We start from the raw sequence: 72,089 nt of genomic DNA, 5'->3' as shown, positions 1-72,089 counted from the left end.
GTCCACAGTTTCAAGGGCCTAAACTGTACACCAGGGATGGGTCACTCCAGTCCTTGGGGGCCTGATTGGTGTCACACTTTTGCCACGACACACCTGCCTCCAATAATCAACTAATCATGATCTTCAATTTAGAATGCATTTGTTTAAATCAGCTGTGTTTGCTAGGGATGGGGCGGGGAAGAGTGACACTACTCCGGCCCTGAAGACTGGAGTTGCCAATCCATGGTGTAGGCCTATGCGCATTCACGGTGCTTCCCAGATTGGAACGGGAGCGCAAACAAAACAATTCCATCTATTGGAGCTTTCGCTCCTCTGCCTTAATCTGGAGGAAGTGTCTGTCTCCCCCTCTAGTCTGCCACCGCCCCGCAGTTGATCCGATGCGCACTGTGTCCTTGGTGGGCAAGCTGGAGTGGTGTTCTTGTGCTCTGTTCACTGCTTTCGTTTCAGTGTGTGTGTGGGGTGGGGGGTTTGTAATGATTTTGTGCACATTCTTATGTTTATTCCTGGCTTGAAGTAGTTTGTTAGGAATGGGCATGCGTCCTATTGGTTTGCTGTGCTTTTCTTTTATTCCACATCAATATCTCCCATGCAGGTGCCTGTGGTGGGATACGGGGGAAACATTGATTCAATCAATCAAATGGATTTATAAAGCCTTGTTTACATCAGTAGATGTCAGTGTTATACAGAAACCCAGTCTAAAACCCCAAACAGCAAGAATGCAGATGTAGAAGCATTTTCTAAACTGCCTCATCTGGTGATCTGTAACAAATTATTTTTGGGCCATTTAATGAGGTTGTTCCCCTCATTCAACAGAAGGCAGTGTTATCTACTTGATGGACCTTATGGTTTAGCTTACCAAATGACCTATGAAACTTAAATATTCTAACTTTCTTCCCTCAGTCCTATCGCTTAAAAGATTGCACACAGTACAGTAGCTCTGTTTTCTATTCACATACTCTATGCAGGAAATCTGTGAATCTGACACATTTACTAACAGGCCAAACTTGTGGATTTCAGCAGTGTCATTTTATTTCCATTGCGATTTCCACCGTCCACTAGGGGCACGAGTGTCTATTACCATCTAATAGCCTCGGAACAAACTAATGTTGAGGATCGGCTTAAACCGTGAGCTACAGCTCCAAGGATCACAGGCTCAATCCCAATGCTAGGCACTTGTCATTTTAGTTTTTCTGTTAACCCTATCCCAAACCTTAACCCTTTGTCACGATCGTTTATGAACGAGAAGGACCAAGGCGCAGCGTGATATGCATTCATATTTATTAACGACTAAACACACGACAAAACAACAAACGAAACGTGAAGTCCAAGGTAGCATACAAACAACATACCTTACACGGAACATACACACCCTGACTCAACAAATACAAGTCCTCAGAGTCAGGGCGTGACAGTACCCCCCAAAGGTGTGGACTCCGACCGCGCCACATAAACATAACAGGGTAGGGGCCGGGTGGGCATTCCGCCTCGGAGGCGGATCCGGCTCCGGGTGTGACCACCACTTACTCTCCACCTCCCCGTTGCGCCCCTGGTCTGGTCTGGACCTCGGCGCGCTGCTTCCCCTCTCCTTCCTCCCACGAAGTACCAAGCCCTGTCTGGACCCTGGTGTGGGAGACCCCGAACCTGGAGAGGGGCTGATGTCTGGGTCTGGACTGGAACCGCTGACTGGAGCTGGACCCGACGACGGTGGATCGAACTGCTCTGGCTCCGGGGTGGAGCCGCTGACCGGAGCTGGACCAGGCACCGGTGGAGCGGACTGCTCTGGCTCCGGAGTGGAGCCGCTGACCGGAGCTGGACTGGACCCCGGTGGAGAGGATTGCTCTGGCTCCGGAGTGGAGCAGCTGACCGGTGCTGGACCAGGCACCGGAGGAACAGGCACGGGCCGTGCCGGACTGGACACACGCACCACTGGCTTGGTGCGGGGAGCAGGAACGGGCCGGACCTGGCTGATGACGCGCACCCCTGGCTTGGTGCGGGGAGCAGGAATGGGCCGGGCTGACGATGCGCACCACTGGCTTGGTGCGGGGAGCAGGAACGGGCCGTACCGGACTGGCGACGCGCACCACTGGCCTGGTGCGGGGAGCAGGAACGGGCCGGACTGGGCTGACGACGCGCACAACTGGCTTGGTGCGGGGAGCAGGAATGGGCCGTACCGGACTGGCGACGCGCACCACTGGCCTGGTGCGGGGAGCAGGAACAGGCCGGGCCGGGCTGGCGACGCGCACCACTGGCTTGGTGCGAGGGACAGGAACAGGTCGGACCGGGCTGGCGACGCGCACCACTGGCTTGGTGCGCGGGGCAGGAACAGGCCGGGCCGGGCTGGTGTCGCGCACCACTGGCTTGATGCGAGGAGCAGGAACGGGCCGAACCGTACTGGGAACACCCACCACTGGCTTAGTGCGGGAATCAGGAACGGGCCGGACCGGACTGGCGACACGCACCACTTGATTGGTGCGAGGAGCGGGACTGGGTTCCTTCATTAACCCCCGCTCCTTCTGCTGCCTAACCAGCTCCTCTCGCCGTGCCTCTACACTTTCCTTCTGCTCCCTCTGAACCAATGACCCCCCTAATCTGGTGGCCTCCTCTGCTAAACAGCTGTACCGCTCTATCGCGGCCTCCTGCTGCCTCGTCGTCCACGGCGTGAGCCCCCCCCCTAAAATCTTTTTGGGATTGTCTCTCCCCCGTGATCATGGCCCTCTTGCCAGACTCTCGCTCATCTCCTCCCAAGTCCATCCTCTCTCCTCGTCACGCTGCTTGATCCAGGATTGGTGGGATCTTCTGTCACGATCGTTTACGAACGAGAAGGACCAAGGCGCAGCGTGATATGCATTCATATTTATTAACGACTAAACACACGACAAAAAAACAAACGAAACGTGAAGTCCAAGGTAGCATACAAACAACATACCTTACACGGAACATACACACCCTGACTCAACAAATACAAGTCCTCAGAGTCAGGGCGTGACACCCTTACGACTTGGAATTAATACCTAAACTTGACCTAAATTAACCTTATCCCACTCGGCATTAATAAGCTTAACCATTAATTTCTGTTTTCACGTTTGCGCAGTTGGCGGTTTAACGTTTAACAATGCTGTAATTTAAACGGCAACACGGGGCTCTAAAGTGCAACCATGTTGATCGTATATGCTTCTACAGATGTAGGATCTTAATTTGAGGCAGTTTGCTACAGTAGGAAAATAATCCTGCTGCCAGAGGAAATATGAATTGTGGATTATAATTAATGGAAATTTTTGTACAGGTTGATATTTTTTGTAAGGGAAAATTAAGTCATTTTAAAGTGGAAATTAAAAATGTCAAGCTTTTTTAAACCTCATACACTAGTTATACATTTCCTACATTGCAGGAAAGTTCTCCTGCAACACGGTGATCAAATGAAGATCCTACATCTGTAGATATTTTGCAGCGTAACCAGACATTTTCATTTTGGGAGCACTGGTGCAATCAGGAAAAATCACTTAGATAATTGTGCCAACGGGATCCACTGTGGTTACCGTGTGCCCTGGAGGGGAAAGAATCGAGCGCAGATTTGTTCAATTCAAAGCCTATATAAAGAATACTAACAGATATTGAAAGAATGCATGAGTGATTTGTATTTCTTGCAACTTTCTGAAGACATACAGTGAGGGGAAAAAAGTATTTGATCCCCTGCTGATTTTGTACGTTTGCCCACTGACAAAGACATGATCAGTCTATAATTTTAATGGTAGGTTTATTTGAACAGTGAGAGAGAATAACAACAACAAATCCAGAAAAACGCATGTCAAAAATGTTATAAATTGATTTGCATTTTAATGAGGGAAATAAGTATTTGACCCCTCTGCAAAACATGACTTAGTACTTGGTGGCAAAACCCTTGTTGTCAATCACAGGGGTCAGACATTTCTTGTAGTTGGCCACCAGGTTTGCACACATCTCAGGAGGGATTTTGTCCCACTCCTCTTTGCAGATCTTCTCCAAGTCATTAAGGTTTCGAGCCTGACGTTTGGCAACTCGAACCTTCAGCTCCCTCCACAGATTTTCTATGGGATTAAGGTCTGGAGACTGGCTAGGCCACTCCAGGACCTTAATGTGCTTCTTCTTGAGCCACTCCTTTGTTGCCTTGGCCGTGTGTTTTGGATCATTGTCATGCTGGAATACCCATCTACAAACCATTTTCAATGCCCTGGCTGAGGGAAGGAGGTTCTCACCCAAGATTTGACGGTACATGACCCCGTCCATCGTCCCATTGACGCAGTGAAGTTGTCCTGTCCCCTTAGCAGGAAAACACCCCCAAAGCATAATGTTTTCACCTCCATGTTTGACAGTGGGGATGGTGTTCTTGGGGTCATAGGCAGCATTCCTCCTCCTCCAAACACGGCAACTTGAGTTGATGCCAAAGAGCTCGATTTTGGTCTCATCTGACCACAACACTTTCACCCAGTTTTCCTCTGAATCACTCAGATGTTCATTGGCAAACTTCAGACAGGCCTGTATATGTGCTTTCTTGAGCAGGGCGACCTTGCGGGCGCTGCAGGATTTCAGTCCTTCACGGCGTAGTGTGTTACCAATTGTTTTCATGATGACTATGGTCCCAGCTCCCTTGAGATCATTGACAAGATCCTCCCGTGTAGTTCTGAGCTGATTCCTCACCGTTCTCATGATCATTGCAACTCCACGAGGTGAGATCTTGCATGGAGCCCCAGGCCGAGGGAGATTGACAGTTCTTTTGTGTTTCTTCCATTTGTAAATAATCGCACCAACTGTTGTCACCTTCTCACCAAGCTGCTTGGTGATGGTATTGTAGCCCATTCCAGCCTTGTGTAGGTCTACAATATTGTCCCTGACATCCTTGGAGAGCTCTTTGGTCTTGGCCATGGTGGAGAGTTTGGAATCTGATTGATTGATTGATTGCTTCTGTGGACAGGTGTCTTTTATACACGTAACAAACTGAGATTAGGAGCACTCCCTTTAAGAGCACTCCCTCCCTCCCTCACTAACTTTAAGCATCAGTTGTCAGAGCACCTTACCGATCACTGCACCTGTACACAGCCCATCTGAAATTAGCCCACCCAACTACCTCATCCCTATATTGTTATTTATTTTGCTCTTTTGCACCCCAGTATCTCTATTTGCACATAATCTCTTGCACATCTATCATTCCAGTGTTAATACTAATTGTAATTATTTTGCACTATAGCCTATTTATTGCCTTACCTCCATAACTTGCTACATTTGCACACACTGTATATATATATTCTGTTTTATTTTTTGACTTTATGTTTTTTTTACCCCATATGTAACTCTTTGTTCTTGTTTTTATCGCACTGCTTTGCTTTATCTTGGCCAGGTCGCAGTTGTAAATGAGAACTTGTTCTCAACTGGCTTACCTGGTTAAATAAAGGTTAAATAAAAAATAAAAAAAATAAAAGACACCTGGGAGTCAGAAATCTTTCTGATTGAGAGGGGGTCAAATACTTATTCCCCCTTTTTTGTTGTTATTCTGTCTCACACTGTTCAAATAAACCTACCATTATAATTATAGACTGATAATTTCTTTGTCAGTGGGCAAATGTACAAAATCAGCAGGGGATCAAATACTTTTTTCCCTCACTGTAACAGCAGGGGAATGCCTGTCTACCACTGTGCAATTAGTTAGTAATGCTAAAACAGTCATTTCTAAAGGCTTTCCCATGAAACAGTCCAAATTCAACATTAACTGCACAGTAGTCTTACCTGGCAGAATGTATCATGATTTATATCAATCAGGTCTTTTGTTTTGCAAACTATTGTGCATGCAGTACAGAAACATCGCCATCCAAACACCAGTCTCGAGAGGTGCGCAATTGAAATTCAAGGGCAGCCCTCCAAAATATATATATACAAAAGTATGTGGACACCCCTTCAAATTAGTGGATTGGGCTATTTCAGCCACACCCGTTGCTGACAGGTGTATAAAATCGAGCACAAAGCCATGCAATCTCCATAGACAAACACTGGCAGTAGAATGGCCTTACTAAAGAGCTCAGTGACTTTCAATGTGGCACCGTCATAGGATGTCATCTTTCCAACAAGTCAGTTCGTCAAATGTCTGTCCTGCTAGAGCTGCCCCGGTCAACTGTAAGTGCTGTTATTGTGAAGTGGAAACGTCAAGGAGCAACAACGGCTCAACCACAAAGTGATAGGCCATACAAGCTCACAAATCGGGACCGCCGAGTGCTGTAGCTCGTAAAAATCTGGGTTTGGCGGATGCCCCAATGCATAGTACCAACTGTAAAGTTTGGTTTAGGAGGAACAATGGTCTGGGCTGTTTTTCATGGTTCGGGCTAGGCCCCTTAGTTCCAGTGAAGGGAAATCTTAACGCTACATCATACAATGACGTTCTAGATGATTCTGTGCTTGGGGAAGGCCCTTTCCGGTTTCAGCATGACAATGCCCCCATGCACAAAGCGAGGTCCAAACAGAAATTGTTTGCCGAGATCGGTGTGGAAGAACTTGACTGGCCTGCACAGAGCCCTGACCTCAACCCCATCGAACACCTTTGGGATGAATTGGAATACAGACTGCGAGCCAGGCCTAATCGCCCAACATCAGTGCCCAACCTCACTAATGTAGTTGTGGCTGAATGAAAGCAAGTGATGTTCCAACATCTAGTGGAAAGCCTTCCCAGAAGAGTGGAGGCTGTTATAGAATCAAATGGGGGACCAACTCCATATTAATGCCCATGATTTTGGAATGAGATGTTCGACGCACAGGTGTCCACATACTTTTGGTCATGTGGACCTCAAGTGGGCTCCTGATGTGGTTTAACCATTGTTGTGGAGTTCACGTCCAATGCTGTTTTTCTATTCAAAGTGATGTTGCATGTGAAAAACAGATTGGAAAACAGATTAATTTTTTTAACCTGCCAGTGGCTGGTGGACCAAAAAGTTAGTTTTTAGGCCCTGTTCATAAACCATGTCGCGGGTCATTCTAAAACCACTCACAGGCATTTGTTTGCACCTTGTTCAGTCATGTTACCTCATTAGCTAGCTAACAACCTGGTTACTTTACCAGTATATCTAAACATTTGGGGGCACAGAAAGGAAGGGATAGCTTCTTTAGATGGTCAATGATCATAGCAATGAATGACTGGACTCCTGCATTTTGTTACTCATACTTGACGCTCTTAATATTTCAATTGGTAGTGCTTTAACACAATGTAGAAACCTTATATTCAACAAATGACTAATTTCAATGACAGGTTTTTGTAATGTCTTTACAGGGTTAAATAAAGGTTTTTAGAGCTCATGTTCTTCAAAGGTAGCGAGAATATACACTGAGTATACAAAACATTAAGACTTTAAAGGTGAATCCAGGTGAAAGCTACAATCCCTTATTGATTTAACTTGTTAAATCCACTTCAATCAGTGTAGATGAAGGGGAGGAGACAGGTTAAAGAAGGATTTTTAAGCATTGAGGCATGGATTGTGTATGTATGCATTCAGAGGGTGAATGGGCAAGACAAAATATTTAAGTGCCTTTGAACGGGGTATGGTAGTAGGTGCCAGGTGCACTGGTTTGTGTCAAGAAACCGCAACGCTGCTGTGTTTTTCACGCCCAACAGTTTCCCATGTGTATCAAGAATGGTCCACCACCTAAAGGACATCCAGCCAGGGCCTTCCGAGTGGCACAGCGGTCTAAGGCACTGCATCGCAGTGCTTGAGGCGTCACTACAGACCCTGGTTCGATTCCAGGCTGTGTCGCAGCCGGCCGCGACCGGGAGACCCATGAGGTGGCGCACAATTGGCCCAGCGTCGTCCAGGTTAGGGGAGGGTTTGGCTGGCTGGGATGTCCTTGTCCCATCGCGCTCTAGCGACTCCTTGTGGCGGGCCGGGCGCATGCATGCTGTCTACGGTGGCCAGCTGTACGGTGTTTCCTCCGACACATTGGTGCGGCTGGCTTCCGGGTTAAGCGAGCAGTGTGTCAAGAAGCAGTGAGGCTTGGCAGGATCGTGTTTTGGAGGACGCATGGCTCTCGACCTTCGCCTCTCCGAGTCCGTACGGGAGTTGCAGGGATGGGGCAAGACTGTAATTGGATATCATGAAAAAGGGGTAAAAAGTACTAAAATATTTTGTATATAAATTATATAACATTTTGTATATAAATTATATACAAAGGACATCCAGCCAACCTGACACAACTTTGGGAAGCATTGGAGTCAACATGGGCCACCATCCCTGTGGAACGCTTTCGACACCTTGTAGAGTCCATGCCCCGACGAATTGAGGCTGTTCTGAGGGCAAAAGGGAGGGGGGGGGGGGATGCAACTCAATATTAGGAAGGTGTTCCTAATGTTTGGTATACTCTGTGTATATAGGCCCAATTTGCTCTGCTCCTAACTTTTTTAAATTTGGAGCACCAGTGCTACCACTGGAAAAATGTTAATTTAGATCCCTGGGCAACACACTCAATCTACAGACGGCCCCACAAGCCATAATTAAAACTGCCAGCCATGCTATGTCTCTGTTGCTGCAGTTATGGTGAGGTATGGCTTTAAAAAAATAGAGATACAAAACCCATTGAATCAGTGAATTTGTTTATGAAATCTTTATGAAAGATTGTGTATGTAAGCTTCCTAAACCTCTATGCATATGTATTGTTTAATCTAATGTGAATATATTATGGGGCTTTGAAGTTCATCCACCACAACATTTATGTTACTGATGGTTTAATGTCATAAACCACTTGGACTGTTTGGCTCTCCGGATTACTTGATATTTTCATACATTGCTCTAGTTTTGCCCATGCACAGGTGTCTTTGCCTGAGTGGAGACATCTCCCACTGTGCAGGTCCTCCCACCTATCTGCTCTCCTCTCTGCGGCTCTCACAGAAACCAACGGTGTAGGCTAAATGTCAACTGACGAATGTGTAACATTTGCGCAAGCTGACTCCACAGACGTTGCCTTCTATTAACCCAAATATATTAGGATCAATCAGGCTGCAGAAAGGACCCTGAAATAGACCATGGTTTTATGCCCTTGGCATTTACTGTAGTTCTGGACATGTTTACTTGGTCACCTGCTCTAAAGTTTTAGACGACTGCATTTAGCTCGTCTAGAAATGAGGGATGATAAAGCTATCATGGCTTTTTCCAGTGTTCAGGAAGGGTGCCAGAATCGATGCATTTGCAGATAATGAATGGGGCCCCTCCAGTGGGGGGTCATTATAGGTAGGCCTACCTGCAGAGACTGCTCATGTGTTACATGTCACAAATCCAGGATGAAGTATGGGCTTCATTTAGCACAACAATCTGACAGCAGTGGGCTCCAGAGATTTGTTGTGCCTCCGATATTGCACACTATGAAAGTCTAAACTGTCAGGAGATTCTGGGCAGCAGGCAGCTTCCCAGCTAACAATTCTAGGGAGAGAGAATGTTTTTGTAATGTTACCCGTAATGTTACCCGTAATGTTCCCCTGATGTTTGAGTGTCCAGTTTTCCGTTAGTTAGAGGAATATTCTATGAACTGAATACTGAACAAAAATATAAACACAACATGTAAAGTGTTGGTGCCATATTTCATGAGCTGAAATAAAAGATCCCAGAAATTCTCCATACGCACAAAAAGCTTATTTCTCTCAAATGTTGTGAATACATTTGTTTACATCTCTGTTAGTGAGCATTTCTCCTTTGCCAAGATAATCCATCCACCTGACAGGTGTGGCATATCAAGAAGCTGATTAAACAGCATGATCATTACACAGGTGCACCTTGTGCTGGGGACAATAAAAGGCCACTCTAAAATGTGCAGTTATGTCACACAACACAATGCCACAGATGACAAAACATTTTAGGGAGAGTGAAATTGGCATGCTGACTGCAGGAATGTCCACCAGAGCTGTTGACAGAGAATTGAATGTTCATTTCTCTACCATAAGCTGCCTCCAATGTCGTTTTAGAGAATTTGGCAGTACGTCCAACCGGCCTCACAGCCGCAGACCACGTGTAACCACGCCAGCCCAGGACCTTCACATCCGGCTTCTTCACCTGTGAGATTGTCTGAGACCAGCCACTCGGGTAGCTGATGAAACTGAGGAGTGAGTTTTGTGGGGTAAAACTCATTCAGATTGGCTGGGCCTGGCTCCCCAGTGAGTGGGCCTTGATCCCTAGTTGGTAGGCCTAAGGCCCACCCATGGCTGCCCTGCCCAGTCATGTGAAATCCGGGAGATTAGGGCCTTCTGTTGTGTTTATATTTTTGTTCAGTGTATATACATATATCATAGGCATATGAAGAAGCTGATTTTTATTATTTTCCACTAACCCTACCACCACTCCCCTAACTGGAGTAAACTAATGGACAACAATACTTAGGCTTCTACTTCCAGTTTATACATACTACATACAATACCGTTCAAAAGTTTGGGGTCACTTAGAAATGTCCTTGTTTTCGAAAGAAAATCAATTTTTTGGTCCATTAAAATAACATCAAATTACTCAGAAATACAGTGTAGACATTGTTAATGTTGTAAATGGCTATTGTAGCTCGAAACTGCAGATTTTTAATGGAATATCTACAGTACATAGGCGTACAGAGGCCCATTATCAACAACCATCATTCCTGTGTTCCAATGGCACGTTGTGTTTGCTAATCCAAGCTTATCATTTTAAAAGGCTAATTGATCATTAGAAAACCCTTTTGCAATTATGTTAACACAGCTGAAAACTGTTGTGCTGATTAAAGAAGCAATAAAACTGGCCTTCTTGAGACTAGTTGAGTATCTGGACCATCAGCAATTGTGGGTTCGATTACAGGCTCAAAATGGCCAGAAACAAATAACTTTCTTCTGAAACTCGTCAGTCTATTCTTGTTCTGAGAAATGAAGGCAATTCCATGCGAGAAATTGCCAAGAAACTGAAGATCTCGTACAACGCTGTGTACTACTCCCTTCACAGAACAGCGCAAACTGGCTCTAACCAGAATAGATAGAGGAGTGGGAGGCCCCACTGGATTAGCAAACACAACGTGCCATTGGAACACAGGACTGATGGTTGCTGATAATGGGCCTCTGTACGCCTATGTAGATTATCCATAAAAAATCAGTCGTTTCCAGCTACAATAGCCATTTACAACATTAACAATGTCTTCACTGTATTTCTGATCAATTTTATGTTATTTTAATGGACAAAAAAAGCGTTTCTTTCGAAAACAAGGACATTTATATATGTGACCCCAAACTTTTGAACGGTAGTGTAAATGTTACGGACACAGTATTTTTTGCATTAGTTATCTTTTGTTTGTTTTTAGTCCCACCCTTCAGCTACCCTCAACTCCTCCCATCTATCTCTGAAGACCATTCAGATTTGATTTCTAGCTGCCATATATTTTTCCAGATAATTGAATGTTCATTTCTCTACCATAAGCCACCTCCAATGTTGTTTTAGAGAATTTGGCATTACGTCCCACCGACCTCACAACGGCAGACCATGTGTAACCACGCCAGCCAAGGACTTCCACATCCAGCTTCTTCACCTGCGGGATCGTCTGAGACCAGCCACCTGGACAGCTGATTAAACTGTGGGTTTGCATAACCGAATAATTTCTTCACAAACTGTCAGAAACCGTCTCAGGGAAGCTCATCTGCGTGCTCGTTGTTCTCACCAGGATCTTAACCTGACTGCAGTTTGGCTTCGTAACCGACTTCATTTGGCAAATGCTCACCTTCAATGGTCACTGGCACGCTGGAGAAGTGTGCTCTTCACGGATGGATCTGTAAACAATTCCTGGAAGCTGAAAATGTCCCTTCCATGGCCTGCATACTCACCAGACATGTCACCAATTGAGCAGGCTTGGGATGCTCTGGATCGATGTGTACGACAGTGTGTTCCAGTTCCCGCCAATATCCAGCAACTTCACACAGCCATTGAAGAGGAGTGGGACAACATTCCACAGACCACAATCAACAGCCTGATCAACTCTATGCGAAGGAGATGTTGCGCTGTATGAAGCAAATGGTGCTCACACCAGATACTGACTGGTTTTCTGATCAACGCCCCTACCTTTTTTTATTTAAGGTATCTGTGACCAGCAGATGCATTTCTGTATTCTCAGTCATGTGAAATGCATAGATTAGGGCCTAATGAATTTATTTCAATTGAATGATTTCCTTATGAAATGCAACTCAGTAACATCTTTTGAAATTGTTGCATGTTGCGTTTTATAGTTTTGTTCAGTGTGTTTTAGCAAAAACCTCCTGAGAGCCTATTCAGCATGTTTTGGCATGTCAAACAGAATTTATCCAGAACATGGTAACCATGTTCTCAGAATATCAGATAATAATGTTCTAGGCAGGTACGTTGGTACCCAGTTTTCTGAGGGTTAGGAGAATATTCCATCAATGTCACATCAAACATACACAGAACGTGGTTGCCATGGTGAACCACGAATCAATTCACAGCTCTTTGTGTGTTGGCAAGGTTAGGGACACACACACACACAAACAGTGCTTTTAACATAGTGTTTTCAACTTACATATTTGACACACATGATTACACTAACCATGTTTCCATCCACAGTTTTTATGCATGAAGTCACATTGTGTATAAAAAAAATCTCAACAGCTGTGATGGAAACAGGAAGTTTCGGTGTAATTTTATAAATGCAGACAGCTAATTTGTTAGTTCGATATGGTGGGATCTTTTTGTGTCTGTAAAATTAATTATGCGGTAAATGGCTAATTATAACAACCGTCATATCAAAGTCAATTTGGAGTCACGCAATGATATGGAGTGTGGTCCTCCCACTACGACTCAGGAAACCATGCAGATTATTAGGCTATAAATTATGAACTGAGGGAGAACTGGACGGTGATAAACTTGATGCTGCTTTCCAATAAATATCGAGGGTGTTATTCTGATGACATGATGATCGATGCTTGACTGTCATGTGACACAAATATTCTAGTTTTATCCATAATAATGTAGCCTAGACAACCCACACAGCCTGAGAGCACTGTATCTGCGAGCTGTTGGCTAGAGCGCAGGTGCGAAGACCAGAGTAGGCCCATTTTGCTATTTAATTCAATAGTTTTTGTGATGGAAACACATTGAAGTTCAGATTTGTATTCGGTACATGAAAACTTAAGCAAAAAAGTACATTTGGTGTGCACTATGTCATCACGCACTGCTTTTTATCCGCAACAAGTCCATTTGGTGGAAACATATTTTCTTTATGTGGATTCTAGAATATTCACATGGAAATCTGTCACCAATTGGATGGAAACCTAGCTATTTTATATGTTCATTTATACAGTAATTATTCTTCAACATGTCCTCACCTGGGATTTGAACTCACAACCTCTTGGTTCACAGCATTCCGATCTTCCTGCTGCACCACCATGGCTGTGTCAATGACTGATTTCACCTGTATTCCTACACTTTGCACTTCAAAGTAAATCAGCTCTTTTAAAAGTACACTCAAGAAAAACTAATTTTATTTATCATAGTGATTCAGGAGAAACATTAAAAGAGGGTAATATGCCCCACCAACGTTAGACAACTATACAGAAAATCCTAAAATGTACTGCTAAATGGCACAGACATGGTGGTGTAGTGGGAAGATTGGAATGGAGTGTCCCAGAGGTTGTGAGTTCAAATCCCAGGTGAGGAAAATAATTACTGTATAAATGCACAATGCAATCATGCGTGTCAAATATGTACGTTTAAAGCACTGTTTGTGTGAGTGTCCCTAACCTTGCCAACAGACAAAGAGCTGTACCTGGATCAGTGGTTCCCCAATCAGGGGCTCGGCAACAGTAATGAGGGCAGTTGTGTAATGAAACAAGTTTTTTCGGGGGGAGAATGTTTCTTTGGTACCATCAGGCGATGTCCTGACGACTGATACACAGGAACGTTCTTGCAACTTTCCCATGAAACGTGTTTAGAACATTAATATCTTATATTCTGAGAACACAGAAAGAATATTCTGTGTTTGTTTGGTGGGACGTTGATGATATATTCTCCTAACCCTCAGAAAACTGGACACAGGAGGGTCGTTCCAAGAAAAGAGTGCCTTTTACATCCCTTTGATATTCTAAAGCCCTAGTTATTTTGTTGCTGCGACAGTCATTTCTGAAGATTGTTATATACACTGCTCAAAAAAATAAAGGGAACACTTAAACAACACAATGAAACTCCAAGTCAATCACACTTCTGTGAAATCAAACTGTCCACTTAGGAAGCAACACTGATTGACAATACATTTCACATGCTGTTGTGCAAATGGAATAGACAACAGGTGGAAATTATAGGCAATTAGCAAGACACCCCCCAATAAAGGAGTGGTTCTGCAGGTGGTGACCACAGACCACTTCTCAGTTCCTATGCTTCCTGGCTGATGTTTTGGTCACTTTTGAATGCTGGCGGTGCTTTCACTCTAGTGGTAGCATGAGACGGAGTCTACAACCCACACAAGTGGCTCAGGTAGTGCAGCTCATCCAGGATGGCACATCAATGCGAGCTGTGGCAAGGTTTGCTGTGTCAGCATAGTGTCCAGAGTATGGAGGTGCTACCAGGAGACAGGCCAGTACATCAGGAGATGTGGAGGTGGCCGTAGGAGGGCAACAACCCAGCAGCAGGACTGCTACCTCCGCCTTTGTGCAAGGAGGAGCAGGAGGAGCACTGCCAGAGCCCTGCAAAATGACCTCCAGCAGGCCACAAATGTGCATGTGTCTGCTCAAACGGTCAGAAACAGACTCCATGAAGGTGGTATGAGGGCCCGACGTCCACAGGTGGGGGTTGTGCTTACAGCCCAACACCGTGCAGGATGTTTGGCATTTGCCAGAGAACACCAAGATTGGCAAATTCGCCACTGGCGCCCTGTGCACTTCACAGATGAAAGCAGGTTCACACTGAGCACATGTGACAGACGTGACAGAGTCTGGAGACGCGGGGAGAACGTTCTGCTGCCTGCAACATCCTCCAGCATGACCGGTTTGGCGGTGGGTCAGTCATGGTGTGGGGTGGCATTTCTTTGGGGGGCCGCACAGCCCTCCATGTGCTCGCCAGAGGTAGCCTGACTGCCATTAGGTACCGAGATGAGATCCTCCGACCCCTTGTGAGACCATATGCTGGTGCGGTTGGCCCTGGGTTCCTCCTAATGCAAGACAATGCTAGACCTCATGTGGCTGGAGTGTGTCAGCAGTTCCTGCAAGAGGAAGGCATTGATGCTATGGACTGGCCCGCCCGTTCCCCAGACCTGAATCCAATTGAGCACATCTGGGACATCATGTCTTGCTCCAATGCCACGTTGCACCACAGACTGTCCAGGAGTTGGCAGATGCTTTATTCCAGGTCTGGGAGGAGATCCCTCAGGAGACCATCCGCCACCTCATCAGGAGCATGCCCAGGCATGGAGGGAGGTCATACAGGCACGTGGAGGCCACACACACTACTGAGCCTAATTTTGACTTGTTTTAAGGACATTACATTAAAGTTGGATCAGCCTGTAGTGTGGTTTTCCACTTTAATTTTGAGTGTGACTCCAAATCCAGGCCTCCATGGGTTGATACATTTGATTTCCATTGATAATTTTTGTGTGATTTGGTTGTCAGCACACTCAACTATGTAAAGAAGAAAGTATTTAATAAGATTATTTCATTCATTCAGATCTAGGATGTGTTATTTTTGTGACACTCTGGCTCCATGGACTTTGATTATTGAGCCAGGGTTGTTCATTTTCTTTTGGGTGTATTTCTATGTTGGTTTCTAGGTGTTCATTTCTATGTTGTGGTGGTTATTATTCATGTGACTCCCAATCGGAGGTAACGAGTGACAGCTGTCGGCTCGTTATCTCTGATTGGGAGCCATATTTAACCTGTTGTGGTTTCACTGTGTGTTTGTGGGTTTTTGTTCCATGTTTCTGTCAGTGTTACAGAGGACTTCACTATCGTCATTTGTTGTTTTTTCGTGGTTGCTTTATTAAATAAAGTCATCATGTTCACTCCACGCGCTGCGTATTGGTCCGCTTCTTCAGACGATCGTGACAATTTTAGTGTTCCCTTTATTTGTTTGAGCAGTGTATTTATTGTGATTAGTGATTCATTTTACGTCTGTCCCTCATTTTAAGGTCAACCCTGTTACTTGAACTGAACTCTTGTTTTAATATGTTGAAACTATAAAAATTTTACTTTACTTACTTTATTTTACTCTCTTATTTTATTTTAACTTAAAATATTTTTTTCAAAAGAAATATTAAACATCTAATAGTAAAATCATAGTGTAAAAGCAGGTGAGCTGGTTCTACAAATTTTTTGCCATTTTCTGGTGTTTTTTATTGTGAAAAACTGAGCGGGTCGAGCATAGCACATCAACCCTGTTACACCATAGACAGGATAGAAATGTTTTAACAATATACATAGTTTTGTGAAGCTTGCATTCAATTGCCACTCCTTGTCGCACACAACAAGCTTCTATCCCCCCTGTTACAAGGGGATTCATGGCTGATTTAAGATGAAATCGTCAACCCTGTTACGGTCAACCCTGATACGGTCAACCCTGATACGGTCAACCCTGATACTTTATTTAGCACTTAATAGCCATTTACTACAGCATTTTTTATTTTATTTTTTACCTTTTGAGATGGGAAAACTAGTTTTTTATGAAGTTGATCATGTGCTCTTTGACAGAATGTTAAAATTAGGTGAAATCCCATTATTTTTTTACACTTCTCAAAAGGCACCGAATTGGTGAAGCGAGCCTGGAATGCAATGTTCCCATGAAACGTGCCTAGAATATTAATATCTTATATTCTGAGAACTTGGCAACCATGTTCTGTATATGTTTGGTGGGATGTTGATGGATTATTCTCCTAAGGGAATGGTCTTTTGGAAACAGTCTTTCCACATCACTGGAACATTCCTACAAAAACGTTAGGTAATGGTCTAAAGAGTCTCTTAAGGGAACGTTCTCTAAAGGTGTGGGAACATTTGTTGTTTGCTGGGTTGAAGCTACAATATCCTAATGTCTATTAATTGCCATTGATTCACAATTTGTTGCGAAATGGAGGGTAACCAAGTGTCTGGATAATTACTCACCCAATCAAGATGTTGTGTGTTGTTACTTCAACAGATGGATGAGAGGAAGTTACCACCTTCTGAGATAATGTTGGCATTGGCTCTATTCCACTTGTGAAATACAGCCTTTTAGCTCTGTTCACTATAGCCGTTTAGTTTTGTCTTCACTCCAGGCAGGATCATATCTTGGCTCCGTTTGGTCTCTTGTTTCACAAGGGGTTGTTAATGAAAATGTGTCATCCTGTCAGCACACAAATCCCTTCTTCCTGTGCATCCTCTGTGTTTGTGTCAGGTGGTCGGTGACAAAAGATTGAAAGAAGCACTTGGGGGGGGGGGGTTTAAAACGCTCATTGTCATGTAAGTTTCAAATACAAAGTAGATTTTCAGTGGGAGTTGAAAAGTAATCTCGGAGACCAGAATGTATCCACCCATGGGCTCTTTGTTGGGTTCAATCAAAGTTCATGTCCTGCAGGTGAGGCACTTAGCCAATGGGGTGGAGAAATGCTTGCTCTAATGTTTTCTGATACCCCATTTCTTTACATTCACCTGGAGGGAAAATGCACATCCATGAACTTTTCTCAGGCAACAAAAATCCTCAGTGGAGTCATAGCCAACAGGAAGTTCATGCTCCAGGGACCACAGCAGAACAGTGTGATGTAAGAGTGAAGGTATACCTTCCTTTCCACCCCCCTATATGCAAATTACAACATTTCTTCTTGACAGGTGTACAGCTGCACACTGGGCTGTATGAGATGTAATTATCACATTTCAATCAATCAAATGTATTTCTAAAGCCCTTTTTACATCAGCAGATGTCACAAAGTGCTTATACAGAAACCCAGCATGAAACCCCAAACAGCAAGCAATGCAGATGTAGAAGCACGGTGGCTAGGAAAAACTCCCTAGAAAGGCAGGAACCTAGGAAGAAACCTAGAGAGGAACAAGACTCCGAGGGGTGGCCAGTCCTCTTCTGGCTGTACCGGGTGAAGATTATAAGAGTATATGGCCATTAAGGCCAGATTGTTCTTCAAGATGTTCAAATGTTCATAGATGACCAGCAGGGTCAACTAATAATGATGGCTGGGTTATTACTGCATGTGCTACACCTGTACTGACTTATAATTCAGATGGACGTTATGTTCCAGTATATACACTCTGTGGCTAGTTTATTACAGTGAGGGAAAAAACTATTTGATTCCCTGCTGATTTTGTACACTGCCCACTGACAAAGAAATGATCAGTCTATAATTTTAATGGTAGGTTTATTTGAACAGTGAGAGACAGAATAACAACAAAAAAATCCAGAGAAACGCATGTCAAAAATGTTATAAATTGATTTGCATTTTAATGAGGGAAATAAGAATTTGACCCCCTCTCAATCAGAAAGATTTCTGGCTCCCAGGTGTCTTTTATACAGGTAACGAGCTGAGATTAGGAGCACACTCTTAAAGGGAGTGCTCCTAATCTCAGTTTGTTACCTGTATAAAAGACACCTGTCCACAGAAGCAATCAATAAATCAGATTCCAAACACTCCACCATGGCCAAGACCAAAGAGCTCTCCAAGGATGTCAGGGACAAGATTGTAGACCTACACAAGGCTGGAATGGGCTACAAGACCATCTCCAAGCAGCTTGGTGAGAAGGTGACAACAGTTGGTGCGATTATTCGCAAATGGAAGAAACACAAAATAACTGTCAATCTCCCTCGGCCTGGGGCTCCATGCAAGATCTCACCTCGTGGAGTTGCAATGATCATGAGAACGGTGAGGAATCAGCCCAGAACTACACGGGAGGATCTTGTCAATGATCTCAAGGCAGCTGGGACCATAGTCACCAAGAAAACAATTGGTAACACACTACGCCGTGAAGGACTGAAATCCTGCAGCGCCCGCAAGGTCCACCTGCTCAAGAAAGCACATATACAGTGGGGGAAAAAAGTATTTAGTCAGCCACCAATTGTGCAAGTTCTCCCACTTAAAAAGATGAGAGAGGCCTGTAATTTTCATCATAGGTACACGTCAACTATGACAGACAAATTGAGGAGAAAAAATCCAGAAAATCACATTGTAGGATTTTTAATGAATTTATTTGCAAATTATGGTGGAAAATAAGTATTTGGTCACCTACAAACAAGCAAGATTTCTGGTTCTCACAGACCTGTAACTTCTTCTTTAAGAGGCTCCTCTGTCCTCCACTCATTACCTGTATTAATGGCACCTGTTTGAACTTGTTATCAGTATAAAAGACACCTGTCCACAACCTCAAACAGTCACACTCCACTATGGCCAAGACCAAAGAGCTGTCAAAGGACACCAGAAACAAAATTGTAGACCTGCACCAGGCTGGGAAGATTGAATCTGCAATAGGTAAGCAGCTTGGTTTGAAGAAATCAACTGTGGGAGCAATTATTAGGAAATGGAAGACATACAAGACCACTGATAATCTCCCTCGATCTGGGGCTCCACGCAAGATCTCAGCCCGTGGGATCAAAATGATCACAAGAACGGTGAGCAAAAATCCCAGAACCACACGGGGGGACCTAGTGAATGACCTGCAGAGAGCTGGGACCAAAGTAACAAAGCCTACCATCAGTAACACACTACGCCGCCAGGGACTCAAATCCTGCAGTGCCAGACGTGTCCCCCTGCTTAAGCCAGTACATGTCCAGGCCCGTCTGAAGTTTGCTAGAGTGCATTTGGATGATCCAGAAGAGGATTGGGAGAATGTCATATGGTCAGATGAAACCAAAATAGAACTTTTTGTTAAAAACTCAACTCGTCGTGTTTGGAGGACAAAGAATGCTGAGTTGCATCCAAAGAACACCATACCTACTGTGAAGCATGGGGGTGGAAACATCATGCTTTGGCGCTGTTTTTCTGCAAAGGGACCAGGACGACTGATCTGTGTAAAGGAAAGAATGAATGGGGCCATGTATCGTGAGATTTTGAGTGAAAACCTCCTTCCATCAGCAAGGGCATTGAAGATGAAACGTGGCTGGGTCTTTCAGCATGACAATGATCCCAAACACACCGCCCGGGCAACGAAGGAGTGGCTTCGTAAGAAGCATTTCAAGGTCCTGGAGTGGCCTAGCCAGTCTCCAGATCTCAACCCCATAGAAAATCTTTGGAGGGAGTTGAAAGTCCGTGTTGCCCAGCGACAGCCCCAAAACATCACTGCTCTAGAGGAGATCTATATGGAGGAATGGGCCAAAATACCAGCAACAGTGTGTGAAAACATCTACATTTAGCAGACGCTCTTATCCAGAGCGACTTACATGAGCAATTAGGGTTAAGTGCCTTGCTTAAGGGCACATCGACAGTTTTTTCACCTAGTCAGCTCGGGGATTAGAACCAGCGACCTTTCGGTTACTGGCACAACGCTCTTACCCACTAAGCTACCTGCCGCCCTAAAACCTTGTGAAGACTTACAGAAAACGTTTGACCTGTGTCATTGCCAACAAAGGGTATATAGCAAAGTATTGAGAAACTTTTGTTGTTGACCAAATACTTATTTTCCACCATAATTTGCAAATAAATTCATAAAAAATCCTACAATGTGATTTTCTGGATATTTTTTTCTCATTTTGTCTGTCATAGTTGACGTGTACCTATGATGAAAATTACAGGCCTCTCTCAATTACAGGCCTCTCTAATGTTTCCACCTCCATGTTTGACGGTGGGGATGGTGTTCTTGGGGTCATAGGCAGCATTCCTCCTCCTCCAAACACAGCGAGTTGAGTTGATGCCAAAGAGCTCCATTTTAGTCTCATCTGACCACAACACTTTCACCCAGTTCTCCTCTGAATCATTCAGATGTTCATTGGCAAACTTCAGACGGCCCTGTACAGTGAGGGAAAAAAGTATTTGATCCCCTGCTGATTTTATATGTTTGCCCACTGACAAAGAAAAGATCAGTCTATAATTTTAATGGTAGGTTTATTTGAACAGTGAGAGACAGAATAACAACAAAAAAAATCCAGAAAAACGCATGTCAAAAATGTTATAAATTGATTTTGCATTTTAATGAGGGAAATAAGTATTTGACCCCCTCTCAATCAGAAAGATTTCTGGCTCCCAGGTGTCTTTTATACAGGTAACGAGCTGAGATTAGGAGCACACTCTTAAAGGGAGTGCTCCTAATCTCAGTTTGTTACCTGTATAAAAGACACCTGTCCACAGAAGCAATCAATCAATCAGATTCCAAACTCTCCACCATGGCCAAGACCAAAGAGCTCTCCAAGGATGTCAGGGACAAGATTGTTGACCTACACAAGGCTGGAATTGGCTACAAGACCATCGCCAAGCAGCTTGGTGAGAAGGTGACAACAGTTGGTGAGATTATTTGCAAATGGAAGAAACACAAAATAACTGTCAATCTCCTTCGGCCTGGGGCTCCATGCAAGATCTCACCTCGTGGAGTTGCAATGATCATGAGAACGGTGAGGAATCAGCCCAGAACTACACGGGAGGAAACGGGGGTCCAAACTGGTACTAGATGAGTGTACCTAATAAACTGGCCACTGAGTGTATGTAAAGTCAGGTCCAAAATACCTACACAAGGCTGGAACGGGCTACAAGACCATCGCCAAGCAGCTTGGTGAGAAGGTGACAACAGTTGGTGAAATTATTTGCAGATGGAAGAAACACAAAATAACTGTCAATCTCCCTCGGCCTGGGGCTCCATGCAAGATCTCAGCTCGTGGAGTTGCAATGATCATGAGAACGGTGAGGAATCAGCCCAGAACTACACGGGAGGATCTTGTCAATGATCTCAAGGCAGCTGGGACCATAGTCACCAAGAAAACAATTGGTAACACACCACGCCGTGAAGGACTGAAATCCTGCAGCGCCCGCAAGGTCCACCTGCTCAAGAAAGCACATATACAAGCCCGTCTGAAGTTTGCCAATGAACATCTGAATGATTCAGAGGAGAACTGGGTGAAAGTGTTGTGGTCAGATGAGACCAAAATCGAGCTCTTTGGCATCAACTCAACTCGCCGTGTTTGGAGGAGGAGGAATGTTGCCTATGACCCCAAGAACACCATCCCCACCGTCAAACATGGAGGTGGAAACATTATGCTTTGGGGGTGTTTTTCTGCTAAGGGGACAGGACAACTTCACCGCATCAAAGGGACGATGTACGGGGCCATGTACTGTCAAATCTTGGGTGACAACCTCCTTCCCTAAGCCAGGGCATTGAAAATGGGTTGTGGATGGGTATTCCAGCATGACAATGACCCAAAACACACGGCCAAGACAACAAAGGAGGGGCTCAAGAAGAAGCACATTAAGGTCCTGGAGTGGCCTAGCCAGTCTCCAGACCTTAATCCCATAGAAAATCGGTGGAGGGAGCTGAAGGTTTGAGTTGCCAAATGTCAGACTCGAAACCTTAATGACTTGGAGAAGATCTGCAAAGAGGATTGGGACAAAATCCCTCCTGAAATGTGTGCAAACCTGGTGGCCAACTACAAGAAACGTCTGACCTCTGTGATTGCCAACAAGGGTTTTGCCACCAAGTACTAAGTCATGTTTTACAGAGGGGTCAAATACTTATTTTCCTCATTAAAATGCAAATCAATTTATAACATTTTTGACGTGCGTTTCTCAGGATTTTTTTTTGACATTCTGTCTCTCACTGTTCAAATAAACCTACCATTAAATGTATAGACTGATCATGTCTTTGTCAGTGGGCAAACGTACAAAATCAGCAGGGGATCAAATACTTTTTTCCCTCACTGTATAAAGCAGGCAGACATTTTTTTAAACATTTTTAGTCATTTAGCAGACGCTCTTATCCAGAGCGACTTACAGTTAGTGAATACATAAATATTTTTTTATACTGGCCCCCCGTGGGAATCAAACCCACAACCCTGGCGTTGCAAACGCCATGCTCTATCAACTGAGCTACATCCCTGCCGGCCATTCCCTCCCCTACCCTGGACGAATTGTGCGCCGCCCATGAGTCTCCCGGTCGCGGCCGGCTGCGACAGAGCCTGGATTCGAACCAGGATCTCTAGTGGCACAGTTAGCACTGCGATGCAGTGCCTTAGACCACTGTGCCACTCAGGAGCCACGAGGCAATCAGTTACTGTTTGACTTAATGTTAGAATGGGCAAAACGAGTGACGTAAGTGACTTTGAGCGTGGTATGATCGTCGGTGACAGGTGTGCCAGTCCCAGTATCTCAGAAATGGCTGGCCTTCTGGGTTTGTCATGCACGACAGTGTCTATGGTTGACCTAGAATGGTGTGACAAACAAAATGCATCCAAACACACCCCCTAAAAAATTTTAAAGTAAACACATCCAGTCAGCATCAGTCCTGTGGACAAAAACAGCTTGTTGATGAGAGGTCGAAGGAGAATGGCAAGAATCGTGCCAGCTAACAGGCGGGGCACAAACAGGCAAATAATGGCTCAGTACAACAGTGTTGTGCAGAACGGCATCTCTGAACGCACAACTTGTCGGTCCTTGTCACGGATGGGCTATTGCAGCAGACAATGACACTGGGTTCCACTCCTATCAGCTAAAAACAAGAAGAAGCAGCTCCAGTCGGCATGTGATCACCAACACTGGACAATTGAGGAGTGTAAAAATATTGCCTGGTCCGACGAATCACGGTGCATGTTGCGTCATCCTGATGGCAGAGTCAGGATTTGGCATAACAGCATGCCTGTCTGGTGTCAACGGTACAGGCTGGTGGCGGTCGTGTAATGGAGTGGGGAATGTTTTCCTGGCACACGTTTGCTCCCTTGATACCAATTGAGAAACGTTTCCATGCCTGAAGAATTCAGGCTGTTCTGGAGGCAAACGGGGGTCCAAACTGGTACTAGATGAGTGTACCTAATAAACTGGCCACTGAGTGTATGTAAAGTCAGGTCCAAAATTATTGGCACCCTTGACAAAAAAAAATACTGTATAAAATAGAGAAAAATAATACAAGCTATATCGTATGGTTTTAAATATGTGTTTATTATATAATTTTATACTAATACAATTGCTCAGAGAAATATATTTTGTTTAACAAGTCATACTTATTGAACAAATATGACTTTATTTACATTTGTTAGATGAAAATAGAGCTCTTTGGCCACGCACACCAGTGGTGGGTTTGGCGTCCAAATAAGAATGCATTAGCAGAAAAGAACCCCATACCTACTGTAAAATATGGTGGTGGATCTTTGATACACTTTAATATATACAGTACCAGTCAAAAGTATGGACACACCTACTCATTCAAGGGTTTTTCTTTATTTTTACTATTTAGAATAATAGTGAAGAAAACTATGAAATAACACATATGGAATCATGTAGTAACCAGAAAAGTGTTAAACAAATCAAAATATATTTTGGATTCTTCAAATTAGCCACCCTTTGCCTTGATGACAGGTTTGCACACTCTTGGCATTCTCTCAACCAGCTTCACGAGGAATGCTTTTCCAACAGTCTTAAATGAGTTCCCACATACAGTTGAAGTCGGAAGTTTACATACACCTTAGCCAAATACATTTAAACTCAGTTTTTCACAATTCCTGACCCATTTGCGACCAAGCTTTAACGTCCTGACTGATGTCTTGAGATCTTGCTTCAATATATCCAGATAATTTTCCTTCCTCATGATGCCATCTATTTTGTGAAGTGCACCAGTCCCTCCTGCAGCAAAGCACCCCCAAAGCATGATGTTGCCACCCCCGTGCTTCACGGTTGGGATGGTGTTCTTCGGCTTGCAAGCGATCCCCTTTTTCCTCCAAACATAATGATGGTCATGGCCAAACAGTTCTATTTTTGTTTAATCAGACCAGAGGGCATTTCTCCAAAAAGTACGATCTTTGTCCCAATGTGCAGTTGCAAACCGTAGTCTGGCTTTTTTATGGCAGTTTTGGAGCAGTGGTTTCTTCCTTGCTGAGCGGCCTTTCAGGTTATGTCGATTAGGACTCGTTTTACTGTGGATATAGATAATTTTGTACCTGTTTCCTCCAGCATCTTCACAAGGTCCTTTGCTGTTGTTCTGGGATTGATTTGCACTTTTTGCACCAAAGTACGTTCATCTCTAGGAGACAGAATGCATCTCCTTCCTGAGTGGTATGACGGCTGCGTGGTCCCATGGTGTTTATACTTGCATATTATTGTTTGTACAGATGAACGTGGTACCTTCAGGCATTTGGAAATTGCTCCCAATGATGAACCAGACTTGTGGAGGTCTCCAATTTTCTTTCTGAGGTCTTGGCTGATTTATTTTGATTTTCCCATGATGTCAAGCAAAGAGGCACTGAGTTTGAAGGTAGGCCTTGAAATACAGCCACAGGTACACCCCCAATTGACTCAAAGGATGTCAATTAGCCTATCAGAAGCTTCTAAAACCATTACATCATTTTCTGGAATTTTCCAAGCTGTTGAAAGGCACAGTCAACCTAGTGTATGTAAACGTCTGACCCACTGGAATTGTGATACAGTGAAATAATCTGTCCGTAAACAATTGTTGGAAAATTACTTGTGTCATGCACAAACTAGATGTCCTAACCGACTTGCCAAAACTATAGTTTGTTAACAAGAAATTTGTGGAGTGGTTGAAAAACAAGTTGTAATGACTCCAACCTAAGTGTATGTAAACTTCCGAATTCAACTGTAAGCTGAGCAATTGTTGGCTGCTTTTCCTTCACTTTGCGGACCAACTCATCCTAAACCATCTCAATTGGGTTGAGGTCAGGTGATTGTGGAGGCCAGGTCATCTGATGCAGCACTCCATCACTCTCCTTGGTCAAATAGCCCTTACACAGCCTGGTGGTGTGTTTTTGGTCATTGTCCTGTTGAAAAACAAATGATAGTCCAACTAAGCGCAAACCAGATGGGATTGCGTATCGCTGCAGAATGCTGTGGTAGCCATGCTGGTAAGTGTGCCTTGAATTCTAAATAAATCACAGACAGTGTCACCAGCAAAGCACCACCCCACCATCACACCTCCTCCTCCATGCTTCACGGTGGGAACCACACATGCAGAGATCATCCATTCACCAACTCTGCGTCTCACAAAGACACAGCGGTTGGAACCAAAAATCTAAAATTTGGACATCAGACCAAAGGACAGATTACCATCAGTCTAATGTCAATTGCTAGTGTTTCTTGGCCAAAGCAAGTCTCTTCTTATTATTGGTGTCCTTTAGTAGTGGTTTCTTTGCAGCAATTCGACCACGAAGGCATGATTCATGCAGTCTCCTCTGAACAGTTGATGTTGAGATGTGTCTTTTACTTGAACTCTGTGAAGCATTTATTTGGGCTGCAATCTAAGGTGCAGTTAACTCTAATGAACTTATCCTCTGCAGCAGAGGTACCTCTAGGTCTTCCTTTCCATGTGGCGGTCCTCATGAGAGCCAGTTTTATCATAGCGCTTGATGGTTTCTGTGACTGCACTTGAGGAAACTTTAAAAGTTCTCGAAATTTTTTGGATTGACTGACCTTCATGTCTTAAAGTAATGATGGACTGTCATTTCTCTTTGCTTATTTGAGCTGTTCTTGCCATAATATGTACTTGGTCTTTTACCAAATAGGGCTATCTTCTGTATACCACCCCTACCTTGTCACAACACAACTGATTTGCTCAAACGCATTAAGAAGGAAAGAAATTCCACAAATTAACTTTTAAGAAGGCACGCCTGTTAATTGAAATGCACCTCATGAAGCTGGTTGAGAGAATGCCAAGAGTGTGCAAAGCTGTCATCAAGGCAAAGGGTGGCTACTTCGAAGAATCTCAAATATAAAATAAATATGTTTAACACTTGTCTGTTACAATGTAGAAAATAGTAAAAATGAAATAAAACCCTTGAATTTTTTTGTCCGTTAAAATAACATCAAATTGATCAGAAATACAGTGTAGACATTGTTAATGTTTTAAAAGGCTATTGTTTTATAATGGAATATCTACATAGGCGTACAGAGGCCCATTATCAGCAACCACCACAATTGCTGATGCTCCAGATACTCAACTAGTCTCACGAAGCTTCTTTAATCAGCACAACAGTTTTCAGCTGTGCTAACATAATTGCAAAAGGGTTTTCTAATGATCAGTTAGCCTTTTAAAATGATAAACTTTGATTAGCAAAAACAACGTGCCGTTTCCAGCTACAATAGCCATTAACAATGTCTACACTGTATTTCTGATCAATTTGATGTTATCTTAATGGACAAAAAAAAATGCTTTTCTTTCAAAAACAAGGACATTTCTAAGTGACCCCAAACTTTTCAACGGTAGTGTATATACACTGAACAAAAATATAAACACAACAGAAGGCCCTAATCTCTGGATTTCACATGACTGGGCAGGGACGCAGCCATGGGTGGGCCTTAGACCTACCAACTAGGGATCAAGGCCCACTCACTGGGGATCCAGGCCCAGCCAATCTGAATGAGTTTTACCCCCCACAAAACTCACTCCTCAGTTTCATCACCTACCCGAGTGGCTGGTCTCAGACGATCTCGCAGGTGAAGAAGCCGGATGTGAAGGTCCTGGGCTGGCGTGGTTACACGTGGTCTGCGGTTGTGAGGCCGGTTGGACGTACTGCCAAATTCTCTAAAATGACATTAGAGGCAGCTTATGGTAGAGAAATGAATATTCAATTCTCTGTCAACAGCTCTGGTGGACATTCCTGCAGTCAGCATGCCAATTGCACTCTCCCTAAAATGTTTTGTCATCTGTGGCATTGTGTTGTGTGACATAACTGCACATTTTAGAGTGGCCTTTTATTGTCCCCAGCACAAGGTGCACCTGTGTAATGATCATGCTGTTTAATCAGCTTCTTGATATGCCACACCTGTCAGGTGGATGGTTTATCTTGGCAAAAGGAGAAATGTTCACTAACAGGGATGTAAACTAATTTGTGCACAACATTTGAGAGAAATAAGCTTTTTGTGCATCTGGAAAATGTTTGAGATCTTTTATTTCAGCTCATGAAACACTTTACATGTTACGTTTATATTTTTGTTCAGTGTAGATCAGTCAGTCAGTCAGGTGGCTGGCTGCCGGCAGAGACTAATATTGCAGTAAAGTTGAAGGTCTCTGGTTCGTATTACTTTGCCAGCTAGAAGGATGAAGTAAGAAGCTAACGGTAAAAGGAGCCTTCCTCTGCAGGAGCAAAAAATAGCTAGTTAATTCTCACAATAATGGTGCTTTACAGAGAGTAGGCTAGGGGAGAACCGGGATGAAAGTAACACTTTTTCCCCCTTCATTACTCAGAGATCAATAGAGCTAGAGACACCATACTTTAAGACAAACAATGTATATACACTGAGTATACAAAACATTTCCATGACATATATTGTGTATGTGTGCCATTCAGAGGGTGAATGGGCAAGACAAAAAATGTAAGCGCCTTTGAACGGGGAATGGTAGTAGGTCTTGTCAAGCATGATTCTAATGTTCTTCAGTAGAAGGTGCTAGCACGCAGGTGAACCCAGGTGAAAACGATGCTCCCTTATTGATGTCACTTGTTAAATCCACTTCAATCAGTGTAGATGAAGGGAAGGAGACTAGTTAAAGAAGGATTTTTAAGACTTGAGACAATTGAGATATTGTTTGTGTATGTGTACCATTCAGAGGGTGAATGGGCAAGACAAAAAATGTAAGTGACTTTGAACGGGTTATGGTAATAGGTTCCAGGCGCACCGGTTTGTGTCAAGAACAGCATCGCAGCTGGGTTTTTCACGCTCAACGGTTTCCTATGTGCATCACGTATGGTCCACCACCCAAAAGACATCAAGCCATCTTGACACAACTGTGGGCATTATTGGAGTCAACATGGGCCAAGCGTCCATGTAGAATGATTTTGATACCTTGTAGAGTCCATACACAGACAAATTGAGGGCTAAGGGTAAATGAGTTTCAATTCAATAGACCTAGAACAGAACTACCGCAACGTTACTTTGTGGCCCCGTGTAGCTCAGTTGGTAGAGCATGGCGCTTGCAACGCCAGGGTTGTGGGTTCGATTCCCAAGGGGGGGCCAGTTTGAAAAATTATAATTTATGCACTCACTAACTGTAAGTCGCTCTGGATGAGAGCGTCTGCTAAATGACTAAAATGTACCTGCCGGCGGGGTGAGGGTAAAACAGCCTTGCGACAGAAGTAACAGCTTGCGTGAAGTGCACAATACCTGTCTTATCTGTATGTTTCTGGTTTGTAAGGCTTGTTACCTTCAACAAATGTACTATTAGACATCATTTCATGTTTGTGTCGATTTGAATAATTAATGAGATGTTGCGCAAGCACAATATTTTGCCTTACAACATTAATCAAACTAAAATGGATCTCATTATAACCTACAGTATATTAACCATCATTTTCTCATCTCACTTTAATGGGAATGTAGTAGGAGATGTTTTTCGGCATTTTCAATTACTATTAATGCTTAGCCCTACCAATCAGGTGCGCTGCAGCTGTCCTTGTCATGTGCGCTCCTCGTGTCTTGATAGAATAAATGTATTGATTCTCTTCACAAACGGCAAACTCATCATGCTTATCGTATTTCCATGGCTTGACATTAGGTAATTGACCCCCAGAATCATAAAGCTATTTATTTTTAACCACTAACCTGTCGATTAAAAGCTTATGTGAGGAGCTGATCCATCAAGTCAATTGATTAAGGCATAATTCTAATGTCATATATAATTTTCAAATTTTTGGCCTGTGCTTAAACATTTTTTTTTTTATTCCAGGTCAACAGTTTACATTGTGTTACTTTCGTCCCACCTGTCTCTTCTGTAACTTCTCCCAGGCTAATACCTTAGTCTAGCTAGCATGATACATGAAACCTATGCTGTCATTTAGTCAGTAGATGGGTAAAAAAAATGACATATGTTTGGAACCTTAAACAACTAAACACAACTCTACAACAATTTTGGGTCCATTTTTTTTTTACTTACCTCGCTCAAAACCACTGTTTGTTGATAACTCAGCAAAAAATGGTCAGACTGGGCTGTTTCTTTTGCAGAGCGGTTGTCCTTCACATTAGGAATGTGCTGACTTAACTATGTCATTCTAGCTTCTGTGTTATCTGAGAAAATGGCCTTGTTACTTTCACCCGTGTTACTTTCGTCCCAGCTCTCCCCTACTGAGACAGACAGTGATGTAGCGCTCAGTGGTGTGGGTGAGGCAGGCTGCAATACATGCAGGAGGAAGTAGAGAAGAACGATGGAGAGAGGAAGCGAGCAGAGACAGAGGTTAGTACAGTGGTTCCCAAACTTGGGGCTGGGACCCCATGTGGGGTCCCCTGAGAAAATCTGTACTAATCTTATCAAACAAGTTAGGCCATATTGAAAAAAAAAATGTGGTTCCTATTAAAATGAAATAAAAATGAAAAACCATACAGTTCTAAAAATGTCATGCGTCATACAATTTAGTTTATATCGGTGGTTGAATAGTATTCAAATGATTCATGTGAATGTGATAATAGGATCATCTGTGTGCTCCATTGATGTCTGTTTGTGCGGAGCTTGATTAGTAATGCATAGGAATACAAATGTGAACGCTATGTAATTTGAGAAAAGAGATATCTATGTAAAGAGTTGATGATTTTATGTAATTCATCATTACTGAACAGTCGCTGATGCTACGTGTCTGTGTGAATTATTTTTCAGGGGTATATCATTACAATTGTATGGCTAATAGGCTATGTGTTTGTGGATCGACTGAGGTATCGACTGAGGTAAATTAACCTACAAGGCCAAGGTGATAATAGCAGTTTTTTTTTGTTGCTGTTCTCCAAATAGCATTTTAAAGCTTTTTAATTGTATAGAAATGCAGTATATGAGCTTCAACTTAAACCTCACTAAAACTCAAACCCTGGTTATGGCCCTGTCTGGGTGGTCTGCTGTGAGCCATTTCATTTGGTATCTGCTGCGGTCGGCATTGGGCGTGATTTCCTATCCCCATAGCTTTGTTGTACCGAGTTGACAGACTGAAAGGGTATGTACAGTTATGACTATAACTACTGTTCCCTGAAGGAGGGGAAACAAGGTACAACACCTGTTCAGCCAGGTGCTGCCCAGTTCTAGGCTTGGTGAAGAGCGGTATTGAATTGAAGGAATTAATCTGTGCCTCAGGTTTATCACCTGTGGAAGGAGGGGCTTCTGGTGAGGCACGGTGTTCATTGGCCTTGTCAGGCGTGATTCTAATGTTCTTCAGTAGAAGGCTCTAGCGCGCAAACTCCCCATAGCTGTGTTGTACCTCGTTTCCCTCCTTCAGGGAACAGTAGTTATAGTCATAACTGTACGTTTTCACTGTCTGTGCATAATTACCTATTTAGTTTAGATCTGATGAGTCACGTTTATGTTGAGAAAACACTACCACCTGGTATCTAATTATGTATTTGCTTATTGCAATGCATATATTTTTAGCCCAAGCGTGATTGTTTGTTTTAAATCCTGCTCAGATGGATAAGGTGCTCCTTACAGCAACGTCACCTCCTCGTTTACCATCCAAACGGTTCTGCTGGAAGGTCCCTTTGTAGTTGTTTTTGTTGTGTGTGTGTGTGTGTGTGTGTGTGTGTGTGTGTGTGTGTGTGTGTGTGTGTGTGTGTGTGTGTGTGATTGTGATATCAGCCACAAAAGGGGATTGAATTTAGCTGGATTTGCAAGTCAAATGTTTTGAATGTGAATGAGTTAGCATATTAATGAAGTAGCAAGGTGTTTGTGAAAGACACAAAATAATGTTAGTGACTGACGACAGAGAGGCACAGTAAGAGGTTTGCATGATCATACATCTAGAAGTATCTAGTCACTCTGAAAGTCAGCACATCCTCATGATGAAGGGAGCTTGCACAGTCCGGGGGTCATTTGATGCCAGAACAAGATCTAAGAATTACTCCAACTCTAATCTAAACCCTCCAGTGAACTCATCCTTCCTCAGTTTCAAACAAAAGACCAGCTGCAGTGTCAGTCAGACTAGAGGGACTCAGTTCTGCTCCTTCTTCAATCAAATGAATGTAGACATTATGCAGCATATTACAGTGATCATCAAACCAGACCAAGTGATCTTTCATCTTTAATCTTTATTTGGGTCCGCATTAGCTGATGCCACGACGACAGCTATCTACGGTAGTGCTCAGTGATTAGTGCTTTTTTTGTTGGTTCGGTTTCGGTAAGATTATTTAGAAAATAATAACTGTTTTAAAATTTTTATAAAATGGGACATTAAATGCACTATGTGGGTTGAATGCTGTAACAACACAGAATAAAACAATTAGTAAACGTCCCATGATGGTAGTGAATGCCCATTACTGCTTATCACTTATTAACCATTAATTATTCACATTACTTTAATAAATTATTTCAGTTGTTGTGTATATTATATTATTTGTTTTAGGCCTATATGATGGCTTTATTGTTTAATTCCAAGTCATCATCTCATCTCTATAGAGCTGCTGCCTATGCTGTCTGACAAAATCACTATTTTAGTAGTTCTTCAAAGTATATTAGGGATACTTTTATGACTGCTGAATACCAACTATCAATCATTTAGATCATGTTTTTTCAGGTAGAGATACCTCACGAAGCAACTGCTCTCTATCCCTCTCGATCGCGCATTCTTCTGTCTCTCCATCTCTTTGTCTAACCCACACAGACCGGACAAGTAGACGCGCAATGGATTATGGTAATTGTAGTCAATTACCACATTTTCTGCGCTAAACTATATAGAATATTGACCTGTTGGAAACGACAACTCCCTACTACATTGCAGAGTTCGTGCTTGAAACTGCACATTGAACTCACAGAAAAAAAACTGAACAAATTGGAATTCAAGCAATTGAACTGACATCGGTCAATTAGTTGCTTATAAACCGAAAAATAGCCGACATTTTGGATATTCGCTCAGCTCTACTACCTGGGCTCCATCTGATGGTTATAATGATAAAGCTGACAAAACATGGCTGTTTGCACCTCACCATTACCACTGCAAAATCAAATACATTTTCATTTGACACATGCTTCTTAAACAACAGACTAACAGTGAAATGCTTACTTACGGGTCATTTTCCAACAATGCAGAGTTAAAGATCAAGATAAAAAAATATATATATATAGTGACACAAGGAATACATACACAGTGAATAACGAACAACAATAACAAGTAAAAATAATATGGCTATATACAGGGAGTACCAGTACCGAGTCGATGTGCAGGGGTACGAGGTAATTGAGGTAGCTATACAGTGCCGTGAAAGTATTTGCCCCTTTTCTGATTTTCTCTATTTTTGCATATTTTTGATACTGAATGTTATCAGATCTTCAACCAAAACCTAATATTAGATAAAGGGAACCTGAGTTTACAAATTAAAAAAAACATTGATACTTATTTTATTTATTTAATTAACAAAGTTATGCAACACCCAATTCCCCTGTGTGTAAAGTAATTGCCCCCTTACACTCAATAACTGGTTGTGCCACCTTTAGCTGCAGTGACTGCAACCAAATGCTTCCTGTAGTTGTTGATCAGTCTCTCACATCGTGGAGGAATTTTGCCACACTGCCAGGTCTCTGACCTCCTCCCTATAGGCTGCTTCATCGTCGTCGGTGATTAGTCCTAACACCATCGTGTCGTCAGCAAATTTGATGATGGTGTTGGAGTCGTGCGCAGCCACTCAGTCGTGGGTGAACAGGGAGTACAGAAGGGGACTACGCACACACCCCTGAGGGGCCCCTGTGTTGATGATTAGCGTGGCGGATGTGTTGTTACCTACCCTCACCACCTGGGGGCGGCCCGTTAGGAAGTCCAGGATTCAGTTGCAAAGGGTGGTGTTCAGTCCCAGGGTTCTGAGCTTGGTGATGAGCTTGGAGGGGACTATGGTGTTGAATGCTGAGCTGTAGACAATGAACAGCATTCTTACATAGGTATTCCTTTTGTCCAGGTGAGTGAGGACAGTGTGGCGTGCAATAAAGATTGCGTCATCTGTGGATCTGTTGGGGTGTATGCAAATTGGAGTGGGTTCAGGGTGTCTGAGATGATTGTGTTGATGTGAGCAATGACCAGCCTTTCAAAGCATTTCATGGCTATAGATGTGAGTGCTACAGGGAGATAGTCATTTAGGCGGGTTACCTTGGCGTTCTAGGGCACGGGGACTACGGTGGTTTGCTTGAAACAAGTTGGTATTACAGACCGGGTCAGGGATAGGTTGAAAATGTCAGTGAAGACACTTGCCAGCTGGTCAGCACATTCTCTGAGTACGTGTCCTGGTATTCCGTCTGGCCCTTGAGACTGTTAACCTGTTTAAAGGTCTTACATCGGCTACTGAGAGCGAGATCACACAGTCGTACAGAACAGCTGGTGCTCTCATGCATGGTTCAGTGTTGCTTGCCTTTAAGCGAGCATAGAAGGCATTTAGCTCGTCTGGTAGGCTAGCGTCACTGGGCAGCTTGCAGCTGGGTTTCCCTTTGTAATCCATGATAGTTTGCAAGCCCTGCCACATCCGTTGAGCGCCAGAGCCGTCATTCGATCTTAGTCCTGTATTGATGCTTTGCCTGTTTGATGGTTCGTCGGTGGTTGTAGCAGGATTTCTTATAAGCATCCAGATTAGTATCCTGCTCCTTGAAAGTGGCATCTCTAGCCTTTAGCTAAGTGGGGATGTTGCCTGTAATCCATGGCTTCCGGTTTGGGTATGTACATACGGTCACTGTGGGGGCGATATCGTTGATGCACTTATTAATGAAGCCGGTGACTAATGTGGTAAACTCCTCAATGTTATTGGATAAATCCCGGAACATATTCTAGTCTGTGCTAGCGAAACAGTCCTGTAGTTTAGCATCCGCTTCATCTGAACACTTCTGTATTGAGCGCGTCACTGGTACTTCCTGTTTGAGTTTTTGCTTGTAAGCAGGAAGCAGGAGGATAGAGTTATGGTCTGATTTACCAAAGGGAGGATGAAAGAGGGCCTTGTATGTGTTTCTGTGTGTGGAGTAAAGGGGATCTAGAGTTTGCTGGTAAAAATGAGGTAAAACGGATTTCAGTTTCCCTGCATTTAAATCACCGGTCACGAGTAACGCTGCCTCTGAATGTGCATTTTCTTGTTTGCTTATGGGCCTATACAGCTTGTTGATTGCGGTCTTAGTGCCAGCATCGGTTTGCGGTTGTAAATAAACAGCAACGAAAAATATAGATAAATATTATTTTGGAAAAAATAGTATGGTCTGCAGCTTATCATTAAGTATTCTAGACATCCTTAACATTAGAGAGCTCGCACCAGTTGTTGTTAACAAAGAGACAAACCCCTCCACCCTTCGTCTTACCCGAGTCTGCCGTCCGGTCTTGACGATGCATAAAAAACCCCAGCGAGATGTATATCCATGTCCTTGTTCAGCCACGACTCTGGGAAACATAGGATATTACAGTTTTTCAGATCCCTTTGATAGGATAGTCTCGAACAGACCTCATCCAGTTTGTTCTCCAGTGATTGCACATTCGCCAATAAAACAGAGGGCAATGGTGGTCTATTTGTTTGCCGACCTAGTCTCGTCAGGATGCCGGATCGCCGGCCTCTCTTTCGCTGCCGCTTCCTCTTTCGAGTCCCGGAGATTAGAGCCTGGTACGGAGTAAGCAGAAAGTCCAGAGCTGCCGACACGTTGAAGTAGAGATGTTAATCCAAATCGAGGTTAGTGATCGCTGTTCTGATGTCCAGAAGCAGTTTTTGGTTGTAGGAATTATGGTGGAGACATTATGTACAGAAAAAGTTCAGATCAGCGTAAAGGAACACACAAAATAGCAGAATTGGTCAGGAGCCAATAAGACGGCTGCTATCCACTGCAGCGTCATCTCCATTCCCTGTGCCATGGAGTGATAATATTTACAGTTGCTTTTCCGTAGTCTAACTCTGTCCCTTTATTTATTTATAAAGGCATTTTCCTATCTTATTAATTTATAAGTGACTGACATAACCAGCTGGTAGTGACGGCAGTAGGGATGGCTAACTGACAGTGTATACTGACATGAAAAATGAGATGTTAGAGCTCCATTTTGCTATTGTGTTGGAAGTATAAAAAATCGGTTAACCATTAAAATGACCCTCCTCCTGGTCCAGTCAGCATTACACAATCGTTTTTTTTACATTGACATATGCGTCAAAGCATTGCAAAAAAGTTTTGTACATTGAATTCAATGTGTGCAGAACATTCAGAGATGCTAATCTTACCTAATGAGATGGTACTAACGAGTTCAAGGTGACAGTGTCCTTCAGTGGGCCTCACTCATGGATTATGTTAACATGTGGCTTCAACATTGCCATTCATAAGTGCCTGATGTGAAGTGTCTCTCTGTGTGTGTGTTTAGTTTCAGAACAACAACAGCTAAATGAAAAAAATAACATTTTACCACATTCTCCTGTTTTTATATATAGCCTAATCCAATTTGCATGCTCAGCAGTGCAGAAGCGAACAGGGTCTAGACATCAGCTTCACAACATAGGCGTTCTTGTTCGTTCATTTATTTAAGCTGTGTCTTCTCCCAGTGTTGACGAGAAATGCTGCATGCAGCATATCTCTGTTCTGACAAGGGTGGGAAAAGTTTCATTACTTTTTCCTATGATCTTAGATCATATAGTTTTTATTCTGTGGGGGGAGAAAAGATCCCAGCTTGAAGTTAAAGACCATTTTGACACCTCAGCACAGAGGTAGAATCAAGACAGAATAATTTAGAAGATGTGAAGTGAAACATATATATTTGGACTGAGGAATAGATAATAGTATGTGTCCTCGAAGAAGACATTAAAAGAATGCCAATATAAATCCTCACATCTTGTGATCAAACCGTTAATTCAATACTTCAAAGTTCTTGTCCGGGGATAGATTCTCAAAAGACAATAGAGGAAAGGACTCCATCAGCAGAGAATGCAGGCACACACAGCACACACTGGTCTTTGCCTTGTACTCTACATTCTCATATTGAATGGCATGTGCAGCAGGGTGAAACACAAGCTGACACAGTTTAGTTGAATAGAGAACATACACTGTTAGAAGTCTGCCAGGCTTAATTGGATAATACAAGCATTTGCCTTGGCTGCAGATAAGCTGACACTTAGTTCTCTTCACCTCAAATGAGCAAAAAGTTGTTTGTTACAATGTTACTGTCTAAAAAGCAGTGAGCTGCACAGGCTGTCATTAAAAGTGAGCAGATGATACGTTGTAACTTCATTCTCCACGTTTACCATAAATCATAATGAAATAAAGTAACTTCCTTCTCCTTCCTGATCACACCCCAGTACAGCTGTCTGCATGCACCTGCTATGTTGTGTTGCAACCCGCCAATTAAACCACTGAAGAGAGAGCATGTAAACAAGTATTAGTATATTTTTTTATGTTTATTCATTTGATGTGTGAGAACTACCAAACTGATTATATAAAAATGAGTCTATCATATATAATAATGCAAAAATTCACTGAGTTTTGGTGTCGTGGTGAAGACATCCATGTAACATTTGTACTTTGATGTGTGATTGGTGTAGAGTAGTTTAGTCAGTGACGGTAACAGTGTCAGCTCATGAAAGCACTGGAGGACTGACGGCTCAGCAGACTGTCGTCTACCTCACCAGGACTTACTCTGTGTTCTCCTCTTACCCTAATCACACATGATGTTCTTCAAGTTAGGAAGCAGTCAGGCTGACATTCTGCTGACAACTGTCATGATCAGAATGAACTATAATTGACATAATTTGGAATAAGAATATGTGTTCATGCCGATGAAAAAAGTAGAGAAAAGGGGGACATATCTCAAAGTGATACCAGGAAAACAAGCCAGCTCCGAAAGTTTGTGTTGATTTCAGAAATTCAGCACCATAGACACAGTCCACTTCTCCTACTGCCTATGCCGTACTTTCAGGACCCTGGTGAGCACCACAGCAGTTCATACTATACTATAGCTCATTATATGCCATTTAGCAGACGCTTTTATCCAAAGCGACTTAGTCATGCATTCATTCAGCATCACAGGCAGAGATTACAGCTTAGGTCAGAGTGAAGGAACTGCCATATACTTGCAATCATACACCTGCAGTGACTTCAATAAAGTATATTCAGCAAGCCAAGGAGAGTTGTAAGGTGCCGAGCAACATACAGTGAGGGAAAAAAGTATTGATCCCCTGCTGATTTTGTACGTTTGCCCACTGACAAAGACATGATCAGTCTATAATTTGAATGGTAGGTTTATTTGAACAGTAAGAGACAGAATAACAACAGAAAAATCATGCTGGAATACCCATCCATGACCCATTTTCAATGCCCTGGCTGAGGGAAGGAGGTTCTCACCTAAGATTTGACGGTACATGGCCCCGTCCATCATCCCTTTGATGCGGTGAAGTTGTCCTGTCCCCTTAGCAGAAAAACACCCCCAAAGCATAATGTTTCCACCTCCATGTTTGACGGTGGGGATGGTGTTCTTGGGGTCATAGGCAGCATTCCTCCTCCTCCAAACACGGCGAGTTGAGTTGATGCCAAAGAGCTCGATTTTGGTCTCATCTGACCACAACACTTTCACCCAGTTCTCCTCTGAATCATTCAGATGTTCTTTGGCAAACTTCAGACGGGCCTGTATATGTGCTTTCTTGAGCAGGGCGACCTTGCGGGCGCTGCAGGATTTCAGTCCTTCACGGCGTAGTGTGTTACCAATTGTTTTCTTGGTGACTATGGTCCAAGCTGCCTTGAGATCATTGACAAGATCCTCCCGTGTAGTTCTGGGCTGATTCCTCACCGTTCTCATGATCATTGCAACTCCACGAGGTGAGATCTTGCATGGAGCCCCAGGCCGAGGGAGATTGACAGTTATTTTGTGTTTCTTCCATTTGCAAATAATCGCACCAACTGTTGTCACCTTCTCACCAAGCTGCTTGGCGATGGTCTTGTAGCCCATTCCAGCCTTGTGTAGGTCTACAATATTGTCCCTGACATCCTTGGAGAGCTCTTTGGTCTTGGCCATGGTGGAGAGTTTGGAATATGATTGATTGATTGCTTCTGTGGACAGGTGTCTTTTATGCAGGTAACAAACTGAGATTAGGATCACTCCCTTTAAGAGTGTGCTCCTAATCTCAGCTCGTTACCTGTATAAAAGACACCTGGGAGCCAGAAATCTTTCTGATTGAGAGTGGGTCAAATACTTATTTCCCTCATTAAAATGCAAATCAATTTATAACATTTTTGACATGCGTTTTTCTGGATTTTTTTGTTGTTATTCTGTCTCTCACTGTTCAAATAAACCTACCATTAAAATTATAGACTGATCATTTCTTTGTCAGTGGGAAAACGTACAAAATCAGCAGGGGATCAAATACTTTTTTCCCTCACTGTAGTAGACCAGCATGTGTGTCATTTTGGTCACTCCATCTTTGCACACTTTCTGTCCTTCCTCTCTTTCTGCCTTCCCCATCTACGTTCAAACCAAGCTAATTACTTACTGATGATAAGGTCTCACTGTGAAACTGCAGTCTTCTTCTGAAGTCATCTCTCACACCTCCACATGACTCTCACTCTGCCTTCATCCACAGAGACTGGTGCACTTTCATCTCCCAGATATCGCACGGCCAAGAGATAAACAAATGATTATAAAAACACCATGCTGTATCCCAGATCAGAATAATTAGGCCATGTTTTGGTATAATCAAGTCGTTAATCCTATAGATCCCTGGGACTCCCCTCCCAATCACACCTCCCTCCATAATCTCCATCTCCTCTCGTCCTCAGCAGTTTTGCACCAATAGTTTTGCATCCTGCAGAGGTTCTGATTAACCCTCATTAGCAATCTTTCACTGATATTAATGCCTATTTCAGAGACCTACCAGCAGTGCTGACACATGCAGAGCCACTGGATTATGAATGTGGAGGGCTTATCTTTAAGTGGAGTGCTGCTGGGTTTGGTCCAGGGGGGTAGCGCTGTTGGTTCTTGGCAGTGAGTGATGTAGTGGTAAAAAAAAGTGGGTAAACTATAAACTCCAGTGGGTGATCGAGATAAAACGAACAACCACCAATGTAAACCAAAACATATGACATTTTCAGAAATGTATTGTTTGATTGCACAGATTCTATTTTTTAAAGCGTAGGTGTTGCTTTACTGTCCAAATGCTTGAATATCCTCTGTCTGCTTGCTTCCCCTCTCGCTCTCTCTGCCTCCTGCATTGCAGCCTGACTCAGCCTCACCACTGTCTGTCTCACTACTTTCTGTGTTTTCATGAGAATTATATTAAATTGTTTTTGTATTTCACTACACTTCCTTTATTAAATAGAAAATATATGCTTATTTCATCAATAGAATATATTAAGTACACTACCTACTAACCTCTCTCTCTGCTCACTTCCCCTCTCTCTGTCTCTCTGTCTCCTCCTGCATTGCAGCCTGCCTCAGCCTCACCACTGTCTGCCTCACCACTGTCTGTCTCACTACGCCCTGTAAAGCAGTAAAAAATAAATATTTTTATATACATGAGAATAATATTAATTAAATTGTCTTTAATAAAATGTTAGGTCCCACATCCTGTCCCAACACATAATGACATGAAAGTGCATTCTAACAGTGTAAAAGGCCCTTACTCTAAAATGTTGTATGCTATACCCATTTGAAGAGAAACAAGTTATTAATGTGTTTGATAAGACTACAGATTATCTCAGGGGACCCGATTTAGATTGCCGGGGACCCATGTGGGGTCCCCAACCCCAAGTTGCTTGCTTCGTCTTTCTATGTATCTCTTTTGCCTCCTGCATTGCAGCCTGCCAAACCACTGTCTGTCTCACTACTCTATGTAAAGCAAAGTTATTTTGTTATGACAATTTATAGTAGCCTATCTTTTGTTAAGATTATGGCTAGCTTAACTGTCAAGGCGTCAGTGTAATGCGGTAAACGAAGTCAGGCGCAGGACACAGAGCTTAATTGAAAAAACATACTTTACTCGTAGGTAAAAGAATGAACAAAACCTCCACGCAGGGAGGAACAAACCCGCACACTAACGACAACCAAAACATGAACAATCACGCAGAGGGTTAAATAGGGATGACATAACTACATGATGGGAAACAGGTGTGACCAATGAAGACAAAACAAGTCGAACATAGACACATGGATCGGTAGTAGCTAGTACTCCGGTGACGACGAACGGCGGAGCCTGCCCGAGAAAGGAGGAGGGGCAGCCTCGGCTGAATTCATGACAGTACCCCCCCCCCCCCTTGACGCGCGGCTCCAGCCGGGCGCCGACCCCGGCCTCGGGGACGGCCAGGAGGACGCGGAGCAGGGCGAGTCGGATGACTACTAGGAAATCCCTCAACATGGAGGGATCGAGGATGTCCCTCCTAGGGACGGGACCCAGCACCGTTCCACCGGACCGTACCCCTCCCACTCCACGAGATACTGCAGGCCCCCCACCCGACGCCTCGAATCCAAGATGGAATGGACCGAGTACCCCGGTGCCCCCTCGATGTCCAGTTTTGGCGGAGGAACCTCCCGTACCTCAGACTCCTGGAGTGGACCAGCTACTACCGGCCTGAGGAGAGACACATGGAACGAGGGGTTAATACGGTAATTAAGAGGAAGCTGTAATCTATATCAAAACCTTGTTCAATCTCCTCAGGACACAAACCGCCGACCTAGCTTCCGGCAGGGCAGGCGAAGGGGCAGGTTTCGGGTCGAGAGCCAGACCCGGTCCCCCGGTGCCCCACTGCGGTGGCGATCGGCGCTCGCCTTTTGTCGCCTGATGGCCCGCTGCAGGTGTACATGAGCAGCGTTCCAGGTCCCTTCCGAGCGCCGAAACCACTCATCCACCGCAGGAGCCTCGATCTGGCTCTGATGCCAAGGTGCCAGGACCGGCTGATAACCTAACACACACTGGAAAGGAGTAAGGTTAGGAGAGGAGTGGCGGAGCGAGTTTTGGGCCATCTCTGCCCAGGGGATAAAACCCGACCACCCCCCCTGCCGGTCCTGGCAATAGGACCGCAGAAACCTACCCACATCCTGGTTAACTCTCTCCACCTGCCCATTACTCTTGGGGTGAAAACCTGAGGTAAGGCTGATCGAGACCCCCAGACGTTCCATGAACGCCCTCCAGACCCTTGAGGTGAACTGGGGACCCCGATCCGATACAATATCCTCAGGTACCCTGCAGTGCCGGAAGACGTGTGTAAATAGGGCCTCAGCAGTTTGTAGGGCAGTAGGGAGACCTGGCATAGGAATGAGACGGCAGGACTTAGAAAACCAATCCACAACGACCAGGATCGTGGTGTTCCCTTGTGAGGGGGGAAGGTCCGTAATAAAATCCACCGATAGGTGGGACCACGGCCGTTGTGGAACAGGTAGGGGTTGTAATTTCCCTCTGGGCAGGTGTCTAGGTGCCTTACACTGGGCGCACACCGAGCAGGAGGAAACATAAACCCTCACGTCCTTGGCTAAAGTGGGCCACCAGTACTTCCCACTAAGACAGTGCACTGTCTGACCGATGCCAGGATGACCAGCGGAGGGTGACGTGTGAGCCCAATAGATCAATCGATCGCGAACCTCGAGCGGCACGTACATCCGACCCTCTGGACACTGGGGGGGGAGTGGGCTCAGTACGTAACGCCCGCTCAATGTCCGCGTCAACCTCCCACACCACCGGTGCCACCAGACACAACGCCGGAAGTATGGGAGTGGGCTCAATGGACCTCTCCTCTGTGTCATACAGTCGGGACAGGGCGTCTGCCTTAGCGTTCTGGGAAGCTGGTCTGTAAGTGAGAGTAAACACAAAACGAGTGAAGAACATGGCCCACCTTGCCTGTCGAGGGTTCAAAAAAATGAGAAAAGGGTGTTTAGCCCCCTCAAGCCAATGCCTCCACACTTTCAGAGCTTTAACTACAGCGAACAGCTCCCGGTCCCCCACATCATAGTTGCGCTCCGCCGGACTGAGCTTCTTAGAAAAGAAAGCACGGGTGGAGTTTTGGTGGCGTACCCCAGCGCTGAGACAGTACAGCTCCAATCCCAGCCTCGGACGCGTCCACCTCAACCTGGAATGCCAAGGAAGTATCCGGATGAGCTAGCACCGAGCCGAAGTAAACAGGTCCTTCAGATGACCAAAAGCCCTGTCTGCCTCAGCTGACAACTGTAGACGCACCGGTCCTCCCTTCAGCAAGGAGGTAATGGGAGCCGCTACCTGACCAAAGCCCCGGATAAACCTCCAGTAGTAGTTGGCAAAACCCAAGAATCGCTGCACCTCCTTCTCCGTGGTTGGAGTCGGCCAATTACGCACGGCCGTAATGCGGTCAATCTCCATCTCCACACCTGACGCGGACAGGCGGTGTCCTATGAAGGAGATGGACTCTTGGAAGAACAGACATTTCTCCGCCTTCACATACAGGTCATGCTCCAACAGTCGACCATGCACCTGACGCACCAGGGACACATGCTCGGCCCGTGTAGCGGAGTATATGAGAATGTCATCAATATACACCAATAAACCCTGTCCGTTCAGGTCCCTGAAAATCTCATCATCAAAAGATTGTTAGACTGATGGAGCATTCATCAAACCGTATGGCATGACGAGGTACTCATAGTGCCCTGAGGTGGTACTAAATGCTGTCTTCCACTCATCTCCCTCCCGGATACGCACCAGGTTGTACGCGCTCCTGAGATCCAATTTTGTGAAGAAGCGCGCCCCGTGCAATGACTCTGTCATACTAGCAATCAGAGGTAGTGGATAGCTGTATTTTACACTAATCTGATTAAGACCACGGTAGTCAATGCACGGGCGTAAGCCACCATCCTTCTTCTTCACAAAAAAGAAACTCGATGACAAAGGGGAAGTGGAAGGCCGAATGTATCCTTGCCTCAGAGATTCGGTGACATATGTTTCCATAACCGCCGTCTCTTCCTGTGACAGAGGAAACACGTGACTCCGGGGAAGCGCAGCGCCTACCTGGAGGTTTATCGCACAATCCCCCTGTCGATGGGGTGGTAATTGAGTCGCCTTCTTTTTACAGAAGGCGAGAGCCAAATCGGCATATTCAGGCAGAATGTGCATGGTGGGAACCTGGTTTGGACTTTCCACCGTAGTTGCCCCTACGGAAACACCTACACACCTCCCCGAGCACTGACTTATAATAAATAATAATAATAATAATAATATGCCATTTAGCAGACGCTTTTATCCAAAGCGACTTACAGTCATGCGTGCATACATTTTTTTGTGTATGGGTGGTCCCGGGGATCAAACCCACTACCTTGGCGTTACAAGCGCCGTGCTCTACCAGCTGAGCTACAGAGGACCACTAATCTGATTAAGACCACGGTAGTCAATGCACGGGCGTAAGCCACCATCCTTCTTCTTCACAAAAAAGAAACTCGATGACAAAGGGGAAGTGGAAGGCCGAATGTATCCTTGCCTCAGAGACTTGACCATCCCTTGAGAGCCCTCTGTTGCCTTGAAATAGTGGGGTCATGAGAGGTTAACCAGTGAAGCCCCAACCCCACTGGAAATGCAGGAGAATCAATCAGATATAGGCTTATTGTTTTCTCATGCCACTCCTGCGTCTTCATCCAGAGTGGAGCTGTGACCTCCCTAATCAGACCTGACCCTAAAGGGCGACTATCTAGGGCATGTATAGGTAAGGGCACATCAACTGGCACAATAGGAATCCCTAACCTACGGGTAAACAATCAATAAAGTTCCCAGCTGCGCCTGAATCTACTAGCGCCTTATGCTGGGAATGAGAAGAAAACTCTGGAAATACAATATCTATACACATATCAGGGAGCTCTGGGTGAGTTGGGTGCCTACTCACCTGAAACGGTCCACCAGTGCTCTGCCTACTGCCTCGACTCCTTGAAGACCCTCCCCAGCACCGACCAGCAGTGTGTCCTCTGCGGCCACAGTTGGTGCAGGGGACGGCCCCTCTACTGGTCTCCCTCAGAGCAGCACCTCCGAGCTCCATAGGGGTCCAGGTTTAGGTTGGTGTCCCTGCAGGCCAGTTCCCGACGAACGTCCTCCCTTAAGCTGCAACGGTAGTGGTCGATGAGGGCCCTCTCATTCCATCCTGCGCTGGCAGCCAGAGTCCGAAAGTCCAGTGCAAACTCCTGCGCGCTCCTATTCCCCTGTCTGAGGTGGAATAGACGCTCTCCCCTCTGGTGGATGATCAAATACCGCCCTAAAGCGGCGGGTAAACTCTGCATAGCTTACAGTTGCGGCGTCTATTCCCCCACACTCGGCGTTGGCCCACTCGAGCACTTTACCGGACAGACAGACACTCCATGGTATTCACTTGATCCATAGCGGTGCCGAGAGCCTGGATCATGGCCTCTTGTTGTTGGACGTGTTCCTCCATCGATCCGGCTGGCATTGCTGTACCTGCTGACTCCATATTTTGGTGCGTGTTTCTGTCAAGGCATCAGTGTAATGCGGTAAACGAAGTCAGGCGCAGGACACAGAGCTTAATCAAAAAAACTTACTTTACTCGTAGGTAAAAGAATGAACAAAACCTCCACGCAGGGAGGAACAAACCTGCACACTAACGACAACCAAAACATGAACAAACACGCACAACACACAGTGTGAGACAGAGGGTTAAATAGGGATGACATAACTACATGATGGGAAACAGGTGTGACCAATGAAGACAAAACAAGTCGAACATAGACACATTGATCGGTAGTAACTAGTACTCCGGTGACGACGAACGCCGAAGCCTGCCCGAGCAAGGAGGAGAGGCAGCCTCGGCTGAATTCGTGACACCTGCTGAGGTCAGGCTCCGTTTGACGTTAGCTTCTAACTTCAAGCCAGAGCCCTTGAAATAGCTAGCTAGCCACCTGACTGACATAATAATATAATATATAATAATATGCCATTTAGCAGACGCTTTTATCCAAAGCGACTTACAGTCATGTGTGCATACATTTTAGATGAAGGGTAGGAGACAGGTTAAAGAAGGATTTTTAAGCCTTGAGACAGATATTGTGTGTGCCATTCAGAGGGTGACAAAAGATTTAGGTGCCTTTGAACGGGATATGGTAGTAGGTGCCAGTTTGAGTGCGTCAAGAACTGCAACGCTGCTGGATTTGTCATGCTCAACAGTTTCCTGTGTGTATCAATAATGGTCCACTACCCAAAGGACATCCAGTTTTATTTTCTAACAACAGTTTGAATTGAGGTGTGTTCCGCCTCCTCATTAATTGACATAGAAGTCGGACAATTTATGTTTGAGGCTTTACAAAGCCGGACAAACTTCTCTCTTCAAGGAGAGCCCAAGCACTTCCCCAGTGTTTCCGCAGATCAAGTATGCAGACATTTGCGCAGTATTGCACAAACTGGCACATTTTCTGGCTGGTGCTCGCATTGCTTTCATTGTTGTTTTCCTTACAAATAATAACTTTGGACATGTGTGCGTTCCTATCAAAGTCTGTATATCGTGTTGTCGTTTCTACTGTAGCATACAGTATGTATGTATTTATGTATGTATGTATGTATGGAGCATAATGTATTTACAGTTTTATTCACATGTTTTCAAGTACTGGTGACGAATAATGCATGCTGATTATTGCATAGATTGAAATGGAAACGTATGATGTGTGTAAAATACTTTTTTGAAGGTTGTACAGATTATAATGAGCTAATGCTGAGCTATTTGCCAGCTATGTGTGGCGCCATGTTTGTTGACATTATACAATGCATTCTGGGTATCACGTAAACGTCTGTCAGACTAAAGATGTTATAATGAGGTGAAGGAATGGTTCACTCATCTTTCAAGTAAATTTCCGGAAGTGAATGAATGGACGTGAATGATTGTAGACGACATACCCCCTTCAACATGCACACTGCAAACAGACCAAACTCATCTTGTCTCCTCTTATTATCTTTGGTTGACACGAAAAAAACAAACATGGGCGTGCGCACAAACTACCCATCGTCGGATTACTTTAATTTTCTAGAAAGTGTTTTACTCAATTATTTTGATCAAAGGTGAGCTCACCCGTGATGTGATTAATCATAAATAGTAATTGCTATTAGCTAATTCATATTGTGGTTTCTGTCAGCCGAGAGTTATCTAAATATGACCGCTTGTGTTACGTCAATCTTTCCTCAGTTAGCCCTAGGACTAACGTAGCCTACATTTTCCAGTTTGGATGATTGTGTATGCTGTCGCTGCTTCTGTGAATGTCTGAACATTGCATCCAAAAATAAACTGGTCACATTCAGGACATAACTTTGTAAGGACTGTGTTTGTGCAAAATGTTCCTGTGAACAAACAGTGTGGCTAGCTCAAATGCTGACTGTTGCGTCAATCGAAACTAGACGTTCTAAATAAGTGTTCTAATCACACCGGTTTGAGCGTACGCTGCAGGGACCACTGTAGAATGATCACACCCGTTTGTTGGTTAGTGTGAAAAGGTTAAAAAGTACTCAAAGCAAAAGTTATTTAGTTACTTTTAAAATAAAAACATTAACCTTGATAATTAGCAAATTTTGCTAAGGTTACCTGAACATTGTTACACGTGATCATTTCCATTCAATAACTTGATAAATGAAGTTGCAACAAGGTACATCTGTATGTAAAACAAACTAAGGATTTGTCAAAAATATACTATTCAATTTTGAAAATAAATTAAACATACAAAGCAATGAAAATGTATTAATAATTTAAAAGCAATAGAAAATAAAGTGTATAAACAATGAATCAAATTAGCTCTGGAGCCAACAACAGAACATCATGGAAATGCAAAATTAATGAGCAAACCTTTGGGACCCCCTGAAATAAATGTTGCAATAGATTGATAAACCTAATATAGGCTACATGTACAGCTTCTTTATGTATGGAAATGAATGAGGCAAGTTCATCTTGTCTGACACACAGGCAAGGTACCCATCCAGCTCCCCTGTACCTTGTGACCTCTGTCATCGTATTAAGATGATGCTTCAGGTAGACCAAACCTGTTTAAAGGCAAATACACAACATACACATCTACTTTATGTGGCAACCTCGTTTGTCATATCACTGACATATTGTTCTCTCTCACTTCACATACACACACACACTCAATAATATTAGAATTATGTGTAGACAAAACATTACTTATGAGAGACACTTATGTTAAATAAAAAATACACCCGTGCGTCAATCTAAGTAACATAATTTTAAAAATCCCCATCAGAATCCGTCAGTTTAAGATAGAGATATCATCATCTTGCATGGGCTGTGTCTCAATCCACAGTATCCGCCTATGTCGGCCTTCCGCATCTACGGTGGAAGGTGGCCGAGCTACAGCGGTGTTTGTCATCCCGAAAATCGGTCTTCTCGTGAAAACGTCTGTAGCGTCCGAACGGTTTGTCCTACAAACCACATGAACACTCTATGGACAGATGAAACTCTCACGAACAGGATGGCGTTTTCCGTTTTGCTCTATGACCCCCCACAAGCCCCAAGGGACCCGTCTGAAGTTTGCCAATGAACATCTGAATGATTCAGAGGAGAACTGGGTGAAAGTGTTGTGGTCAGATGAGACCAAAATCGAGCTCTTTGGCATCAACTCAACTCGCCGTGTTTGGAGGAGGAATGCTGCCTATGACCCCAAGAACACCATCCCCACCATAAAACATGGAGGTGGAAACATTATGCTTTGGGGGTGTTTTTCTGCTAACGGGACAGGACAACTTCACTGCATCAAAGGGATGATGGACGGGGCCATGTACCGTCAAATCTAGGGTGAGAACTTCCTTCCCTCAGCCAGGTCATTGAAAATGGGTAGTGGATGGGTATTCCAGCATGACAATGACCCAAAACACACGGCCAAGGCAACAAAGGAGTGGCTCAAGAAGAAGCACATTAAGGTCCTGGAGTGGCCTAGCCAGTCTCCAGACCTTAATCCCATAGAAAATCTGTGGAGGGAGCTGAAGGTTCGAATTGCCAAACGTCAGGCTTGAAACCTTAATGACTTGGAGAAGATCTGCAAAGAGGAGTGGGACAAAATCCCTCCTGAGATGTGTGCAAACCTGGTGGCTAACTACAAGAAACGTCTGACCTATGTGATCACCAACAAGGGTTTTGCCACCAAGTACTAAGTCATGTTTTGCAGAGGGGTCAAATACTTATTTCCCTCATTAAAATGCAAATCAATTTATAACATTGTTGACATGCGTTTTTCTGGATTTTTTTGTTGTTATTCCGTCTCTCACTGTTCAAATAAACCTACCATTAAAATTATAGACTGATCTTGTCTTTGTCTGTGGGGAAACGTACAAAATCAGCAGGGGATCAAATACTTTTTTTCCCTCACTGTATATACATATACAGTGCCTTGCAAAAGTATTCATCATCCTTGGCCTTTTTCCTATTTTGTTGCATTACAACCAAAATAGTCCAAATTGGTGAAGTGAAATGAAAAAAATAACTAAATAAATAACGGAAAAGTGGTGCGTGCATATGAATTCACCCCCTAAATAAGATCTGGTGCCACCAATTACCTTCAGAAGTCACATAATTAGTTAAATAAAGTTCACCTGTGTGCAATCTAAGTGTCACATGATCTGTCACATGATCTCAGTATATAGCACCTGTTCTGAAAGGCCCCAGAGTCTGCAACACCACTAAGCAAGGGGCACCACCAAGCAAGCGACACCATGAAGACCAAGGAGCTCTCCAAACAGGTCAAGGACAAAGTTGTGAAGAAGTACAGATCAGGTTTGGGTTATAAAAAAATATCTGAAACTTTGAACATCCCACAGAGCACAATTAAATCCATTATTAAAATATGGAAAGAATATGGCACCACAACAAACCTGTCAAGAGAGGACCGCCCACCAAAACTCACGGACCAGGCAAGGAGGGCATTAATCAGAAGGCAACAAAGAGACAAAGATAACCCTGAAGGAGCTGCAAAGCTCCACAGCGGAGATTGGAGTATCTGTCCATAGGACCACTTTAAGCCGTACACTCCACAGAGCTGGGCTTTACGGAAGAGTGGCCAGAAAAAAGCAATTTCTTATAGAAAAAAATAAGTAAACACGTTTGGTGTTTGCCAAAAGGCATGTGGGAGACTCCCCAAACATATGGAAGATACAAACCCCCCCAAAATCCATTTTAATTCTAGGTTGTAAGGCAACAAAATAGAGAGAAATGCCAAGGGGGGTGAATACTTTCGCAAGCCACTGTAAGACAAGTACTGGAAACAATAGAACAAGATGAAAATCTGGGAAACCAGGCCTGGTATTCATAGCTAACTTGAAAAAGGCTTATGATAAAGTACAACTGGAATTTACAGTGGGGAGAAAAAGTATTTAGTCAGCCACCAATTGTGCAAGTTCTCCCACTTAAAAAGATGAGAGAGGCCTGTAATTTTCATCATAGGTACACGTCAACTATGACAGACAAATTGATTTAAAAAAATCCAGAAAATCACGTTGTAGAATTTTTTATGAATTTATTTGCAAATTATTGTGGAAAATAAGTATTTGGACAATAACAAAAGTTTCTCAATACTTTATTATATACCCTTTGTTGGCAATGACACAGGTCAAACGTTTTCTGTAAGTCTTCACAAGGTTTTCACACACTGTTGCTGGTATTTTGGCCCATTCCTCCATGCAGATCTCCTCTAGAGCAGTGATGTTTTGGGGCTGTCACTGGGCAACACGGACTTTCAACTCCCTCCAAAGATTTTCTATGGGGTTGAGATCTGGAGACTGGCTAGGCCACTCCAGGACCTTGAAATGCTTCTTACGAAGCCACTCCTTCGTTGCCCGGGCGGTGTGTTTGGGATCATTGTCATGCTGAAAGACCCAGCCACGTTTCATCTTCAATGCCCTTGCTGATGGAAGGAGGTTTTCACTCAAAATCTCACGATACATGGCCCCATTCATTCTTTCCTTTACACGGATCAGTCGTCCTGGTCCCTTTGCAGAAAAACAGCCCCAAAGCATGATGTTTCCACCCCCATGCTTCACAGTAGGTATGGTGTTCTTTGGATGCAACTCAGCATTCTTGGTCCTCCAAACACGACGAGTTGAGTGTTTACCAAAAAGTTCTATTTTGGTTTCATCTGACCATATGACATTCTCCCAATCCTCTTCTGGATCATCCAAATGCACTCTAGCAAACTTCAGACGGGCCTGGACATGTACTGGCTTAAGCAGGGGGACACGTCTGGCACTGCAGGATTTGAGTCCCTGGCGGCATAGTGTGTTACTGATGGTAGCCTTTGTTACTTTGGTCCCAACTCTCTGCAGGTCATTCACTAGGTCCCCCCGTGTGGTTCTGGGATTTTTGCTCACCGTTCTTGTGATCATTTTGACCCCACGGGGTGAGATCTTGCGTGGAGCCCCAGATCGAGGGAGATTATCAGTGGTCTTGTATGTCTTCCATTTCCTAATAATTGCTCCCACAGTTGATTTCTTCAAACCAAGCTGCTTACCTATTGCAGATTCAGTCTTCCCAGCCTGGTGCAGGTCTACAATTTTGTTTCTGGTGTCCTTTGACAGCTCTTTGGTCTTGGCCATAGTGGAGTTTGGAGTGTGACTGTTTGAGGTTGTGGACAGGTGTCTTTTATACTGATAACAAGTTCAAACAGATGCCATTAATACAGGTAACGAGTGGAGGACAGAGGAGCCTCTTAAAGAAGAAGTTACAGGTCTGTGAGAGCCAGAAATCTTGCTTGTTTGTAGGTGACCAAATACTTATTTTCCACCATAATTTGCAAATAAATTCATTAAAAATCCTACAATGTGATTTTCTGGAGAAAAAAATTCTCAATTTGTCTGTCATAGTTGACGTGTACCTATGATGAAAATTACAGGCCTCTCTCATCTTTTTAAGTGGGAGAACTTGCACAATTGGTGGCTGACTAAATACTTTTTTCCCCCACTGTATATATAAATGCCTGGAATATTTCAATTTTGTAGAATCTCTTATACATACATTGGGTTAAAGTTATGTTTAGTACCCTTAGGTGTAAAATAGTAAATAATGGCTACTTCTCAGAAAGTATTAAACTGTCGAGGAGTAAAACAAGGTTGTCCAATATCGGCATATCTATTTATTATGGCCATCAAAATGTTAACTATTAAAATCAGATGAAACAATAATATAAAGGGGCTAGAAACCCAGGGCTTAAAAACAAAGGTGTACGCTGATGATTCATGTTTTCTTTTAAATGGATTTGGATCCCTCCACAGCTTCATCGAGGATCTAGATAATTTTTCTAACCTCTCTGGATTACAACCAAATTATGACAAGTGTACTATAGTATGTATTGGATCACTAAAAAATACAGCTTTTACATGATCGTGTAGTTTACCAATAAAATTGTCTGATGGTGAAGTGGACATACTCTGTACTCATATCCGGAAAGAAAGAAATGATCTCACTACAATACATTTTTATAGAAAGTTTGCAAAAATAGATGAGATCTTGCTTCAATGGAAAGTAAAATCAAATCAAATCAAATCAAATTTTATTGGTCACATGCGCCGAATACAACAGGTGCAGACATTACAGTGAAATGCTTACTTACAGCCCTTAGCCAACAGTGCATTTATTTTTAACAAAAAAAGTAAAAATAAAACAACAAAAAAAGTGTTGAGAAAAAAAGAGCAGAAGTAAAATAAAATAACAGTAGGGAGGCTATATATACAGGGGGGTACCGGTGCAGAGTCAATGTGCGGGGGCACCGGCTAGTTGAGATAGTTGAAGTAATATGTACATGTGGGTAGAGTTAAAGTGACTATGCATAAATAATTAACAGAGTAGCAGCAGCGTAAAAAGGATGGGGTGGGGGGGCAGTGCAAATAGTCCGGGTAGCCATGATTAGCTGTTCAGGAGTCTTATGGCTTGGGGGTAGAAGCTGTTGAGAAGTCTTTTCGACCTAGACTTGGCACTCCGGTACCGCTTGCCATGCGGTAGCAGAGAGAACAGTCTATGACTAGGGTGGCTGGAGTCTTTGACAATTTTGAGGGCCTTCCTCTGACACCGCCTGGTATAGAGGTCCTGGATGGCAGGAAGCTTGGCCCCAGTGATGTACTGGGCCGTACGCACTACCCTCTGTAGTGCCTTGCGGTCGGAGGCCAAGCAGTTGCCATACCAGATGGTGATGCAACCAGTCAGGATGCTCTCGATGGTGCAGCTGTATAATTTTTTGAGGATCTGAGGACCCATGCCAAATCTTTTCAGTCTCCTGAGAGGGAATAGGCTTTGTCGTGCCCTCTTCACGACTGTCTTGGTGTGTTTGGACCATGATAGTTCGTTGGTGATGTGGACACCAAGGAACTTGAAGCTCTCAACCTGTTCCACTACAGCCCCGTCGATGACAATACCAGTCTACTTGTGGAAAAATCACCCTGATTAACTCTATAGTCCTCTCCCAGTTTACCTATTTGCTTATGGCCTTGCCTACACTTAGCGACTTGTTTTTTTAAAGTATATGAGCAAAAAATATTCCATTTTATTTGGAACGGTATGCCAGACAACATTAAATGGGCCTATTTATATAATGAATATCAATTTGGAGGGCAGAAATTATTAAATATTAAATCATTAGACCTCCCACTAATGTCTTCAGTAATAAAAAGTTATACTTAAATCTAGCAGATTAGTAAGAATTTCTCACCCCATGTTCAAGAATGGCCTTTTCCCCTTTATTCAGATTACAACCTCTCACTTTCGGTTATTTGAATATGAAATAATATCCAAAATATATATATTTTTAAAACAAGCCATAGAAAGCAATTTCAGTTTAATCCAGCGGAAAAGACAGAACAAATATTTCAACACATATTATGCGTAAACTCAAATATACTAATTGATTAAAAAAACTATTTTTCAATAAAATGTTTCAAAAAACATATAATCTTTGTAAATGATATTATAAATAGGACTGGTGGAGTTATGTCACACATGCAGCTAACAAACATATATGGAAATGTCTGCTGTACCCAAAATTACAACCAACCAGTGGCGACCCGTCATTCAGGGCATGCTATTTTGGCATTCATACATGTCACATATCAGTTTGCAAACAATGTAAAAAATAAAAATCATTGAGTTAATCATCTGAATGGTCTCTGTTTTGCTTTCTTGACTAAGGCAGCTCCAAAATGCAGGTGATTCAGCCTAGCTCAGTGTTTCTCTGGTGGTGGGGCAGCCAACGGAAAATACAGAGCGTACGGGTTGGTAATGTCCTCTAGTTGCGCCGTGATTGGCTCAGTGTTCTGTCACTCATGGGGACACTACATCACTGCCAAATCTAAGTGTACAGCTCGAAAATTCAAGCCTCTTGGGTGCTGCCATAGAGTTACATTAGAAGTGCCCATCCAAGAAGGCTCAAGGTCATTGGCCACAGATAAAATGACGTCAAATCACGTTACAGTGGGGAAAAAAAGTATTTAGTCAGCCACCAATTGTGCAAGTTCTCCCACTTAAAAAGATGAGAGAGGCCTGTAATTTTCATCATAGGTACACGTCAACTATGACAGACAAATTGAGGGGAAAAAATCCAGAAAATCACATTGTAGGATTTTTAATTTATTTATTTGCAAATTATGGTGGAAAATAAGTATTTGGTCACCTACAAACAAGCAAGATTTCTGGCTCTCACAGACCTGTAACTTCTTCTTTAAGAGGCTCCTCTGTCCTCCACTCGTTACCTGTATTAATAGCACCTGTTTGAACTTGTTATCAGTATAAAAGACACCTGTCCACAACCTCAAACAGTCACACTCCAAACTCCACTATGGCCAAGACCAAAGAGCTGTCAAAGGACACCAGAAACAAAATTGTAGACCTGCACCAGGCTGGCAAGACTGAATCTGCAATAGGTAAGCAGCTTGGTTTGAAGAAATCAACTGTGGGAGCAATTATTAGGAAATGGAAGACATACAAGACCACTGATAATCTCCCTCGATCTGGGGCTCCACGCAAGATCTCACCCCGTGGGGTCAAAATGATCACAAGAACGGTGAGCAAAAATCCCAGAACCACACGGGGGACCTAGTGAATGACCTGCAGAGAGCTGGGACCAAAGTAACAAAGCCTACCATCAGTAACACACTACGCCGCCAGGGACTCAAATCCTGCAGTGCCAGACGTGTCCCCCTGCTTAAGCCAGTACATGTCCCGTCTGAAGTTTGCTAGAGTGCATTTGGATGATCCAGAAGAGGATTGGGAGAATGTCATATGGTCAGATGAAACCAAAATAGAACTTTTTTGGTAAAAACTCAACTCGTCGTGTTTGGAGGACAAAGAATGCTGAGTTGCATCCAAAGAACACCATACCTACTGTGAAGCATGGGGGTGGAAACATCATGCTTTGGGGCTGTTTTTCTGCAAAGGGACCAGGACGACTGATCCGTGTAAAGGAAAGAATGAATGGGGCCATGTATCGTGAGATTTTGAGTGAAAACCTCCTTCCATCAGCAAGGGCATTGAAGATGAAATGTGGCTGGGTCTTTCAGCATGACAATAATCCCAAACACACCGCCCGGGCAACGAAGGAGTGGCTTCGCAAGAAGCATTTCAAGGTCCTGGAGTGGCCTAGCCAGTCTCCAGATCTCAACCCCATAGAAAATCTTTGGAGGGAGTTGAAAGTCTGTGTTGCCCACTGACAGCCCCAAAACATCATTGCTCTAGAGGAGATCTGCATGGAGGAATGGGCCAAAATACCAGCAACAGTGTGTGAAAACCTTGTGAAGACTTACAGAAAAAGTTTGACCTGTGTCATTGCCAACAAAGGGTATATAATAAAGTATTGAGAAACTTTTGTTATTGACCAAATACTTATTTTCCACCACAATTTGCAAATACATTCATTAAAAATCCTACAATGTGATTTTCTGGATTTTTTTTCTCATTTTGTGTACCAATGATGAAAATTACAGGCCTCTCCCATCTTTTTAAGTGGGAGAACTTGCACAATTGGTGGCTGACTAAATACTTTTTTCCCCCACTGTATATCTAAGTTGACTGTGCCTTTAAACAGCTTGGAAAATTCCAGAAAATGATGTCATGGCTTTAGAAGCTTCTGATAGGCTAATTGACATTTGAGTCAATTGGAGGTGTACCTGTGGATGTATTTCAAGGCCTACCTTCAAACTCAGTGGGTCTTTGCTTGACATCATGGGAAAATCAAAATAAATCAGCCAAGACCTCAGAAGAAAAATTGTAGACCTCCACAATCCTTAGGAGCAATTTCCAAACGCCTGAAAGTACCACATTCATCTGTACCAACAATAGAGCACTCTTGTCTTTGTGCCAGAGCACAGAATAACTGATGAATTTACGAACGCTCAACACCCGTTGAATATGGCCGGTGTCAGTAAACGTTGGAGAAAAAAAGCGTAATTAAATTGTTGCCTGCAGCACAACACTCTGGATAACATAAAAAAAGTGGAGGCGGATGCGTCCGAGGTAGGGATAGGCGCTGTCCTGTCTTAACGCTCGGGCACGCCACCCAAGCTCCGCCCCTGTGCCTTCTTCTCTAAGAAGCTCAGCCCAGTGGAGCAGAACTACAACGTCGGTGATCGGGAGCTGTTGGCTGTTGTCCGAGCCTTGACCGTGTGGAGGCATTGGCTCGAAGGGGTGAAACACCCTTTCCTCGTCTGGACGGACCACCGTAACCTGGAGTACATCCAGGCAGCGAGGAGGCTGAATCCTCGCCAGGCCAGGTGGGCCCTATTCTTCACCCGGTTCGATTTTACACTGTCATACATCCCTGGGAATGAAGAACGTGAAGGCAGATGCATTGTCACGGCTGTGTGACACAGAGGAGAGGCCCAGAGACAACACCCCCATATTCCCGGCCTCCTGCATTGTGGCGCCGGTAGTATGGGCGATGGACGTGGATATAGAGCAGGCATTATGCACAGATCCATCTCCACCTCAGTGTCCAGCTGGGCTGCGGTACGTGCCTGCTCTTATCCGTGATCGTCTGATCTACTGGGCACACTCGTCACCCTCCTCTGGTCACCCAGGTATCGGTCATACAGTGCGCTGCCTGACCGGAAAGTACTGGTGGCCTACCTTGGCTAAGGACGTGAGGGTGTATGTCTCCTCCTGCTCGGTGTGTGCCCAGAGTAAGGCACCTAGGCACCTCCCAGCGGGTAAGTTACAACCTTTACCAGTTCCACAATGACCATGGTCTTACCTAAGTGTTGATTTACTGACTGATCTTCCCCTCTCCCAAGGTAACACCACCATCCTGGTCGTTGTGGACCGCTTTTCCAAGGCCTGCCGCCTGCTTCCTCTGCCCGGTCTCCCCACGGCTCTGCAAACTGCGGAGGCCCTGTTTACACACGTCTTCCGGCACTTCGGGGTACCAGAGGATATATTGTCTGACCGAGGTCCCCAGTTCACATCCAAGGTCTGGCTCTCGACCCGGAATCTGCCCCTCCGCCTGCCCTGCCGGATGCTGAGCCCGCGGTTTGTGGGGCCGTTCAAAGTCCTGAGGAGAATCAACGAGGTCACCTATAGGTTATTACTTTCCCCTGATTACCGTATTAACCCCTCGTTTCATGTGTCTCTTCTCAGGCCGGTGTTGGCTGGTCCGCTCCAGGATTCTGAGGTGCGGGAGGTCCCTCCACCTCCTCTGGACATCGAGGGGGCCACGGCGTACTCTGTCCGTTCCATCCTGGATTCGAGGCGTCGGGTGGGGGACCTTCAGTACCTCGTGGAGTGGAATGGGTACGGTCCGGAGGAATGGTGTTGGGTCCTGGTGAGGGATATCCTCAATCCCTACCTGTTGTGGGATTTCCACCGTCGCCATCCGGCTCGCCCTGCTCCGCGTCCTCCTGGCCGTCCCTGAGGCTGCTGTCGGCGTGCTGCTGGAGCTGCGCGTCAAGGGGGTGTACTGTCACGACTTCCGCCGAGGCTGCCTCCCCTCCTTGTTCAGGCAGGCTTCGGCGTTCGTCGTCACTGGCTTACTAGCTACTGCCGATCCATTTATCATCACTCCAGTTGTCTTGTCTTGTCAATTACACACACCTGGTTCATATCCCCTCATTAGTCTGTTTATAAGTGTTCCCTCTGCCCCCTTGTCCTTGTGGGTGATTGTTTTATGTGAGTTGAGTGTAGCTCGGTAGAGCTACTCGTACCTTGTATTGCCGGGGTAGATATTTCCCCTGTGCCTGTATTTTGTTGGAGCTACCCGTACCTTGTATTGCCGGGGTAGATTGTTCCCCTGTGCCTGTATTTTGTTGGAGCTACTCGTACCTTGTATTGCCGGGGTAGATTGTTCCCCTGTGCCTGTATTTTGTTGTCGCTATCCAGCGCAACTGGGTACGACGGAAAAAACTCTGTATTCGGTGATTTACCCTCCTGCGCCTGACTCCTTCTAATCACACTCATCACAGCAACCCATGAATAGCCTTTACTTTTAATAACAGAATAATAACTATCTAGACACTTCTTGAATGGTTGCTGCTGCTGCCGGGTGCAAGAAGGATGGGATGGAGGATCAAGCTGCTGGCAAATATACATGTGTTTATAGTCTGATTTGCAATGCAGTCCAAAGCGAAGTGTGCTCATTATGCCCATGGATTTAACTTCTCTAGCCAAATCTATAATTGATTGTTCTGATGGAAGACAGTGCAAGAAACATTTTCTGCTTTAAAGTTAGAAGTGACCAATATTTTGGTCTTCGGTAGCCTAACTATGCACACTGCCAACAATGAGGAATGGAATGTCCATATGACTGGGTGGGGCCAGCAGCAGTGTAGGAGGATATATAAAAATAACAGATGAAAGGTCATTGGTCTATTATAATCAGATCGCCTTGTGCAGCCCATTATCAGACTCAAAATGTCATCCTGTGACGATTTGGCAAAAGTTCAGGATCACAACATGTCAATACATTTTTTTTTTTTTTTTTTTTTTTGTATTCAATGGGATGTTCTGCACCGGCCCAAAAACTCCATCCCACCTGAACAGGCTGAAATTCCAGGCATTTCTTTCAAACAGCTCTTACACAAGAAGGGCATTATATCATCATGTTCACAATTTCTGTGTGATATTTCGACCTTATAGTGTGGAAAATCACGTTTTTAAATACCTTTACTATTGTATAAGGAATGTATTATATGAGTCTGTTCTGATGCTTGCTGTGGAGAGGTGTGTGCAGCATAGAGAAGCTTGCCATTTCATGTAATTTTTTTTGCACTGCATTTATTCACTGCATTTATTTAATCTCATCCAGTGATAAAAGACCAGAACCGGCAGTAGTGTGTCCCGTGTCCGGTCCATCTACAGTGGGGAAAAAAAGTATTTAGTCAGCCACCAATTGTGCAAGTTCTCCCACTTAAAAAGATGAGAGAGGCCCGTAATTTTCATCATAGGTACACGTCAACTATGACAGACAAAATGAGAAAGAAAAATACAGAAAATCACATTGTAGGATTTTTTATGAATTTATTTGCAAATTATGGTGGAAAATAGGTATTTGGTCAATAACAAAAGTTTCGCAATACTTTGTTATATACCCTTTGTTGGCAATGACACAGGTCAAACGTTTTCTGTAAGTCTTCACAAGGTTTTCACACACTGTTGCTGGTATTTTGGCCCATTCCTCCATGCAGATCTCCTCTAGAGCAGTGATGTTTTGGGGCTGTCGCTGGGCAACACGGACTTTCAACTCCCTCCAAAGATTTTCTATGGGGTTGAGATCTGGAGACTGGCTAGGCCACTCCAGGACCTTGAAATGCTTCTTACGAAGCCACTCCTTCGTTGCCCGGGCGGTGTGTTTGGGATCATTGTCATGCTGAAAGACCCAGCCACGTTTCATCTTCAATGCCCTTGCTGATGGAAGGAGGTTTTCACTCAAAATCTCACGATACATGGCCCCATTCATTGTTTCCTTTACACAGATCAGTCGTCCTGGTCCCTTTGCAGAAAAACAGCCCCAAAGCATGATGTTTCCACCCCCATGCTTCACAGAGCTGCAAAATCTGGACCCCTACAAATCATCTGGGCTAGACAATCTGGACCCTTTCTTTCTAAAACTAGCCGCCGAAATTGTCACAACCCCTATTACTAGCCTGTTCAACCTCTCTTTCGTAACGTCTGAGATCCCCAGAGATTGGAAAGCTGCCGCGGTCATCCCCCTCTTCAAAGGGGGTGACACTCTAGATCCAAACTGTTACAGACCCATATCCATCCTGCCCTGCCTTTCAAAAGTTTTTGAAAGCCAAGTCAACAAACAGATCACCGACCATTTCGAATCCCACCGTACCTTCTCCGCTATGCAATCCGGTTTCCGAGCTGGTCATGGGTGCACTTCAGCCACGCTCAAGGTCCTAAACGATATTATAACCGCGATCGATAATAGACAGTACTGTGCAGCCGTTTTCATTGACCTGGCCAAGGCTTTCGACTCTGTCAACCACCGCATTCTTATTGGCAGACTAAATAGCCTTGGTTTCTCAAATGACTGCCTCGCCTGGTTCACCAACTACTTCTCAGATAGAGTTCAATGTGTCAAATCGGAGGGCCTGTTGTCTGGACCTATGGCAGTCTCTATGGGGGTGCCACAGGGTTCAATTCTTGGGCCAACTCTTTTCTCTGTGTATATCAATGACGTCGCTCTTGCTGCTGGTGACTCTCAGATCCACCTCTACGCAGACGACACCATTTTGTATACATCTGGCCCTTCATTGGACACTGTGTTAACAAACCTCCAAACGAGCTTCAATTCCATACAACACTCCTTCAGTAGCCTCCAACTGCTCTTAAACACTAGTAAAACTAAATGCATGCTCTTCAACCGAACGCTGCTTGCACCCGCCCACCCGACTAGAATCACTACTCTAGACGGGTCTGACCTAGAGTATGTGGACAACTACAAATATATAGGTGTCTGGTTAGACTGTAAACTCTCCTTCCAGACTCACATTAAGAATCTCCAATCCAAAGTTAAATCTAGAATCGGTTTCCTATTTCGCAACAAAGCCTCCTTCACTCATGCTGCCAAACATGCCCTCGTAAAACTGACTATCCTACCGATCCTTGACTTCGGCGATGTCATTTACAAAATAGCCTCCAACACTCTACTCAGCAAATTGGATGTTGTCTATCACAGTGCCATCCGTTTTGTCTCCAAAGCCCCATATAATACCCACCACTGTGACCTGTACGCTCTTGTTGGCTGGTCCTCACTACATATTCGTCGCCAAACCCACTGGCTCCAGGCCATCTATAAATCACTGCTAGGCAAATCCCCGCCTTATCTTAGCTCATTGGTCACCATAGCAACACCCACCCGTAGTCTGCGCTCCAGCGGGTATATCTCACTGGTCATCCCCAAAGCCAACACCTCCTTTGGCCGCAATTCCTTCCAGTTCTCTGCTGCCAATGACTGGAACAAATTGCAAAAATCTCTGAAGCTGGAGACACTTATCTCCCTCACTAACTTTAAGCATCAGTTGTCAGAGCACCTTACCGATCACTGCACCTGTACACAGCCCATCTGAAATTAGCCCGCCCAACTACCGCATCCCTATATTGTTATTTATTTTGCTCATTTGTACCCCAGTATCTCTATTTGCACATCATCTCTTGCACATCATTCCAGTGTTAATACTAAATTGTAATTATTTTGCACTATAGCCTATTTTATTGCCTTACCTCCATAACTTGCTAAATTTGCACACTGTATATTATATGTATTTCTGTTGTATTTTTGACTTTGTTTTGTTTTACCCCATATGTAACTCTGTGTTGTTGTTTTTATCGCACTGCTTTGCTTTATCTTGGCCAGGTCGCAGTTGTAAATGAGAACTTGTTCTCAACTGGTTTACCTGGTTAAATAAAGGTGAAATAAAAATAAATAAAAGTAGGTATGGTGTTCTTTGGATGCAACTCAGCATTCTTTGTCCTCCAAACACGACGAGTTGAGTTTTTACCAAAAAGTTCTATTTTGGTTTCATCTGACCATATGACATTCTCCCAATCCTCTTCTGGATCATCCAAATGCACTCTAGCAAACTTCAGACGGGCCTGGACATGTACTGGCTTAAGCAGGGGGACACGTCTGGCACTGCAGGATTTGAGTCCCTGGCAGCGTAGTGTGTTACTGATGGTAGGCTTTGTTACTTTGGTCCCAGCTCTCTGCAGGTCATTCACTAGGTCCCCCCGTGTGGTTCTGGGATTTTTGCTCACCGTTCTTGTGATCATTTTGACCCCACGGGGTGAGATCTTGCGTGGAGCCCCAGATCGAGGGAGATTATCAGTGGTCTTGTATGTCTTCCATTTCCTAATAATTGCTCCCACAGTTGATTTCTTCAAACCAAGCTGCTTACCTATTGCAGATTCAGTCTTCCCAGCCTGGTGCAGGTCTACAATTTTGTTTCTGGTGTCCTTTGACAGCTCTTTGGTCTTGGCCATAGTGGAGTTTGGAGTGTGACTGTTTGAGGTTGTGGACAGGTGTCTTTTATACTGATAACAAGTTCAAACAGGTGCCATTAATATAGGTAATGAGTGGAGGACAGAGGAGCCTCTTAAAGAAGAAGTTACAGGTCTGTGAGAGCCAGAAATCTTGCTTGTTTGTAGGTGACCAAATACTTATTTTCCACCATAATTTGCAAATAAATTCATTAAAAATCCTACAATGTGAATTTCTGGAGAAAAAAAAATCTCAATTTGTCTGTCATAGTTGACATGTACCTTTGATGAAAATTACAGGCCTCTCTCATCTTTTTAAGTGGGAGAACTTGCACAATTGGTGGCTGACTAAATACTTTTTTTCCCCACTGTACATGTACCACAACACAACATAGAACTGTAGTCAGAGGGCAGTAGCCAGCGCATTCACACATAGGCCCAGACCGGCTACACAAACAATCAATAAAGTTCCATTAAAGAACATAGTAGCTTAATTCCTTGTGATTGTGTTAGGGCTCAATTCAATCTTTATCGCAGAAGTTCAGCTTTACAGCGTGATTTAAATTTAAAGGCAATGTAAAATAATTAGTGGAGGCTGCATTCACGGTAAACGCTGCATATGTTGGCTCAATCGGAAATTACCTTTACATTTCTATTGCACAATATGTAAAGCTTCAGCGATACAGATTAAATACAATGCCTTCGGAAAGTATTCAGACCCCTTTACTTTTTCCACATTTTGTTACGTTACAGCCTTATTCTAAAATTGATGAAATTATGTTTTTTCTTCATCAATCTACACACAATACCCATAATGACAAAGCAAAAATAGGTTTTCAGATGCTCAGGCCAAAGAGTTCAATCTTGGTTTCATCAGACTCCAAGCGGGCTGTCATGTGCCTTTTACTGAGGAGTGGCTTCCGTCTGGCCACTCTACCATAAAGGCCTGATTGGTGGACTGCTGCAGAGATGGTTGTCCTTCTGGAAGTTTCTCTCATCTCCACAGAGGAACCCTAGAGACTGCCTCTACCATCAGTCCTATTAGCCAACATACAATCACTGGAAAACAAAATAGACAACCTACGATCACGGATACCTACAAACGGGACATTAAAAACTGTAATATCTTATGTTTCCACGAGTCGTGGCTGAACGACGACATGGATAACATACAGCTGGCGGGATATACGCTACATCAGCAGGATAGAACGGCTGACTCCGGTAAGACAAGGGGTGGCGGTCTGTGTATGTTTGTAAACAACAGCTGGTGCACGAAATCTAATACTAAGGAAGTCTAAGGTTTTGCTCGCCTGAGGTAGAGTATCTCATGATAAGCTGTAGACCACACTATTTACCAAGAGAGTTTTCATCAATATTTTTCGTAGCTGTCTATTTACCACCACAAACCGATGCTGGCACTAAGACCGCACACAGTGAGCTGTATAAGGCCATAAGCAAACAGGATAACGCTCATCCAGAGGCAGCGCTCCTAGTGGCTGGGATCTTTAATACAGAGAAACTAAGATCCGTTCTACCTAATTTCTACCAGCATGTTAAATGTGCAACCAGAGGAAAAAAAACGAGCCTACCAGACGAGATACATTACACACCTACGTGAGAATGCTATTCTGACTACAGCTCAGCGTTCAACACCATAGTGCCCTCAAAGCTCATCACTAAGCTAAGGACCCTGGGACTAAACACCTCCCTCTTCAACTGAATCCTGGACTTCCTGACGGGCCGCCCGAGGTGGTAAGGGTAGATAAGAACACATCTGCCACGCTGATCCTCAACACGGGGCCCCCTCAGGGGTGCATGCTCAGTCCCCTCCTGTACTTCCTGTTCACCCATGACTGCATGGCCAGGCACGACTCCAACACCGTCATTAAGTTTGCCGACGACACAACAGTGGTAGGCCTGATCACCAACAACGATGAGACAGCCTATAGGGAGGAGGTCAGAGACCTGGCCGTGTGGTGCCAGGATAACAACCTCTCCCTCAATGTGATTAAGACATAGGAGATGATTGTGGACTACATGAAAAAAAAGAGGACTGAGCACGCCCCCATTCTCATCGACGGGGCTGTAGTGGAACAGGTTGAGAGCTTCAAGTTCCTTGGTGTCCACATCACCAACAAACTATCATGGTCCAAACACACCAAGACAGTCGTGAAGAGGGCACGACAAAACCTATTCCCCCTCAGGAGACTGAAAAGATTTGGCATGGGTCCTCAGATCCTCAAAATGTTCTACAGCTGCACCATTGAGAGCATCCTGACTGGTTGCATCACCGCCTGGTATGGCAACTGCTGTAAGGCACTACAGAGGGTAATGCGTACGGTCCAGTACATCACTGGGGCCAAGCTTCCTGCCATCCAGGACCTCTATACCAGGCGGTGTCAGAGGAAGGCCCTAAAAATTGTCAAAGACTCCACCCAACCTAGTCATAGACTGTTCTCTCTGCTACCGCAGAGGTCCAAAAGGCTTCTTAACAGCTTCTACCTCCAAGCCATAAGACTCCTGAACAGCTAATCATGGCTACCCAAACTATTTGCATTGTCACCCCACCCCACCCCACCCCACCCCCTCTTTTACGCTGCTGCTACTCTCTGTTTATTATCTATGCATAGTCACTTTAACTGTCACCTTTACTCCCCCTCTGGCCTCTAGGTCACTAGGCTGCTCTTTATTGCGCACACCTGTCACCATCGTTACACGCACCAGCGCCTCATCAGACTCACCTGGACTCCATCACCTTCCTGATTACCTCCCCTATATATGTCACTCCCTTTGGTTCCTTCCCTAGGCGTTATTGATTCTGTTACTCTGTTCCTGTCTGTACGCTACTCTTGTTTTGTTCCATGTTTATTTATCATTAAATGCTCTCCCTGTACTTGCTTCCCGACTCCCAGCGTACATTGTTACAGAATAGCGCCTCAACAAGGGGAAGCTTCAGGGAGTGTTATTTTTTGTTTGTAGTTGGTGTAGGTGACGTCGGGTCCGGGTGCCGCTACCGGGGATGGCTCAGCTGGCTAGTCAGGCTTCCATGCCTCAGCCAGCTCGTCAGGTTTTCAAGACCCGGTTGGCCAGTCAAGCGTCCGTTGCCGAGTCTACCGAGGATGCCTCAGCTAGCTCATCAGGCTTTCATGCCTCAGCTGGCTCGTCAGGCTCCCGCGCCTCAGCCGGCTCGTCAGGCTCCCGCGCCTCAGCAGATGTGACCGGTCCACTCCTGATCCCCGGGATAGTCCCTTTGGTCAGTGTCCTGCAGCTGGAGCCGCGCGTAAGGGAGGGGGTACTGTCACGTATACTACCCCTCTGGCCTCTAGGTCACCAGGCTGCTCTTTATTACGCACACCTGTCACCATCATTACGCGCACCATCGCCTCATCAGACTCAACTGGACTCCATCACCTTCCTGATTCCCTCCCTTATATATGTCACTCCCTTTGGTTCCTTCCTAGGCATTATTGATTCTGTTACTCTGTTCCTGTCTGTACGCTACTCTTGTTTTGTTCCATGTTTATTTATCATTAAATGCACTCCATGTACTTGCTTCCCGACTCCCAGCGTACATTGTTACATTAACTCTACCCACATGTACATATTACCTCAATTACCTCGACTAACCTGTGCCCCCGCACATTGATTCTGTACCGGTACCCCCTGTATATAGCCTCAATACTGTTATTTTATTTTACTGCAAAACTGCATTGTTGGTTAAGGGCTTGTAAATAAGCATTTCACTGTAAGGTCTACACATGTTGTATTCGGCGCATGTGGCAAATAAATTTGATTTGATTTGTCAGAGTGACCATCAGGTTCTTGGTCACCACCCTGACCAAGGCCTTTCTCCTCCGATTGCTCAGTTTGGCCGGGCGGCTAGCTCTATGAAGAGCCTTGGTGGTTCCAAACTTCTTCCATTTAAGAATGATGGAGGCCACTGTGTTCTTGGGGACCTTCAATGCTGCAGAACTTTTTTGTTACCCTTCCCCAGATCTGTGCCTCAACACAATCTTGTCTCGGAGCTCTGCGGACAATTCCTTCGACCTCATGGCTTGGTTTTTCTCTCTATGACATGCACTGTCAACTGTGGGACCTTTATATAGACAGGTGTGTTCCTTTCCAAATCATGTCCAATCAATTGAATTTACCACAGGTGGACTCCAATCAAGTTGTAGAAACATCTCAAGGATGATCAATGAAAACAGGATGCACCTGAGCTCAATTTCGTGTCTCATAGCAAAGGGTCTGAATGATTATGTAAATAAGGTATTTCTGTTTATTATTTTTAATACATTTGATAAAATAAAAATAAATAAAAATGTTTTCGATTTGTCCTTATGGGGTATTGTGTGTAGATTGCTTATTTAATACATTTTAGAATAAGGCTGTAACGTAACAAAATGTGGAAAAAGCCAAGGGGTCTGAATACTTTCTGAATGTACTGTAGAGCCCTCAATCTGTCAGGGGAGAAAAGGCATGAAATTAAGTCGGATATACCTGGGAGCACACTGACTACGTGTCTACATTTATGTAAGTAAAAAGTAACTTGTACAACAACAACAAGATTGATACACTTTTAGTGTTTTGTTTGGAAACTATAAAGAAAGTACTAGTAATGAACATGGTAACGGGGGAACAGATGTTTGCTTTGAAATACAGTGCCCAAGCACTGTAGGTACATGTAAACTATGGTGAATCTATTAACGGATTCTACCGTGTTCTAACCTTGTCATTGTCGTCTTATTCCCTGTTGTTTCCTGTTACTTTCCAGTGCTACCCTTAATTCTACCCTCTTAATATTTAAATTTTCTTTGAAGTGCATAAAACCTGCATATTAAACACACAACTATGATACGGGAACTCACATTGTTAGTCAAAAGAGCGCAGAGCAATTGAGAAGTCTATTTTTTGTGCATTTGACACAAAATAGTTTTTTTAATTAGTCCATTACTTAATAGCCCTGAAACATCTAAATGTTGGCCCTTTCTGTTCTTTATGGAGCGTATGCTGAGGCACTGCTGACCCCTCCAGGAGAGGCCCAGGGGTGAGCAGAAGCGCCTCCCAGCTGTGAGCCCTCAGGCTGGGCAGCTGAGGGAACGACAAGCCTCCTGTTCATGGAGCTAACTCCCTTTCCCATTCCTCTTGCTCAGTTTTCACTCCAAAAAACATGACTAGAAGTAGTATATGTGAGAGGTGAGCTAACTAGACATGTGCTTGTCTGTGTGTTTTTTTTTTTGTGGGTGTGCATTAGATGGAGGCAGCATTAGCAATGAAGCTAGCATTAATATAGATTGATTGAATGCAGCAGGTTGACTTGGATGTTTGCCTTTCCCCCACTACAGGGGGCGGAAGACTGAGTACACACAGAACGCATGTTTAGTAAAGGAGAGAGGCAATGTTCTGTTTTATATTACATTAGCCCTATTTCACTTGAGGATACATAACACCTTGTTGTAAGGATTTTTATAGGAACCTTTTTTTAATGGTCCTCTTTCTTGCTGATTCTTGTGTGCAAAAGTTCCCCCTCTCTGGTTTTTTTCTCTAGTTAACTGAAATATTGATCACTGTTAACAGAGGAATTTTCAAAGCAAAGGCAGCGGCGTAGGTGCAAATGCTTTGCCTATCTTTTGGGAAGCTATTTTAGAATATCCACGATATGCCACTCTTGAGGTTGGAGCAGGGAAGTGTATTGTTACACGGCTCATTTAAATTTGCCTGGATACCCAGATTCCTTGCTCCGTCCAAACACTACGCCACGCCCAAGGATGTTAGTTTCTTATCCGCAATGAGTCTGGATCTGAGTACCTCCCCGACCCTTCACCGAATGTGAACAAATTCGGGGGCCGTCTGACTGGTCCAGAAAGCGATAGGTTGGGCCAGAGGCAGAACACACGTGGGTAAAGAGGCGGTTTGAAAATGTGTCATTGGCTTTGATACGCTGATTGGTTAGAGAAGATCCCATCATTGATTACTTTGTTTTGTACAACACCTCTCGTGCCCTTCGTCACCACAAATGACTTCAATGATGGCAGTCTCAGACTAAAGTATGTAGCGAACGACAGAGCAGCAGAATAATTTAGTGTGAGTCGTCAGGCTACATTTAAATAAGGCTTCTGCTGGAAACGGCTGGAATCCACTGCAGAGAGAGACTCCATGTGTTGGAGCTGGTGTGTATATGATGCCTTCTGATGTACAGGCTAATTCCTTATACAGTACATCAGCACATGTGTTAGATATAGGGGATCAGGCATTAGGGCATCATGTGAATCCCTGCTGTCAGAACAGTAAAAGAGCAATCAAAGACTGGAAAATTGCCTGCTTCTATGAACATGATATTAATGCAGCAGGGTAGAATATCTTCTGTCCTCTATCTTCAACATGTCAAATTTTGGCGTAAATCATCTTAATTTGGCCCATCTGTATTTATATTGGCTAATCATATTTCCTCATGTAAAGGCTTATTTGCTCAATGGAAGTGCCATTTAATATGCAGACTGCGCTCAAGGATTGTGGGACTGTGTGTGTGTGTGTGTGTGTTGAGTCCCATGTACTAATGCTCTCACTCTCTCTTGCTGTCATTCTCCATCTTACTCACACAGACACACACAAACATATACACACACTGTAAAAAATACATCTTCACCAATTGCTTAATCAACGTTATTATGAATGGACTTCAAAATACAAGAATTTGAGCTAATGTGTTCAAGTTTGTTTACTCAGCAAACTCTGCTGATATATAGCCTGTACTTGCCCCATTTCCCTCACCGGCCGGTATAGGCCCGTGACTTACACACTTCTTCTTCTTCTTCTTCTTCTTTTTCTTCTTACTAAGGTCAATGATGCATGAAGATCCCCACAGTGTTGAATCCTCAGGGTACATTTTACAGATCAAATTATGTATTTGAGGGTCATATCATAACTCTTTCGTAACTCATTAACAACCCTTCTCCACATCAGAATTAAGTTGGTCATACTGGTCTGTAGCACACACATAAAAGGTATATGTATGAATTACACTGAACAAAAATATGAATGCAACATGTAAAGTGTTGGTCCCATGTTTCATGAGCTGAAATAAAAGATCCCAGAAATATTCCATACGTACAAAAATATTATTCCTCTAAAATGTTGTTCACACATTTGTTTACATCCCTGTTAGTGAGCATTTCTCCTTTGCCAAGATAATCCATCCACCTGACAGGTGTGGCATATCAAGAAGCTAATTAAACAGCATGATCATTACACAGGTGCACCTTGTGCTGGGGACAATCAAGGGACACTCTAAAATGTGCAGTTTTGTCACACAACACAATGCCACAGATGTCTCAAGTTTTGAGGGAGCGTGCAATTAGCATGCTGACTGCAGGAATGTGCACCAGAGCTGTTGCCAGGGAATTGAATGTTCATTTCTCCAACATCGCTTTAGAGAATTTGGCAGTATGTCCAACCGGCCTCACAACCACAGACCACGTGTAACCATGCCAGCCCAGGACCTCCATATCCGGCTTCACCAGCGGGATCGTCTGAGACCAGCCACCTGGACAGCTGATGAAACTGTGGGCTTGCACAGCTGAAGAATTTCTGGACAAACTGTCAGAAACCGTCTCAGGGAAGCTCATCTGCATGCTCATCGTCCTCACCAGGGTCTTGACCTGACTGCAGTTCGGCGTTGTAACCGACTTCAGTGGGCAAATGCTCACCTTCGATGGCCACTGGCATGCCGGAGATGTGTGGTCTTCATAGAAGAATCCCAGTATTAACTGTACTGGGCAGGTGGCAGACAGCGTGTATAGCGTCATGTGAGCGAGCGGTTTGCTGATGTCAACGTTGTGAACAGAGTGCCACGTGGTGGCGGTGGGGTTATGGTATGGGCAGGCATAAGCTACGGACAACGAACACAATCGTCCTCCGGTGGCTAGCTGGCTTGAGAGCATCCTGTCGGGCTGTATCACCACCTGGTATGCAGCTGCACCGCCCGCAAGAAATGGAACACTAGTCACTTTAATTATGCACTACTCATCTCATATGTATATACTGCATTTTATCGATGGCAATTTGAATGTACAGTCGTGGTCAAAAGTTTTGAGAATGACACAAATATAAATTTTCACAAAGTCTGCTGCCTCAGTTTTTATGATGGCAATTTGCATATACTCCAGAATGTTATGAAGAGTGATCAGATGAATTGCAATTAATTGCAAAGTCCCTCTTTGCCATGAACATTAACTTAATCCCCCAAAAACATTTCCACTGCATTTCAGCCCTGCCACGAAAGGACCAGCTGCCATCATGTCAGTGATTCTCTTGTTAACACAGGTGAGAGTGTTGACGAGGACAAGGCTGGAGATCACTCTGTCATGCTGATTGAGTTAGAATAACAGACTGGAAGCTTTAAAAGGAGGGTGGTGCTTGAAATCATTGTTCTTCCTCTGTTAACCATGGTTACCTGCAAGGAAATATGTGCCGTCATCATTGCTTTGCACAAAAAGGACTTCACAGGCAAGGATATTGCTGCTAGTAAGATTGCACCTAAATCAACCATTTATCGGATCATCAAGAACTTCAAGGAGAGAGGTTCAATTGTTGTGAAGAAGGCTTCAGGGCACTCAAGAAAGTCCAGCAAGCGCCAGGACCATCTCCTAAAGTTGATTCAGCTGCGGGATCGCTACTCACCCAAGGGAGTGGGCTCACTCACAATTTTGCCTAAGAACACAGCCATGAATAAAGAATGGTACCAACACATCCTCAGAGAGCAACTTCTCCCAACCATCCAAGAACAGTTTGGTGACAAACAATGCCTTTTCCAGCATGATGGAGCACCTTGCCATAAGGAAAAAGTGATAACTATGTGGCTCGGGGAACAAAACATCGAAATTTTGGGTCCATGGCCAGGAAACTCCCCAGACCTTAATCCCATTGAGAACTTGTGGTCAATCGTCAAGAGGCGGGTGGACAAACAAAAACCCACAAATTCTGACAAACTCTAAGTATTGATTATGCAAGAATGGGCTGCCATCAGTCAGGATGTGGCCCAGAAGTTAATTAACAGCATGCCAGGGCGGATTGCAGAGGTCTTGAAAAAGAAGGGTCAACACTGCAAATATTGACTCTTTGCATAAACTTAATGTAATTGTCAATAAAAGCCTTTGACACTTATGGAATGCTTGTAATTATACTTCAGTATACCATAGTAACATCTGACAAAAATATCTAAAGACACTGAAGCAGCAAACTTTGTGAAGACCAATACTTGTGTCATTCTCAAAACGTTTGACCACGACTGTACAAAGATCCTGTGACGAGATCCTGAGGTCCATTGTCGTGCCATTCATCCGCCGCCATCACCTCATGTTTCAGCATGATAATGCACGCCCCCTTGTCGCAAGGATCTGTACACAATTTCTGGAAGCTGAAAATGTCACAGTTCTTCCATGGCATGTGTCGTGACATTACTTTTATTAATATGCCGACTGTCGAATCAACTAACTATGTTTAATTGTCTTTCAATTAAATTAATCATGTAACAATTAACTCATTAGGAATTTTGGGCACCACGGAAGAAGTTGTTTAACTAGTTACCATCTCCCGAATTAAACTCTTAGAAGATATATGTTATATATCAATAACAGTCACTTATTAAATAATTACCTCTTATCAGTCTCATTCTGAATGTCGCATAATCCTTGAACCTACAAGAACC

Source organism: Coregonus clupeaformis, chromosome 9, assembly GCF_020615455.1.
Source record: "Coregonus clupeaformis isolate EN_2021a chromosome 9, ASM2061545v1, whole genome shotgun sequence".
In the NCBI taxonomy this organism is placed as follows: domain Eukaryota; kingdom Metazoa; phylum Chordata; class Actinopteri; order Salmoniformes; family Salmonidae; genus Coregonus; species Coregonus clupeaformis.
This window is presented reverse-complemented; position numbering follows the sequence as displayed.